The 71,877-nt window shown below is 45.0% G+C and overlaps 1 protein-coding gene, 1 long non-coding RNA gene and 1 pseudogene across 2 annotated transcripts; 2 read left to right on the forward strand and 1 right to left on the reverse strand.

The window, feature by feature from the left end:
- Positions 1-4,048: 4,048 nt before the first annotated feature.
- Positions 4,049-19,134, forward strand: LOC117074854. The gene is made up of 3 exons (XR_004433739.1): positions 4,049-4,059; positions 7,770-7,773; positions 18,984-19,134. It is a non-coding gene; the product is annotated as an uncharacterized LOC117074854 (long non-coding RNA).
- Positions 4,628-5,378, forward strand: LOC117074852 (annotated as a pseudogene).
- A 10,200-nt stretch (positions 19,135-29,334) lies between the features above and the next one.
- Positions 29,335-30,630, reverse strand: BECN2 (beclin 2). Its single transcript, XM_033195679.1, has one exon. The coding sequence runs from the start codon at positions 30,628-30,630 to the stop codon at positions 29,335-29,337; it is 1,296 nt and encodes a 431-aa protein (XP_033051570.1).
- Positions 30,631-71,877: the final 41,247 nt, after the last annotated feature.

Genomic DNA, 71,877 nt, shown 5'->3' on the forward strand with positions numbered 1-71,877 from the left:
AGTTCAAGACCAGCCTGGGCAACATAGTGAGACCCCATCTCTAAAGAAAAAATAAATATTTTAAAAAAGTTTTAAAAGGAGAGGGATGCTCTCAACAGGAGACAGAAGGTTTCAGATACTGAAAACGACCAGCCGCAGATGTAAAACAAAATGGACAGTGTCTTGTGGATTTAAATGACATGGTCCCTTCTAAGTGCCATATTTTCTGGGAACCGCCCCTTGCTTTGGCCCTCAAAGATGTTGCAATGGCTTTGCATGCCACATCCTGACATTTCACGAGCTAGCCCTACTCGGTGGCTCATTCTGTCTGGCCCATGGCCTGTTTCCCTCACATGTTGACATCATTGCTAATGATGTTTCCTCTCTTGCCTAGAGTGTGTTCCCTCTAGGGATGAGCTCCTTCCACTCGTTTTTCAAGGTTCAAGGCACTATCTTGACTTGGTTATGTGCTCCTTCCATTTTACTCAGTATTTGTTTAGGATCCACAATGGCCCTCAAACTCTTAGTCAATATTCAGTAAGTCTTTGAAAGAGTTTATGTACGTATGTTTGTATGTATGTATTTTTAGAGACGGGGTCGGGTGCGGTGGCCCACGCCTGTAATCCCAGCACTTTGGGAGGCCGAAGCAGGTGGATCACTTGAGGTCATGAGTTTGGGAACAGCCTGGCCAACATGGTGAAACCCCGTCTCTACTAAAAATACAAAAATTAGCCAGGCGTGGTGGCACATGCCTATAGTCCCAGCTACTTAGGAGGCTGAGGCAGGAGAATCACTTGAACCCGGGAGGCAGAGGTTGCAATGAGCTGATATCGTGCCATTGCACTCCAGCCTGGGTGACAGAGTGAGACTCAGTCTAAAAAAAAAACCAGAGATGGGAGCCTCACTTTGTTGCCCTAGGCTGGTCTTGAACTCCAGGATTCAAGAAATCCTTCTGCTTCAGCCTTCCAAAGTGCTGAGATTATAGGCATGAGCCTCCATGCCTGGTCTCAAAAATATTTATTAATATTATTATTATTATTCAAAATTTTAAAGACAAAAAACCTGAGATTTTAAAAAACCAAGTAATTTTCCTAAAGGCACAAAATCAGTAATCCTGCAAATGAGATTCAGATTTGTATCATCCTACCTGCCAAATACCATGTAGGCCAGACACCAAAAAAGATTATTTGTTGTTTATCTGAAATGTAAATTGAACTAGGGTGTCCTGTATTTTTACTTTGTAAATCCGGCAATTCTGTGTGAGCCCACGCATGGGCTGTGAATGGCCCATCCCTTAGGAATCTAACTCTTCCTTACACAAATTGTTAAACAAATGAAATTGCCAGGTGAGGTGGCTCATGCCTGTCATCCCAGCACTTTGGGAGGCTAAAGCGGGTGGATCACTTGAGGTCAGGAATTCAAGACCAGCCTGGCCAACATGGTGAAACCCTGTTTCTACTAAAAATACAAAAATTAGCTGGGCTGGTGGTGGACACCTGTAATCCCAGCTACTCGGGGGGCTGAGGCACAAGAATCAGTTGAACCTGGGAGGCAGAGGTTGCAGTGAGTGGCGACTGCACCATTGCCCTCTAGCCTGGGCAACAGAGTGAGACTCTGTCTCAAAAAAAAACCAAAAACAGGCCAGGCGCGGTGGCTCAAGCCTGTAATCCCAGCACTTTGGGAGGCCAAGACAGGCGGATCACGAGGTCAGGAGATCCAGACCATCCTGGCTAACACGGTGAAACCCCATCTCTACTAAAAACTACAAAAAAAACTAGCCGGGCGAGGTGGCGGCGCCTGTAGTCCCATCTACTCGGGAGGCTGAGGCAGGAGAATGGCCTAAACCTGGCAGGCGGAGCTTGCAGTGAGCTGAGATCCAGCCACTGCACTCCAGCCTGGGCGACAGAGCGAGATTCTGTCTCAAAACAAAACAAAACAAAACAAAAACAAAAACAAACAAAAAACAAATGAAAATATACACCTAACTTTTGGGTCCTTATTTAAATTTTAGATAAACAGCAAATAATCATTATAACACAGTAAACAGGCTGGGCATGGTGGCTCACGCCTGTAATCTCAGCACGTACAGAGACTGAGGTGGGCAGATCACTTGAGGCCAGGAGTTCAAGACCAGCCTGGCCAACATGGTGAAACCCCATCTCTACTAAAAATACAAAAATTAGTCAGGCACAGTGACTCGTGCCTGTAATCCCAGTGACTTGGGAGACTGAGGCAGGATAATTGCTTGAACCTGGGAGATGGAGGATGCAGTGAGCCAGGATCACACCACTGCACTCTAGCCTGGGTGACAGAGAGAGACTCTGTCTCAAAACAAAAACAAAAACAAAAGCAAAAGATAGTAAACATATTTTTCTTGACTTCTTCACATCTATTTTTCCCAACAGATTCTTGTTTATATGCAGATAACAAGGAGTTTGCTAAAATAAAAAAACACAGGTGAAGAAACCGAGACACAATGCAGATGTCATAACTCATAGACCAAGACTTGGGATCAAAGCTCCTTCAGACAACGAACATAAAACAGATAATGTAGATCATGAAAGTAGAACAAATAAAAGAGCAAAGTAACGACTAAGAACAATGTTGTTGGTGATAACATGCTCAGATTTTCTGAGCCAGTTCTGAAGATCTTTCAGAAAAAGTGGCTTTCGGGTTGGAACCTAAATAAATTACCCATGCAAATGTGGGGTGGGCAAGGGTGTGGCTCCCAGACTGGAGGGGTGTGGGTGTAGTGAAGTAGAAGAGGGCAGAGCTGCCCTTCCTTTTTTTTTTTTCTTTTTTTTTTGAGACTGAGTCTCACTCTGTCATTCAGGCTGGAATGCAGTGGCACGATCTCAGCTCAGTGCAACCTCCACCTCCTAGGTTCAAGCCATTCTCTGCCTCAGCCTTCCGAGTAGCTGGGATTACAGGTGCCTGCCACCACACCTGGCTAATTTTTTGTATTTTTAGTAAAGATGCGGCTTCACCATCTTGGCCAGGCTGGTCTTGAACCCCTGACCTCGTGATCCACCTGCCTTGGCTTCCCAAAGTGCTGGGATTATAGGTGTGAGCCACTGTGCCTGGACTGCACCGCTCCCCCCGCCCCGCCACCGCAACTTTTTTTTTTTTCAGGACTAATTACATTATTATTGTGTATTTGGTAAACTCCAAATCCCTTCTTTAAGAGAAGTCAAATCTGAGAGTATAGAGCTTTTGCACAAATGTAAAGAGATTTTCTTTTTGTTTAAAATTTTTTTCTTTTGAGACAGGGTCTTGCTCTGTTGCCCAGGCTGGAGTGCAGTGGTGCGATCTCAGCTCACTGCAACCTCCACCTCCTGGATTCAAGTGATTCTCCTGTCTCAGTCTCCTGAGTAGCTGGAATTACAGAAGCACACCACTATGCTCAGCTAATTTTTGTATTTTTATTACAGTAGAGATGGGGTTTCACCATGTTGGCCAGGCTGGTTTTGAACTCCTCACCTCATGTGATCCGCCTGCCTCCACTGCCCAAAGTGCTGGGATTACAGGCATGAGCCACCCTGCCTGGCACTCTATCTGGTTTACCTTTCTATTTTTTTAACATATTTTTATTTTTTGAGATGGAATTTTGCTCTTGTTGCCCAGGTTGGAGTGCAGTGGCATGATGTCAGCTCACTGCAACCTCCGCCTCCTGGGTTCAAGCGATTCTCTTGCCTCAGCCTCCTGAGTACCTGGGATTACAGGCACCTACCACCACACCCAGCTAATTTTTTGTATTTTTAGTAGAAATGGAGTTTCATCATGTTGGCCAGGCTGAACTCCAACTCCTGACCTTAGGTGATCCACCCGCCTCAGCCTCCCAAAGTGTAGGGATTACAGGTGTGAGGCACCGCGCGCGGCCTCTGGTTTACTTTTTTTTTTTTTTTTTGAGACGGAGTCTCGCTCTCACCCAGGCTGGAGTGCAGTGGCACCATCTCGGCTCACTGCAAGCTCCGCCTCCCGGGTTCATGCTATTCTCCTGCCTCAGCCTCCCGAGTAGCTGGGACTACAGGCGCCCGCCACCATGCCCGGCTAATTTTTTGTATTTTTGGCAGAGACGGGGTTTCATCATGTTAGCCAGGATGGTCTCGATCTCCTGACCTCGTGATCCACCCGCCTCGGCCTCCTGAAGTGCTGGGATTATAGGCGTGAGCCACCACGCCCAGCCTGGTTTACTTTTAACATAAAGTTTTTAGTCCTCAAGGGCAGAGGATGGAGGAATACACAATTTTACCCCTTACTGTGTGATCCCCGACATGGATAATAAAGCAGGTTGAGTTTAAATGGAAACCAAAAGCATGCCTCTTTGGCCTGGAATGGTGGCTCACGCCTGTAATCTGAGCACTTTGGGAGGCCGAGGCAGGTGGATCACCTGAGGTCAGGAATTCAAGGCCAACTTGGCCAACATGGTGAAACCCCATCTCTATTAAAAATACAAAAATTAGCCAGGCATGCTGGTGCATGCCTGTAATCCCAGCTACTCAGGAGACTGAGGCACAAAAATCCCCTGAACCTGGGAGGCAGAGGTTGCAGTGAGACGAGATTGCATCACTGCACTCCAGCGTGGGCGACAGAGCGAGACTCCATTCCAAAAAATAAATAAGACGGTGGGGTTGCACATGACAGTAGCTGCACCACTAGAAAGATGGCGGAGCAAGAGCGAAAAAAAATCCCTTTGGTTCCAGAAAATCTGCAGAAAAAGAAGAAGGCCTATCAAGCCCTCAAAGCCACCCCGGCAAAGCAGGCACTTTTGGCAAAGAAGGAGCAGAGAAAAGGAAAAGGGCCAGGTTTAGGTGACTGGAATCATTCCTACATGATTCCTGGCAGCAGAAACGCGACAAGGTGCCTTTCAGACCACTAGAAGTGAAACCTCATGCCTTGGAATTGCCAGACAAACATTCCTTGGCCTTTGTTGTACACATCGAAAGGATTGATGGCGTGAGTTTACTGGTGCAGAGAACCATTGCAAGACTTCGCCTAAGGAAGATTTTTAGTGATGTCTTTGTAAAAGTCACCCCCCAGAACTAAAAATGATGCGTATAGTGGAACATTATGTGACCTGGGGATTTCCAAATCTGAAGTGTGTCCGAGAATTCATTTTGAAACCTGATCAAGCCTCGGTCAAGAAGACCATCCCTCTGACAGACAACACAGTGATCAAGGAGTACCTGGGGAAGTTTGGCGTCATTTGCTTGGAAGACCTCATTCATGAAATTGCCTTCCCAGGGAAGCATTTCCAGGAGATCTCATGGTTCTTGCGCCCTTTCCACCTCTCAGTGGCCCGCCATGCTACCAAAACTAGAGTGGACTTCCTCAAGGAGATGGGCACAGCTGGCTATCAGGGTAAACGCATCCATCAGCTTATCCACCAGCTGAACTAGACCCAGGTGTCAAACGGCGGTCAATTTTTATCAGTGAAGTGGAAGCAGGTGTTTTGTTGTTTGGGGAATTTTTATTAAGTATCTTCAGAGAAGATTATTTCCTGCTTTATCTTCAAAAACTGGAAAGGAAGGGTCAAAGAAAGGGCAGTAGCTGGCTGGGCATGATGGCTCATGCCTGTAATCCCAACACTTTGGGAGGCTGAGGCAGGCAGATCACCTGAGGTTGGGAGTTTGAGACCAGCCTGACCAACAGGGAGAAATGCCGTCTCTACTAAAAACACAAAAATTAGCCGGGCATGGTGGTGCATGCCTGTTATCCCAGCTACTCGGGAGGCTGAGGCAGGAGAATCTCCAGGTGGAGGTTGCGGTGAGCCAAGATCGCGCCATTACACTCCAGCCTGGGCAACAAGCGAAAGTCCATCTCAAAGAAAAGAAAAGACAGTAGCTTACGTTTATGGCAAGCACCTCTCATCGCAGTCCAGTTCCAAGGAAAAATTCCAGCGTTTTCTACATTGGGTGCTGCGTCGTCTGAAATCAGCACATTCCGTGGAGGAAGGGTCCTGCTTTGTTGCATCTATCCTAGGGTTTAATGTTGGTAAATGAGTCACTCTAGCATTCACACAAGGCTCCCTAAGACTCCTGCAGCAGCTGACCAAGCCCAAGGACATAATTGAATCTGGAGAGTCCTGGGGCCTTGTTTTAAAAAAAACTTGAAGTACGCATAGGAAGAAAGCCATAAAAGTAAACGTTCACTTGTCTCTGCAAAATAAATAAATAAATAATAAAAGTAAATAAATACTACTCCCCTATTCTTGAAACACTTCTTGTTTTTTTCTCTTTTAAGAGATGGGGTTTTATGGTGTTGCCCAGTCAGGTCTTGAACTCTTGGGCTCAAACGATCCTCCCACCTCAGCTTCCCAAAGTGCCTGGACTCCAGGTGTGAGCTACCATACTCGGCCAAAACTCTTTTATGATTCCCAGTTGTACGCTGGATAATTACTAGTATCCATGGTATGTTATGTGAGGTCCTCAATGAACTACCTGTCTGACCTCATTTCTTAGGACTCTACTTCTTACGCCAAAGCGACAGACAGATTTTATTTGTGTTTAAGGACTATCCTCAAGTTCGCCTGGTACGTTGTGTCTGTAGCATGTTTTAGTGACTGCTGCTTCTTCATGTGGCTTTTCTTTTTTTGTACTTAACATTCTTCAGAGGCTGGGCATGGTGGCACACGTCTGTAATCCCAGCACTTTGGGAGGCTGACATGGGAGAATTGCTTGAGTTCAGGAGCTTGAGACCAGCCTGGACAACATATGGAGACCTTGTCTCAATTAAAAAAAAAAAATTCTTCAGATGAAACCCTGAGAATTCCTGTTCTAACTAGCCCTCTTCCAATCACATTCCCAATGAGCCTAAGAAAATTAAGCTCCCTGCTGCATATTTGCTCTGTAGAGAAATATGTAAACACCAGCTGGGCATATCTGGCAACATTTTCAGCAATAAAAACAAAAGTTTGCGTTGTGAAAACCAGATTTATTTATTTGGATATGGGACTGGATGGGCCGTTTGGAAATTTTTCTAAACCTCAGTACCATTTTTAGCATCTTTTAGAGATGCAAAATAATTTCACTTGGTGGCACAGAAATGGATTATATGTGGCAGAGCCTGGGATGACTGATTTCCCTCCATGGAATTGGCCTGTATTTGGGGTGCAGCTGACAGCTGCCGCACCTCAGCAAATACTGAGAATTCAAAACAGCTTTGCCCAGAGGTCCAGAAACTTTTTCCGGAAAGGGCAAAATCGTAAATATTTTACACTCAAAGTTGTCTGCCACCATTCACCAACTCTGCCATTGTAGTTCAAAAGCAGCCAGAGACAATAAGTAAATAAATGGCTGTGCGATAAAATTATCTTTATGGATACCGAAATTTGAATTTAAACTTTCTCACGTGTCCTGAAATGTTATTTTTCTTTTGTTTTTTCCTAATCATTTGAAAATGCAAAAAGCATTCCTAGAGAGCTGTACAGAAATATGTAATGGGTGGATTTGGCCCATGGGCCACAGTTGGCTGACCTCAGCTGGATCAATGACTCTGAAACATCAGCATTCATCCACATCTGCTTGGAGGGCTTATCTCATTTATTTATTTGAAGCCTACAACTCATAGAATTGGAGGACTTATTTTAATCAAGATTGCCAGGCCTCACCCTAAGGGTGACTTTCTGAGTCAGAATGTCTAAGACACAAGTCCTCAACCCCCAGGCCACAGACCTGTAACTGTGAGTGGCCTGTTAGGAACCAGGTCGGACCGCGGGAGGTGAGTGGCGGGTGAGTGAGCATCATGGCCAGAGTTCCGGTCAGACCAGGGGCGGCATTACATTCTCACAGGAGTGTGAATCCTATCTTGAACTGCAATGCGAAGGATCTAGGCTACGCGCTCCTTGTGAGATTCTGATGCCTGATGATCTCAGGGGGAGAAATTTCATCTCCAAACCATCCCCCATCCCACCACCTCTGCCCTCGGACCGGATTTTGTTTTCCACAGAACTGGCCCTGGTGTCAAAAAGGTTGGGGATCACTGATTTAGGGTGTAGGGTGGAGCTGGAACGACATTCCCGCCACCCCCCCATAACCATTTCATTCACAGCATCAAGGGCCTGAACATTTTAAACACATTTCCAGGTGACCCGTTGCTACAGGCCTGTCCTAGAACTCCTTTTTTTTTTTTTTTTGAGACAGAGTCTCACTCCATTGCTGAGGCTGGAGTACAGTGGTGGGATCTTGGCTCACTGCAACCTCTGCCTCCCAGGTTCAAGCAATTCTCATGCCTCACCCTTCCAGGTAGAGGGAACTACAGGCACCTGCCACGATGCCCAGCTTATTTTTTGTATTTTAGTAGAGACGAGGTTTCGCCTTGTTGCCCAGGATGGTCTCAAACTCCTGAGCTCAGACAATCCGCACGGCTTGGCCTGCCAAAGTGCTAGGATTATAGGCATAAGCCGCCGTGCCCGGCCTGGCCTAGACCTCTACAAAGACTGCTGTCTTGTTTCATTCAACAGCTTGAGGTTCCAGCCGCAATGACAGTCATGTTGTATAAGGACTGATCCTTCATCAGCTGTGGCTGTGGTACTGAAAGTCAGGGCTGGGCCTCCATCAGAGGGGCCTTGGAGCAAGAGGGAAGCCAGACAAAAAGAAGTATTCCCATCTAGGCAAGCAACAGGTCCAGAAAGAGAATAAGAAGTCGATGCTGGAGCAGCTTGAGTCTTCTAGGAATGCCAGTGAATCAACCACCTAACTCTGGCCTGGGATTGGGTCCTGCTCTGGGTTCAAAGCAGCCTGAGCTCAATGCACTGGAGGGTCAGGAGCAGGCTCTGTAAGGGTAGGGCCTGGGATATGTGTGGGGCCAGGAACAATCTCTCCATGATCTTTGCAAAAACTTTCTTCACCAGAGACAAGGAAAACCAAGATTGTGAAAACAGAATCTAAGTGGAGTTTCGCAATTGGGCCCAGGCTGGAATGCAATGGTGTGATCTCGGCTCACTGCAACCTCCGTCTCCTAGGTTCAAGCAATTCTCCTGCCTCAGCTTTCCAAGTAGCTTGGATTACAGGCGTGTGCTACCACACCCAGCTAATTTTGTATTTGTAGTAAAGATGAGGTTTCTCCATGTTGGTCAGGCTGGGCTCAAACTCTTGACCTCAGGTGATCCGCCTACCTCGGCCTCCCGAAGTGCTGGAATTACAGGCGTGAGCCACCGCACCTGGCCAAGATTGTTTTTAAATTGTGTTTGTTGTTTAAAAAAATAAAAAAGTTAACTGGCCATGGTGGTGGGCGCCTATAATCCCAGCTACTTGAGAAGCTGAGGCAGGAGAATCGCTTGAACCCGGGAAGCAGAGTTTGAAGCGAGCTGAAATCCCACCATTGCACTCCAGCCTGGGTGACAGAGCGAGACTCTGAGTCAAAAAAACAAACAAACAAAAAAAAAACCAAAGGTAAATTGTGTTCGATGTATGCCTTACTTCATGATCTTTTTGTGTTTCAAAAGTGCTTTCACAGTGGTATGGGAGCCAGGGCTCTGTGTATCTGATTCTCAGGGCAACCATGTGGCGGTGGGACCTGACCAATCCCTCTGTGATCCAGGCTCGCATTACTATTATCAGGGAGGAAAAACGTTTCCTCTGCTTTCTTAGGTCCAGTGTCTGGGGATCTGCAAATAAAATTAACAAAAAAACAGCTCAACAGGAGAAAAATAACATCATTTTTATTAATGTTTATAAGTACTGCATGAAAGTTCACAAAGGCCGGGCGCGGTGGCTGAAGCCTGTAATCCCAGCACTTTGGGAGGCCGAGGCGGGCGGATCACGAGGTCAGGAGATCGAGACCATCCTGGCTAACATGGTGAAACCCCGTCTCTACTAAAAAATACAAAAAACTAGCTGGGCAAGGTGGCGGGCGCCTGTAGTCCCAGCTACTCCGGAGGCTGAGGCAGGAGAATGGCGTGAACCCGGGAGGCGGAGCTTGCAGTGAGCTGAGATCCGGCCACTGCACTCCAGCCTGGGCGACAGAGCGAGACTCCGTCTCCAAAAAAAAAAAAAAAAAAAAAAAAAAAAAAGAAAGTTCACAAAAGAAATGAAACTTGAAAAAGCAATTAGGCTCTGGAATTTATATGCCATTTTATCAAAAGAAAGGAGATCCAGGCGCAGTGAGTGGTTCATGCCTGTAATCCCAGCACTTTGGGAGGCTGAGGTGAGAGAACTGCTCGAGCCCAGGAGGTTGAGATCAACCTGGACAACACAGCAAGATCTCTCTCTCTTTTTTTTTTTTTTTTTTTGAGACAGAGTCTTGCTCTGTTGGCCAGGTTGGAGTGCAGTGGTGTGATCTCAGCTCACTGCAACTTCCGCCTCCTGGGTTCAAGCAATTCTTGTGCCTCAGCCTCCCAAGTAGGTGGGACTACAGGCACAAGCCAGCACACCTGGCTAATTTTTGTATTTTTTGTAGAGACAGGGTTTCACCATTTTGGCCAGGCTGGTCTTGAACTTCTGACCTTGTGATCCACCGTCCCCCCACCCCCGCCTTTGCCTCCCAAAGTGCTGGGATTACAAGCGTGAGCCACTGTGCCTGACCAGCACAGCAAGATCTTACCTCTACCAAAAACAAGAAAAAGAAATTAACCAGGCTCACAGTCAGTGTGCCTGTAGTCCCAGCTACTCATGAGGCTGAGGTGGGAGGATCCCCTGAGCCCAGGAGTTAGAGGTTGCAGTGAGCTATAATCACACCACTGCAGTCTGGTCTAGATGACAGAGCAAGTCCCTCTCTGGAAAAAAAAGAAAAGAAAAAAAAAGGAGTTTGGGATTTGACAGAAAATAAATTACAGGAAAGTGACTAGGAAATAAATGGGGAGGCCAGTGAAAGACAAAGGCTATTCTAGTAAGGTATTTCTTTTTATGCAAATTTACCTCAGTGTTGACTCTTTTTCTCCAGTGGAGAGAGTAGCTCTTTGGGGAGGGGCGGGGGAAGTGCCATCGCACATAGAAATGTATGCCCTGCTTTCAGGCAGATAAGGGAAGGGCAGAGAACTCTTCCTCCATCTGTTGATTCTCAAGTGCCTTCAACTCAGAATAATCCTTATGCTGAGGCAGTGTATTTGGGGGCGACGTATCCTAAGCCCCTTCATTCCCATCATCACTGGTTTGGGAATCGGCTGGGACATGAATCCTATTTTCCCCACTCCCTCTGTGCCTTTGGTAAAGTTACTTAACATCCTATATGCCTCAGAATTCCGGTGGCTCACGTCTGTAATCCCAGCACTTTGGGAAACCAAGGCGGGTGGATGATGAGGTCAGGAGTTGCACACCAGCCTGGCCAACATGGCGAAACCCCTTCTCCTACTAAAAATACAAAAATTAGCTGGGCGTGGTGGTGCGTGCTCATAGTCCCAGCTACTCGGGAGGCTGAGGCAGGAGAACTGCTTGAACACAGGATGTGGAGGTTGCAGTGAGCCAAGATCACACCACTGCACTCCAGCCTGGGAAACAGAGTGAAACTCTGTCTCAAAAAAAGAAAAAAAAAAAAATTATGTACTCAGCCAGTGTGGTGACTCATGCCTGTAATCCTAGCACTTTGGGAGGTTGAGGTAGGCGGATCACCTGAGGTCAGGAGTTCAAGACCAGCCTGACTAACATAGTGAAACACTGTCTCTAGTAAAAATACAAAAATTAGCCAGGCGTGGTGGCAGGCCCCTGTAATCCCAGCTACTCGGGAGGCTGAGGCAGGAGGATTGCTTGAACCCAGGAGACAGAGGTTGCAGTGAGCCGAGGTCGTACCATTGTACTCCAGCCTGGGCAACAAGAGTGAAACTCTGTATCAAAAATAAAAATAAATAAATAAATAAATCATATACTCAAAGGGAATGAAATCAGCATCTCAAAGATATATCTGCACTCCCACATTCATGGCAGCATTATTTCCATAGCCAAAATACGACAATTTATGTTCACTGACAGATTAGATTTAAAAATGTGGGATGTATATGTATATGTGTATAGATTTTTTTCTTTATATGTACACAGTGGAATATTAGCCTTAAAAAGAAGGAGATCCTGCCATGTGTAATATGAATTAACCTAGAAGACATTATGCTGAGTTAAATAAGCCAGACACAGAAATAAAAATACTGCATGATTTGGCTAGGCGCAGTGGCTTAAGCCTTTAACTCCAGCACTTTGGGAGGCCGAGGTGGGCAGATCATGAGGTCAGGAGATTGAGACCATCCTGGCCAACATAGTGAAACCCTGTCTCTGCTAAAAATACAAAAATTAGCAAGGTTTGGTGGCGTGTGCCTGTAGTCCCAGCTACTTGGGAGGCTGAGGCAGGAGAATCGCTTGAATCAGGGAGTCGGGAGTTGCTGTGAGCCGAGATCGCACCACTCCAGCCTGGCGATAGAGCGAGACTCAGTCTCAATAAATAAAATAAAATACTGCATGATTTCTTTTATACGTGGCATGTGAAAGAAGTTTAATACATAGGAAAAGAATAGAATGAATGGTGGTTACCAGTATAATGGCAGGACTGGGATTTGGGGGAAGAATGGGGAACTGTAGATCAAGGGGTACAAAGTTGCAGTTATGTTGAATGGATGTCTAGGAATCTAGTGTACAGCTTAAGGATTATTGTTAACATTGCATTATATGCTGGAAATTTGCTAAGAGAGTAAATTACTGTACTAATCATTTAAACTATGCATATGCATAGACAAGCATCATGTTGTGTACCTTAAATATGTACAATATAGCTCAAATCCATGACTGCAGCCACAAGGCCTGGCATGGCCTGTTCCACTCACTCCTCTAGCTTCACCTTACACCATCGTCTGCTTTGCTCAGTATCTGTGGCTTGTTCTTACTCTTCTTTTCTTTTTCTCAGGCCCAGGCTTTCCTGTAGTCTTTATCACCACTGTAGGTCAATTTTAATTTTTGAGCTGTTTGTTCAACCTCTGTTTCTTCTACCAGACTAAACAAGTGTGTGTGCTGAATATTCACCAACCCTGAACACCCGGCATCTGGCACAGCTCCTAGCACCTGTAGGTGCTTGGAAAACACATGCAGAATGAATGAAAGAATATGAGTGACCAAAGAAGTCATTGGAGAATTTCCCATACTGTAGGCTTGTTGAGGTTGCTTAGCTGGCACTTTATTGACAAGGCATTGGCAAGCTGACTTTACTAATAGTTCTTACCACTCACTGTGCCTGTTATCACTCAACAAGCATTGATTAAACACCACTGTGGCCAGTCCCCTGAGCGTGGCATTGTCAGAGGCATGTAAACCAGAGCAACTCCATCTTGAATGAGGCTGGGTAAAATGAGGCTGAGACCTACTGGGCTGTATTTCCAGACGGTTAAGGCATTCTAAGTCACAGGATGAGATACGAGGTTGGCACAAGATACAGGTCATAAAGAGCTTGCTGATAAAACAGGTTGCAGTAAAGAAGCCGGCGAAATCCCACCAAACCCAAGATGGCCATGAGAGTGACCTCTGGTCATCCTCACTGTTACACTCCCACCAGCACCATGACAGTTTGCAAATGCCGTGGCAACATCAGGAAGTTACCCTATATGGTCTAAAAAGGGGAAGAATGAAAGAACACCTTTGTTTAGCATATCATTAAGAAATAACCATTAAAATGGGCAACCAGCAGCCCTCGGGGCTGCTCTGTCTATGGAATAGCCCATTTTCTTATTCCTTTACTTTCCTAATAAATGTGCTTTCACTTTTCTGTATGGACTCGCCCTGAATTCTTTCTTGCACAAGATCCAAGAACCCTCACTTGGGGGTCTGGATCAGGACCCCTTTCCTGGAACAGCACTAGCCATAGCAATGGACACAATGGCCAGAAAGCTCTCACCTCATGAAGCACCAGGCATTCATAATCGAATTATTTTGTTGCTACTTTGCATTTTGATAGAATTTCCAACTCAGAGGTGAACTGCAAGATTAGTACAAGGAACTTCCCCATGCCCTTCCCTAAGATTCACAAATGAATTTTATTTTGCTCCATTTTGAGAGAAAATTTCCCCTCTAATGTTAAATTTTAATGAACGAGTTTAGAGAAATTTTGGTAAAGAAAACTTTGGAGGTTTAAATGAGTTAGCAATATTTAGTACTGTGGCCAGTTGCTCTGGAATGTTTTATTCATATAATTCCTTTTCTTCCTAATTATGAGTCACTGAGCTGACCATATTGCCTATAAAATGGGGTGACTGCACTCTGAGCATGGTGCTAGGGGAATGAATTAATGATAGTGAAGTGTATTTTAATAATATTTGGTGAAAGACATCATGCACAAATGAAATATGCTTACTCCCTTTTCCCGTCTCTTACAGCTCACAGCTGTGACCAATTTTATTTTCATTACCAGGATTAGCGTACATTTTCCTTGCCTGGTTTCCACTTCCCTCATGGTGGGATCTTGCCCTCACTCTCCCCTCCACCCCCAGCCCCAGCTTCCAACAGTCACATGTGTGAGGGTCCAGCTGCCTTTGCAATTGCATCATGTGTGAGCTCCCGTTGCCATGGCAGCATGAGGGGTTTGGTGGCTGTGTTTTCCTCCATGAAGGTGGCTGCATTCCTCATCTCAGCAGCTCAGCTTTCTGCACTGACTGGCAATTTGATGCCCTTTGGTTAATATTCGTGTCCTATTGGAATTCTTTTAATTTGCCTAGCTACTTTCCCCCCAACATTTTGTCTCATTCAGGAGAGCCATGTTGCACAATGCAAGGGACACAACGGCCAGAAAGCCCTCACCTCATGAAGCACCAGACATGTATAATCTAATTCTTTTGTCTCATTTAGGAGAGACAATATGAGGTTTCTATTCTCTTTTTTTTTTTTTTTTTGAGATGGAGTCTCACTCTGTCACCTAGGCTGGAGTGCAGGGGCACCATCTCAGCTCGTTGCAACCTCTGTTTCCCAGGTTCAAGTGATTCTCCTGCCTCAGCCTCCCAAGTAGCTGGGATTACAGGCGCCCGCCACCATGCCCGGCTAATTTTTGTATTTTTAGTAGAGACAGGGTTTCACCATATTGGCCAGACTGGTCTCAAACTCCTGGCCTCAAGTGATCTGCCCACCCTGGCCTCCCAAAGCGCTGGGATGACAGGCGTGAGCCACCATGCCCAACCCAGGGGTTTCTATTCTCATCGTGGTCAGTGGAAGTGGAGGCTCCAGACTTGTGCAATGCACTTTCTCGTATGTTGCACACTGCTGCCCTCTCAAACCCGACGCCCATCCGCAGACTAATGGAGGTCTTTTCAGACAATTCAGAATCACTCATTTAGGTTTTTTTTTTTTAAATGTTAGGCTTTATAATGTGTATTGGACAATACACAGGGAATCTCTAAATTTTAAGATGCTGAGTTAAATGGTCTACATTTGCACAAGTATCCAAGTAACTATATTCTACTTCAAGAAAGCTTCTTGGTGAGAGACAAAAAAAATTTGCAATTGGCCATTTCGTTCATTTTCCTAAGAATAGTTTAGCTTTAAGTGTGTTATTGCAGCTGGGCATGGTGGCCTACACCTGTAATTGCAGTGCTTTGGGAAGCCAAGGTAGGAGGACCACTTGCACCCAGGAGTTGAGGCTAGCCTGGGCAACACGGCAAGACCCTATCTCTACAAAAACATCATAAATTAGCCAGATGAGGTGGTGTGCACCTGTGATCCCAGCGAATCAGAAGGCTGATGCAGAAGGATCGCTTTAGCCCAGGAGTTTGATGCTGCAGTGAGCTATGATCATCCCACTGCACTCCAGCCTGGGTGACAGAGTGAGGCCCCGTCTCTAAAGAAAAAACAGAATGACATGTGTTAATACTCTCCTGCCAAAGGCCACCAGCAATGCATCTATAGTTGAATAAGCTGGGTGTATTACCCATTACAGTGAGGGAGAATACACACAAGGGGCTACAGGAAATGGGAGATAGAAAGGTGGTACAGGGTTTGGGTCTATATTAGGTAATTTTGGGAGGGCTTGGAGAAATGGTTTTGCTCTGGATTGGATGCTGTCAGGAAGCAGGGGTAATTAGATATATTAATATTTCTATCTATAAGAGAAGAAAAATAAAGGGAGGTAAAGGCTTCAACTGAAAAGAAGCAGCAGGCCGGGAGCAGTGGCTCATGCCTGTAATCCCAACACTTTGGGAGGCTGAGGTGGGTGGATCACCTGAGGTCAGAAGTTTGAGACCAGCCTGGCCAACATGGAAAAACTCTATCTCTACTAAAAAATACAAAAATAAGTCAGGATGGTGGCGTGTGCCTGTAGTCCCAGCTACTCAAGAGGCTGAGGCAGGAGAATTGCTTGAACCTAAGAGGCGGAGGTTACAGTGAGCTGAGGTCACATCACTGGACTCCAGCCTGGGCAACACCAGTGAGACTCCCTCTCAAAAAAGAAAAAGAAAGAAAAAGGGCAGGACGCAGTGGCTCATGCCTATAAGCCCAGCAATTTGGGAGGCTGAGGCAGGTGGATCATGAGGTGAGATCTAGACCATCCTGGCTAACACAGTGAAACCCCGTCTCTATTAAAAATACAAAAATAAAATTAGTCAGGCGTGGTGGCACGAGTAGTAGTTCCAGCTACTCAGGAGGCTGAGGCAGGAGAATGGCGTCAACCCGGGAGGTGGAGCTGGCAGTGAGCTGAGATTGCACCACTGCACTGCACCCTGGGCAACAGAGGGAGACTCCATCTCAAAAAAAAAAAAAAAAAAAAGAAAAGAAAGAAAGAAAGAGAGAGAGAGAGAAAGAAAGAAAGAAAAAGAAAAGAAAGAAAAGAAAGAAAAGAAAGAAAAAAAGAAAAAAAAGAAAGAAAAGAAAAGAAAAGAAAAGAAAAGAAAAGAAGCAGCAGTCACTCATTCTAGCCAGGATGGGGGCTGTTTGGTCATTTTTATGGCTTGGACAATGTTCATGTTTCTGTCTGTGTTCAGACATGATTATGGAGTGGTCTTGTTTTTGTCTTGACTCAGTGTTAGGATTTGGATATGGTTTGTTTGGCCCTGCCAAGTCTCATGTTGAAATTTGATCCTCAGTTTTGGAGATGGGGCCTGGTGGAAACTCCTGAGGTCAGGAGTTTGAGACCAGCCTGACCAAGGTGAAACCTCATCTCTACTAAAAATACAAAAATTAGCCGGTCATGGTGGTACCCACCTGTAGTCCCAGCTACTCCGGAGGTAGAGACAGGAGAATTGCTTGAACCTGGGAGACAGAAGTTGCAATGAGCTGAGATTGGAGATTGCACCACTGCACCCCAGCCTGGGCTATGGAGCGAGACTGTCTCAAAACAAAACAAAACAAAACAAAACAAAAAAATATATATATAGCAATGTCATCTATCACTTTTTATTTATATTCCAGCTTAATTTAGAGATTATATATATACACACACACACTCTTCCATCCTCCAACACAAGTTCCCACCCTCGTAGGGCATAGCTTCCATTCATGTGTAATGGAGTTAGCTGAGCTGTGATACTCAGAATAATACTATGCTTGGTTAAAAGCCTGGAATTCATTCCTCAGACAGGGGGATTTGGAAGGACAGGGATCTTTGCATCTTTTGGACCTCATCAGAGATTGCCTCATAGAAAGAGGGTCCTTCCATGAATGCTTATTGCCTTTGTGGCCATGGGTGTTGAAGGTGATACGGCAGTGAGGGGCAGAGGGTGGTGATCTTAGAAAGTTGTATGTTTACTCCTCTAAGACTAAATGAGAGGAATTCCTCTCTACCAACCTTTACATGCTTCTAGTCAACTACCCACATGGCAGCTTCACTGCTGAATTTCACACAGTTCACACTGGGTCCACAATGGTACTCTGGGCATCTCCTGAGCATCGTCTCCAGCCTTCTTCTTCTGCCAGTACTTCCCCATCATAAATGACACCGTTGAACGACCAGACAGTGGATGAAGTCAGAAACTTAGGGCCAGGGGTGGTGGCTCATGCCTGTAATCCCAGCACTTTGGGAGGCCAAGGCAGGTGGATCATTTGAGGTCAGAAGTTTGAGACCAGCCTGGCCAACATGATGAGACCCCATCTCTACTAAAAATACAAAAATTAGCCAGATGTGGTGACTCATGCCTGTAGTCCCAGCTACTCGGGAGGCTGAGGCATGAGAATCACCTGAACCCAGGAGGCAGAGGTTGTAGTGAGCCGAGATTGCACCACTGCACTCCAGCCTAAGTGACAGAGCGAGACTCTGTCTCAAATAAAAATAAAATAAGAAACCCCATTCTGGATTTCTCACTTTTCCCAGTGCCACCTCAAATCTGTCAACAAATTCTATCAATTTTTTTCTCCAAAATACGTCTTGATTTCCACAGTTCCCCAGGTGGTCTCTAGTCCCATCTCTACCATCTCTTCCCTGACCTCCGGGCAGTTTCCTACCATTCTCCTAGGGGCACATGTGGCCTCAGTCTGTTATCCACACAACCTTATGCATCCCCTTACTAAACACTCCTCCAGGGCACCCCATCTAATCCCTTTCTCAGGGACTCTTGATCTTGAGAGATCTGGTCCCCACCTGCCTCTCCAAATAGTTCCCTTGTCTGCACTCTTGCTTGCTATGTTCCAGACCCCCTGACTTCCTGAGAGCCATAAAGCAGAGATCACAAACTCGGATGTCTACAAGGCAGCCCTTGCCAATGAGTGACGGAGGGACTGTGGTGGAGTCGTGCACCCACACACCCTGTTTCCAATGGGAAGATGCCGCTTAGCCCCAGGAGACTGATGAGTCCCTGTGTGATTCCATAGTGGTCACATTTTCAGATTTTTCATAAGTCAGTACTCCAGCTTTCAAAAGAAATCACTCATGCAAAAAAAAATGCTGGCAAAGAATACTAATTCATTTTAAAACACCATGAAATCAAAAGACACCTGTCTAAGGGGACACTGTCTCTGGAAGTCCAGTCTGCATCTTCTGGCCTAGGCCATGCCAAGATCTTTCCCACCACCATAATTTTGCACCCACTGTTGTACAAAGAAGTACAAAAATAGGCTGGGCGTGGTGACTCACACCTGTAATCCCAGAACTTTGGGAGGCCGAAGTGCGCGGATCACGTGAAGTCAGAGGTCCCAGACCAGCTTAGCTAACATGGGAAGACCCTATCTCTACTAAAAATACAAAGATTAGCCAGGTGTGATGGTGGGTGCCTGTAGTCCCAGCTACTTGGGAGGCTGAGGCAGGAGAATGGCATGAACCCGGGAAGCGGAGTTTGCAGTGAGCGGAGATTGCACCACTGCACTCTAGCCTGGGTGACAAAGCAAGACTCTGTCTCAAAAAAAAAAAAAAAACAAAATTGAGAGCAAAGTTGACAGTTATTTGACAGAGTAGTTTTGTCTCTTGAATATGAGAATGTAAAATTGGGTCTTGGATTTATTATGAGTCAACAATTTTCTGTAAAATACCAGACAACAAATATTTTAGGCTTGAGGGCCACATGGCCTTTGTCATATCCAACTCTGCTGTTGCAGTGAGAAACATGAAATTGAGCATACTATGAACAAGCAAGTGTGGCTATGTTCCAATCAAACTATTTATGATGACTGATATTTGAATTTTTTTTGAGACGGGGTCTTGCTCTGTAGCCCAGGCTTGAGTGCAGTGGCTTGACCACAGCTCATTGCAGCAGCAAATCCTGGGCTCAAGTGATCCTCCTGCCTCAGCCTCCCAAAGTGCTGGAGGTGTGAGCCACTGCACCCGTACTGAATTTCACATAATTCTTACATGTCATGAAATCTTTTTATTTTGTACCAACCACATTAAAATGTGAAAACATTCTAAGCTTATAAACTATAAACGACTGTAGACTTGATTTGGGCCCAGGGACATTGTTGGTTATGTAATATCTACTCTGTATAAGTTTAAAAATTTTACTTGAGGCACCGGGTGTGGTGGTTCACGCCTGTAATCCCAGCACTCTGGGAGGCCGAGGTGAGCGGATCATGAGGTCATGAGATCGAGACCATTCTGGCTAACACGGTGAAACTCCATCTCCACTAAAAAATTAGCTGGGCCTGATGGACACCTGTAGTGCCAGCTACTCGGGAGGCTGAGGCAAGAGAATGGTGTGAACCCGGGAGGCGGGGCTTGCAGTGAGCCAAGATCGCACCACTGCACTCCAGCCTAGGCGACAGAGTGAGACTCCATCTCAAAAAAAAAAAAAAAAATTTACTTGAGGCAATTGTTATCACATTTCTGTATTTCACATCAGATTAGAAATTTGTAAAAACCAAAAAACCAGTCCCTACAACGTATAATTTAGGAAGCCTTGCCCTGTGTCTCAGATCTAACGCCACCTCCTTAAAGAGGTGTTCCTGAGCCAATATATCAAAAGCAGTTTCAATCACTGATTAGTAAAAGAGGAGTTTGTTTCTGTTTCTGGTATGATAATGGCTTTGTGTCTAGGTCTCAGAATATACGTACGAAAATCGTTTTTAAAAAATAGAGACAGAGTCTTGCTATATTGCCCAGGCTGGCCTCACACTCCTGGGCTCAAGCGAATCTCTTGCCTCAGATTCCCAAAGTGCTGAGATTACAGATGTGAATAACCACACCCAGGTCATACTAAAATCTTTATGGGTGAAATGATATGGATTTGCTTCAAAATAATTGGAGAGGAGTAAATTAGTGGGTTGTAGACAGTACAAAATTAGCTACTTATTGAAGACTGTTAAAGATACATGGTGGGTATTTATTATCCTTCTAGAAACTTCTGTGTATGTTTGAAATACTCCATAACAAAAGGTTACAAAATAGACCTGACGTGGTGGTGCCTGCCTGTCATCTCAGCACTCTGGGGAGGCTGAAGTGGATCACTTGAAGTTACAGTGAGCTATGATTGTGCCACTGCATTCCAGCCTGGGCCACAGAGTGAGACCCTGTCTCAAAAACAAAACAACAAAAAAACAAAAAAAAAAAAAGGAAAGAGAAAAAGAAAAGTCACAAAGTTGGTTTCATTCTCTTCCTTTTCCCCCAACCTATGTTTTGTTTCGTTGTTGTTATTTGAGATGGAGTCTCGCTCAGTCACCCAATCTCTGCTCGCTACAACCTCTGCCTTTCGGGTTCCAGTGATTCTCATGCTTCAGCCTCCCAAGTAACTGGGACCAGACGTGTCTGCCACCACGCCCGACTAACTTGTTGTAATTTTAGAGGAGATGAGGTCTCAAACTCCTGACCTTAGGTGATGCGCCCGCCTCCGCCTCCCAACGTGCTGGGATTACAGGCGTGAACCACCGCGTCTGGCCTCTGCTTTGTTGTGTTAGTTTTCTTTATCGACTTCATCACAATTTAAGATGGTTTTGGTTTTAATCTACCTTCCCCCGCACCCGACCAATTATCTCATTCTTAAAGGAGTCTCTGAACCAAAAAGTTTACAACTATTTCTCTCTTTTAACATTTTTGGACCATCCCGGCTAACATAGTGAAACCCAGTCTCTACTAAAATTACAAAATATTAGCCAGGCGTTGCAGCGGTCACCTGTGGTCCCAGCTACTCGGGAGACTGAGGCAGGAGAATGGTGTGAACCCGGGAGGTGGAGCTTGCAGTGAGCCAAGATCGCTCCACTGTGCTCCAGCCTGGGTGACAGAGTGAGATTCTGTCTCAAAAAATAAAATAAAATAAAATCAATGAAAATATTCATAACTGTTCAATCTATGTAGTGGTTTATTGAGGCTCCTTGTATATACTATTTTTCTATTGCTTAGCATGCTTTAACATGTTCATTAAAACATGTCTTTTAATGAGGAAAAGTTTATGTATTAGATTTTCATCTCAGTGAATGTAGACTCTCATTTTAAAAGTTTTTATTTGGGGCCGGGTGCCGTGGCTCATGCCTGTAATCCCAGCATTTTGGGAGGCTGTATTAGTTTTCTTTATCGACTTCATCACAGTTTAAGATGGTTTTGGTTTTCATCTACCTTCCCCAACACCCGGCCAATTTTCCCTTTCTTAAAGGAGTCTCTGAACCAAAAAGTTAACAATTTCTCTCCTTTAATATTTTTGGACCATCTGGTGATCGGGCGGATCACCAGAGGTCAGGAGTTTGAGACCACCCTGACCAACAAGGTGAAACCTCATCTCTACTAAAAACACAAAAATTAGCCAGGTGTGGTGGCGCGAACCTGTAATTCCAGCTACTTGGGAGGCTGAGGTGGGAGAATCACTTGAACCCGAGAGGTGGAGGTTGCAATGAACTGAGATCATACCACTGCACTCCAGCCTGGGGGACAAAGTGAGGCTGTTTCAAAACAAACAAACAAACAAAAAGCAAGTTTTCATTTAGGAGAGACACAGATTCCTGAGAAATAGGGTCAATGTTCCCTGATGTCATCTAAAAAATAAACTCAGGGCCGGACACAGTGGCTCACGCCTGTAAACTCAGCACTTTGGGAGGCCAAGGCAGGTGCATAACCTGAGGTCACAAAATCAAGACCAGCATGGCCAAAGTGGTGAAACCTCGTCTCTACTAAAAATTAAAAAATTAGGGCTGGGCGTGGTGGCTCATGCCTGTAATCCCAACACTTTGGGAGGCCGAGGTGGATGGATCACAAGGTCAGGAGTTCGAGACCAGCCTGGCAAAGATGGTGAAACCCCGTCTCTACTAAAAATACAAAAATTAGTCGGGTGCAGTGGTGGGCACCTGTAATCCCAGCACTCAGGAGACTGAGGCAGGAGAATCGCTTGAACCCAGAAGGCGGAGATTGCAGTGAGCTGAGATCGCACCACTGCACTCTAGCCTGTGTGACAGAGCAAGACTCCGTCTCAAAAAAAAACAAAAAAAGTTAAAAAATTAACTGGGCATGGTGGCAGGCACCTGTAATCCCAGCTACTTGGGAGACTGAGGCAGAAGAATCTCTTGAAGCGAGGAGACAGAGGTTTCAGTGAGCCAAGATCTTGCCATTGCATAGCAGCCTGGGCAACACGAGCAAAAATCTGTCTCAAAAATAAATAAACAAACAAAAATGAAAAAAAAACCTCAGAAAAATGATTCATACTCTCAGTATCTGATGTTCAATTAAAATTAATACTAACTTTTTTATAGAAAGAAATATTTAATGAAATCTAAGAGTTTTATGTTACTTATTGCAGGTTGTTGTTTGAAGACCAAATGAAAGACTACTAGAGATCAAATGCTCCAGTTCCCCACCTCCAAAAATCAGAGATCCTCTTTCTCTTTAATTCACTTACTCCATAAAGAGCAACTAGTATTTTCTTTTTCTTTTTTCTTTCTTTTCTTTTTTTTTTTTTTGAGATGGAGTTTCACTCCTGTTGCCCAGGCTGAAGTGCAATGGCGCAATCTCGACTCACCTCAACCTCCGCCTCCTGGGTTCAAGTGATTCTCCTGCCTCAGCCTCCCAAGTAGCTAAAACTATAGGCATGTGCCACCACGCCCGGCTAATTTTGTATTTTTTAGTAGAGACAGGATTTCACCATGTTGGCCAGGCTGGTCTCAAACTCTTGACCTCAGGTGATCTGCCCACCTCGGCCTCCCAAAGTGCTGGGATTATAGGCGTCAGCCACCAGTATTTTCACCATACCAGGGGGGAACAAGATCACTGGAGGGTCTCACATCAACAATGAAATTCCCTGATCGGGAAGTAACATATGTCACTTCTGCTTACCATACAACGACCAGAACTAGTCACATGATCTCATCCAGCCTAGTGCTAAGAAACACAATCCTACGTGGGTGTGGTGGCTCATACTTGCAATCTCAGCCCTTTGGGAGGCTTAGGCAGAGGATCACTTGAGGCTGGTAGTTTGATGCCAGCCTAGGTAATATATGGAGACCCTGTCTGTACAAGATAAAAAAAAAAAAAAAATTAGGTGCGGTGGTGCATGCCTGTGGTCCTAGCTACTCTGGAGGCTGAGGTGGAAGGATTGCTAGAGCCCAGGTGTTCAAGGCTGCAGTGAGCTCTGATTGCAACACAGTGCTCCAGCCTCAGCTGAACTTCTCTTTTGTAAAACTGATTACTGACTTCTCTTTTATTTCATGGGCCTAAAATCTCTTGGCCCAGCAGTTTCTGCCATTCACGTGATTTCAGTGGAAAATGTGTGCCTATGTGAGAAATTTGGGGATGGGGCAGGGGATGAAGGTAGTCTTAAAATGAAACAGAATGATGTAACAGCTGCCTAACTTGGTGTCTATTCACACCCCTTAATCTCTTTTATTTTAAAAAATATATATATTTTATTAAGATAAAAGAGGCCAGGCACAGTGGCTCACGCCTGTAATCCCAGTGCTTTGGGAGGCCACGGTGGGTGGATCACCTGAGGTCAGGAGTTCAAGACCAGCCTGGCCAACATGGTGAAGCCCCTTCTCTACTAAAATAAAAAAATTACCTGTGGCACATGCCTGTGATCCCAGCTACTCGGGAGGCTGAGGCAGGGGAATTGCATCTGGGAGGTGGAGGTTGCAGTGAGCCGAAATCGTGCCATTGCACTCCAGCCTGGGTGACAAGAGCAAGACTGCATCTCAAAAAAAAAAAAAAAAACAGTAAAAGAAATTAAGAATACTAAATACTCTTAATTAAGTGCTCCTAATCTACTATTAAGTACTAGAGAGTATTTAATAAGCCAAAAGGAAGACAATAAAATTTCCCAGAATCCCACCAGTCAGTATAATTTAGTGATTTATTCATTCAACGATTACTTGAATGTCTACTCTGCAGGAGGCGCTGTGCAGGCTGTTAGGCACCTGATTGTAAACAAGAGTCCATGACCTGATATGCTCTATCATTTAAAGCAGGAGTCAGCAAATGATGACCCATTGGCCAAATCCTACCCACCAAAAGAGGTGGTAAATATAATGGCTGCTTTTTACACTATAATGACACAATTGAGTAGTTACAACAGAGACCACATGGACCCAAAATCCTAAAATATTTACGATTTGGCCTTCTATTGAAGAAGTTTGCCAATCCCTTGTTTAGAGGCAATTGGTCACTAATTTTGTCAGATTATACTTAGTTATTTAGTAATTTACGCCATTTTAGGCTACACACCAGTGGCTCATGCCTTTAATCCCATCACTTTGGGAGGCCAAGGAAGGTGGATCATTTGAGGCCAGGAGTTCGAGACCAGCCTGGCCAACATGGTGAAACCCCATCTCTACTAAAAGCACAGAAGTTAACATGGCATGGTGGCATGCACCTATGATCCCAGCTACTTGGGAGGCTGAAGTATGAGAATCTCCTGAGCCTGGGAGGCGGAGCTTGCAATGAGCTGAGAGATAAAGCCACTGCAGTCCAGCCTTGGTGGCAGAGCAAGACTCTCTCAAAAAATAAATAAATAAATAAATAAATAAATAAAAATAAATATAAATAAATAATTCAAGCTATTAAAAATTTTTTTTCTAGTTGTTGCTTATATAAAGAAATACATTTGAGGCTGGGCATGGTGGCTCAACACTTTGGGAGGCCGAGGTGGGTGGATCACCTGAGGTCAGGAGTTCAAGACCAGCCTGGCCAACATGGCAAAACTCCATCACTACTAAAAATACAAAAATTAGCTAGGCTTGGTGGCGGGTGCCTGTAATCCCAGCTACTTGGGAGGCTAAGGCAGGAGAATCGCTTGAACCCAGGAGATGGAGGTTGCAGTGAGCCGAGATCACGCCATTGCATTCCAGCCTGGACAATAAGAGCGAAACTCTGTGCCAAAAAAAAAAAAAAAAAAAAAAAATCACATTTGATTTTTGTATCAACATTGTAGCCAATATCTTTCTTAATTAATCTATTAATTCTAATCATTTCATTTGAATTTTTTGGATATTGTTATACGATCATGTCATATGCAAGTAACAATTTTATTTATTCCCCTCTAATTATTATACTTTTTATTTTTTATTTATAGCATTAGCTAGGATTATTAAATAGAAATGCTGATAGCCAGTGTCCGGTCTAGTGCATTATTAAATAGAATGCTGATAGCCAGTATCCTGTCTCTTTCCTAATCTCAGGCAGAAAGCTTTAATTTGTTTTTTAGTTTTTTTGGAGACAGGGTCTCACTGTGTTGCTCAGACTGGAGTACAGTTTTTATAACGCTATTCACAGGCACATTCATTACCCACTACGGCTTTGAATTCTCGGTCTCAAGTGATCTTCCTGCCTCAGCCTCCCAAGTAGCTGGAACTGCAGGCACGTGCCATCTCACCCGACTTTTTTTTTTTTTTTTGAGACAGGGTTTCTATTTGGCTTCTCAGCTGGAGTGCACTGGCACCCTCACACCTCGCTGTAACCTTGACTTGCCGGGCTTAAGCGATTCTCCCACTTCAGCCTCCAGAATATCTGGGACTACAGACACATGCTACCACTCCTGGCTAATTTTTTAACATTTTAAATTTTTTTGTAAAGATTAGGTCTTACTATATTGCCCAGGGGGTTCTCAAGCTCCTGGTTTCAAGCAATCTTCCCATCTCGGCCTCCTAATGTGCTGAAATTAGAGGCATGAGCCACTGTGCCCAACCCTGGCTTATTTTTAAGTACAAAATTTTCATGGAAATGCCTTCATGTATATCGAAGGAATACATATTATTGGGAACATTTTCCTTTTTTTTTTTTTTTGAGACGGAGTCTCACTCTGTCGCCCAGGCTGGAGTGCAGTGCAGTGGTGCAATCTCAGCTCACTGCAAGCTCCGCCTCCGGGGTTCATGCTATTCTCCTGCTTCAGCCTCTCCAGTAGCTGAGACTACAGGCACCCGCCACCACACCCGGCTAATGTTTTGTGTTTTTAGTAGAGATTGGGTTTCACTGTGTTAGCCAGGATGGTCTCCATCTCCTGACCTCGTGATCCTACCGCCTTGGCATCCCAAAGTCCTGGGATTGCAGGCGTGAGCCACTGCACCCAGCCCATTTTCCTCCTAAATACTTTTCTGAGTTTTGAAACTGCATATTTTATAATCTAATCTTTGTACTTTACATACTGTAGAATGCTTAATATGTAGAATACTTAATATGAGCAGTGGCTCATGCCTGTAAGTCCAGCAATTTGGTAGGCCAAGGCGGGCAGATCACCTGGGGTCAGGAGTTCAAGACCAACCTGGCCAAAATGGCGAAACCCTATGTCTACTAAAAATACAAGTATTAGCCGGGCGTGGCAGCAGGTGCCTGTAATCTCAGCTACTCGGGAGGCTGAGGCAGGAGAATCACATGAATCCGGGAGGTGGAGGTTGCAGTGAGTTTAGATTGAGCCACTGCACTCAAGCCTGGGTGACAGAGGGCGACTACTTCTCAAAAAACTAAATACATAAAAAAGAAGACATTGACACAGGGAAGAGCACAAAGGTGGAGAGAGATAGGCTTGGAACATTTTGGCACAGAAAGGAACTGGGAGAAGTATAATCTGGGCCTGGAGAGGCAGCAGGAACAGATTTTCTGAGGCTGAAAGTTGTGGTCAGGATTTGAGATTTTATGAGGGCCATGGAGAAGCTGGAGAATGGCATGACACAATTTGCGTTTTAAAAACCTTCTCTGGTTGGCTTATTTTACTTTTTATTTTTTAGAGATGAGGTATCACTCTGTGGCCCAGGCTTGAGTGCAGTGGCTCAGTCACAGCTCACCGCAACCTGGACTTCCCAGGCTCAAGTGATCCTCCCACCTCGGCCTCCAGGATAGCTAGGACTACAGGTGCACACCACATCACGCCAGGCTAATTTTTAAAAAAAATATTTTGTAGGCCAGGCGAGGTGGCTCACGCCTGTAATTCCAGCATTTTGGGAAGCCAAGTCGGGCCTGTCACCTGAGGTCAGGAGTTCGAGACCAGCCTGGCTAACATGGTGAAACCCCGTCTCTACTAAAATAATACAAAAATTAGCTGGGCTTGGTGGCACAAACCTGTAATCCTAGCTTCTCAGGAGGCTGAGGCAGGAGAATCATGAACCTGGGAGGCAGAGGTTTCAGTGAGCTGAGATTGTGCCACTGCACTCCAGCCTGGATGACAGAGTGAGATTCTGTCTCAAAAAAAAAAAAAAAAAATTAGCCGGATGTGGTGGTGGATGTCTGTAATCTCAGCTACTAAAGGGAGGCTGAGGCAGGAGAATTGCTTGAACCTGGGAGGCAGAGGTTGCCGTGGGCTGAGATCGCACCACTGCACTCCAGCCTGGGAGACAAGAGCCAAACTCTGTCTCAAAAAAATAATAATAATAAAATAAAATTAATTAAAAAATTGTTGTTAAGATGGGGTTGCTCTAGGTTGTCCAGGCTGGTCTTGGAACTTCTGGGCTCAAGCAATTCTCCCTCCTCTACCTCTCAAAGTGCTAGGATTCAGTCTTCAGCTTTCTGGAAGCGTTCACCCCAAGACCCCTTAATTTATCTACCAGCCAATGTTACCAGTCACTTCCTGGCCACCTCAGCCCCTCACCTCACAGTTAATCTCAACATCATGACACAGTCCAGTAAGACTCACCTCTCACTTTAAATCATTAAAGAACAGTCGAAATTTATTGAAAGTTTCTCAGGGATGAAGAGGAGGGGCTTACACAACAGGGATGAAGAGGGGGGCATCACAACAAAAACGAAATGTTTGAGTATTCTTTCCCCTGCCCCCGACTCCAGTGTTCCATTACATACATCCATGGCCCAAAATGTTTTTCAATTAAAAAATTGAAAACCTCCACCTTGCTCCTCACCATGCCCTCTTTCCTCCCCACCCTTAGTCCTTGTCCTCTGTGTCCCTTTATCCCTTTATGCAGAAGTAATCTTAGCCTCTTGTGATTTAATTTTTCCTGTCTTTGAATGTTAGGGTGGAGAAGGGGAGTGGAAGTTACAAGGAAGAAGGGACAAAGGTGTGTTGGGGAAGACTTATCTGATAATATATTTACAGTACTTTAGAAAAAAAGAAAGTGGGCTAGGTGGGGTGGCTCATGCCTGTAATCCCAGCAGTTTGGGAGTCCGAGGTGGGCGGATCCCCTGAGATCAGGAGGTTGAGACCAGCCTGGCCAACATGACGAAACCCCATCTCTACTAAAAATACAAAAATTAGCTGGGTGTGGTGGTGGGCACCTGTAATCCCAGCTACTTGGGAGGCTGAGGCAGGAGAATTGTCTGAACCCAGGAGATGGAGGCTGCAATGAGCCGAGATCGTGTCACTGCACTCCAGCTTAGGCCACAGAGTGTGACTCTGTCTCAAAAAAGAAGGCTGGGTGTGGTGGCTCACGCCTGTAATCCCAGCATTTTGAGAGGTCGAGGCAGGTGGATCACCTGAGACCAGGAGTTCAAGGCCAACCTGGTCAACATGGCGAAACCCTGCCTCTACTAAAAATACAAAAATTAGCCATGTGTGATGGCAGGCGCTTGTAATCCCAGCTACTCGGGAGGGTGAGGCAGGAGAATTGCTTGAACCCAGGAAGCCGAGGTTGCAGTGAGCCAAGATGGCGCCACTGCACTCCGGCCTGGGTGACAGAGCAAGACTCAAGAAAGCTACTTTTGATACCTTGAGGCAACCCAAATGAGACTCCGCTTTAAATTTATAAGCAAGAACTTGAGTGCCTTTGTCCACAGTTCCTGCGTGTTCAGATGGGTTCTGATGGAATAGCACTCCCCTCGGCCGTCAGCGTCCTCCATCAGGCCTGTCTCCACCTGGATCCTGTAGGGCAGACAGAGGCCCAGCTCACCCTTCTCAGCCTCTTCCTTGAACTGCTGCATGCAGTCCAGGAAGGCCACCATCGCGCAGTCAAACTTGTTATTGAGGAAAACATCCTGCCCCCCATAACAGAACAACTGGAGCTCAGTGCGGTCATCTGTTAAAGGCTTCAGATAGGAATGGTCTCCGCAGGGCATGAGTCGATACCTCTGAAACTGCAGTCCAATTGTATTGGCCAGGGCAAGGAGCAGCAAAGCCGCCTGTCCCCAGGCAGCGTTAATCTCATTCCAGCCCACAGGGACAGTGGGGAGGCAGCCCAACCTGAATTTATTGATGACGCCCAAGGAGCCCTCCACCCAGATTTCAAACGTGGCAGTGAAACAGTTGATTTCCTTCAACCGGTCCATCTGGACCCTGGCATATTGCAGCTGGTTCTCCACGTTCCCCAGCTGGTCAAGCAGTTCCAGCTGCTGCCACTTCAAGGCACTGTAGTCCCTGTAGTACTGCCTCTCCCGCTGATCCAGCTCCGCAGCCTCTGCCTGGGCTGCCTCGAGATCCGTGGCTGCTCTTGCATTGTTCCTGTCCACATCCTCCAGCTCCTGCACCAGCCTGGCCTCCTCCAGCTCCAGGTCCCGCAGCTCCGCCCGCAGCGCCGCGGTCGTCTCGTCCTCGCTGGTCGCCAGCATCCGGGTCTCCAGGCAGCGTTGGTAGTTCTGACTCTCAGCTTCCGTGAGAGCGAGCTGGATGTCCAGCTGCTCTAGAAGACTGTCGGTGCACTCTTCACACAGGGGATGGTCCACATCTTCTTGGCCAGAGACGATGTCAAAAATGTCCCCAGCTGCCTTCTGGATGCTACTGAGCGTTTGCATGGGGCCAAGCTCCCCCAGCAGGGTGAAGATGTTGGCATGGTCCTTGGACACACTGCCATCACCTGGAAGGGGTCTGCTAGAGGCGCCGTCCTGTTCCTCACCATCTGTCACCTCCCTGGTGGTGGCGCCGGGATCCCGGGTGTCTCCGGGCTCAGCCTGCCCAGAGGTGGGCGCCGGGGCTGCAGGGAGGCTCCCGGACTCCGAGGAGCAGCTCAGCCTTAGAGCCTGGTGGCAGCGGTGGCACAGGAAGCGGATGGAAGACATGGCGGAGGGCCTGACTCCCGCCTTGAGTCTAATTTTCCTCTGGCTCCCAGTTGCTTATCATTTTATAGCTTTTCAGGTCTTTCTAGGAAAGTGATCCTTTTAAAATGCATATATCATCTTGTCACTCTCCTACTGAAAATCCTACAATGGTACCCTCCCTCGGTACCTGTAGACCCCCTTCAGCTCCTTACAGGCCCGGGATTATTTCCAAAAGGAAAATCTGATCATCTCCTTTTCCTCCTGTACCACGTCCAAGGCACGCCTTAAGAGTAATCTTGCTAAAACTAAAATCTCATCATGGCACTGCCCTCCTTAAAGTGTTTAACACTCTTATCTAACCTTAAGATCAAGTCCAATCAACTTTGGCCGAGGGCGTTGGCTCACGCCTGTAATCCCGGTACACTGGGAGGCCGAGGCGGAAGGATCACTGGAGGCCAGTAGTCCCAGAATACCCTGGGCTACACAGGCAGACCCCTTCTCTACAAAAAGTGAAAAAATTAGCCAGGTGGGGTGGCCGCTTACAGTCCCAGCTACTTAAAAGGGTGAGGTGGGAGGACTGCTTCAGAGCTTGAGGTTGCAGTGAGCTACGGTCCACTCCACTCCTGCCTGGGCAACAGAGTGAGACCCTGTCCCCAACCCCGACCCCCTCATCCCCATGCCCCTTTTACACACACACACACATACATATTTGAAAGAAAATAAAAGTTCGGGCTGGGTGCGGTGGCTCACACCTGTAATCCCAGCACTTTGGGAGGCAGAAGTGGGTGGATCACCTGAAGTCAGGAGTTGGAGACCATCCTGGCCAATATTGTGAAATCCTGTCTCTACTAAAAATACAAAAATTAGTTGGACATAGTGACAGGTGCCTGTAATCCCAGCTACTCAGGAGACTGAGGCAGGAGAATCGCTGGAACCCAGGAGGTGGAGGTTGCAGTGAGCCGAGATCATACCACTTTACTCTAGCCTGGGTGACAGAGAGAAACTCTGTCTCAAAAAAAAAAAAAAAAAGGGAAAGTTCAATCATTTTAACCTAACACCAACGCGGGGACCCATCTTCCTGGCTTCTTCTCTCCCCATTTCCTGCTCTCCTGAGCCATGGGCTCCTCTGTGTTCCTGCATGCTAGTTGCATTTCGGTTTTATCCAGTATGTAACTTTGTTCCCTCTGACTGGAACACTCTTCCTTCCCCTCTCCACCTGGCCAAGTCACTCATCCTCTAGGGCTGATTAATTGCTAAATCCACAGTGAACAGTAGATTATTGTTTTATGTTTTTTGAACAATTGATCTGTCTCCTAATCAATTGTGGTTGCCTCTCATGTTTGGCCCATGAGGAGGTTCTAGGGAATAATGAAGGATCTGAAAAGGGGTAGGGGCTCTGCAGTCAACTGCTAGAGGATGCTTATGTTATTGATTCAGGAATATTTCAGAGAGGACATTTTCTCCAAGAACCTTCTCTGGCCCCCAATTTAAGGCTGTCTGCTCTGTGACAAATTTTTTTTTTTTTTTTTTCCCAGATGGAGTCTCTCTCTGTCACCCAGGCTGGGGTGCAGTGGCACAATCTCCACTCACTGTAACCTTCGTGTCCAGGGTTCAAGTGATTCTTGTATCTCAGCCTTCTGAGTAGCTGGGACTATGGGCGTGTACCACCCCGCCCGGCTAATTTTTGTATTTTTAGTAGAGCTGGGCTTTTGCCATGTTGCCCAGGCTTGTCGAACTGTTGACCTCAAGTGATCCCTCTGCCTTGGCCTCCCAAAGTGCTGGGATTACAGGCATGAGCCACTGCACACCTAGCCACACTTAACTTCTCTTTTGTGTTTTTGGTTTTTTTTTAGACAGTCTCCCTCTGTCACCCAGGCTGGAGTGCAGTGGTGCGATTACTGGCTCACTGCAAACTCCACCTTGGAGTTCAAGCGATTCTCCTGCCTCAGCCTCCCGAGTATCTGGGACTATAGGCACACGCCACCACGCCTGGCTAATTTTTGTATTTTTGGTAGAGACGGGGTTTCACCAAGTTGGCCAGGCTAGTCTCGAACTCCTGGCCTCAAATATTCTGCCCACCTTGACATCCCAGAGTGCTGGGATTATAGGCGTAAGCCACCTTGCCCAGCCTATTTTTTCAATTGTTTTGTTTAGATGCAGTCTCACTGTGTTACCCAGGTTGGGGTACAGTGGCACAATCACTGCTCACTGCAGTCTCCACCTCCCAGACTCCAGTGATCCTCCCACCTCAGTATCCCGAGTACTTGAGACTACAGGCAATGTCACCACACTGGGCTCATTTTGCTTTTTTAATTTTTGTTGTTGTTGTTAAGACGGGACCTTGCTATGTTGCCAGGGCTAGTCTCAAACTGGCCTCAAGCAATCTTCCCTCACCTCAACCTCCCAAAGCACTGGGATTATAGGCATGAGCACTTGGCCAAGTACTTGCTTTAAGCAAAAACCTATGAGCCTCTAACCTGTAGTTATTGACGTGGTGGGGTAGTGCATAAAATAAACACACACAGAAGGATCCACATTCCTCATCTGCAGGAAACCACAGTAAGGGGTGAAAAGTTAGTTACTCCTCCTAGAGTCCAGCAGGAGGCAGCCTGCCAGTAACATCTATTATTCTGGCAGGAGGAGGCTCTGTGGGCTGAGGGAAGGCAGGAAGCCATCCTTCACATTCACTGGGGAGTGGCCCTGAGCTCCACACGTTTCAGCACATCAGGCAGTTATGCTACATTGAACCACACGTGGAGGAAAATGTGGAAGGAAAACATATGAAGGAAACAGTCTCCACTGGCCACCCTTTACTGTCGTCTTCAAACCCCATTTAATCCATGTTCCTATCATGGCAGCAGCATCAGTTTACATCTTTTTTGGTTTTTTTTTTTTGAGACAGAGTCTCACTCTGTTGCCCAGGCTGGAGTGCAGTGGTGTGATCTCGGCTCACTGCAACCTCTGCCTCCCGGGTTCAAGTAATTCTTCTGTCTCAGCCTCCCAAGTAGCTGGGATTACAGGCGCCCACCACTACGCCCAGCTAATTTTTTTTTTTTTTTTTTTTTTCAGTAGAGATGAGGTTTAGACATGTTGACCAGGACTGGTCTCACACTCCTGACCTCAAGTGATCCGCTCACCTTGGCCTCCCAAAATGCTGTGTTTACAGGTGTGAGCCACCGCCGCTGGCCTATCAATTTACATGTTACCACTTGATCCTTCCTGTGATCTTTCACCCAGTATTCTCTTTTGTTTGTTTCTCTTTTTTTAAATTGTTTTCTCACCCAGTATTATACCTGAACCTCAAAACCACTGGGAGGTGGGAAGGTAGACAGTACATCCCTACTTTCTAGTAAGGAAACTAAGGTGTGGAGAAATTAAACAATTAGTCAAAATGTCTCTCTAGCCCTCCTGACCTCTCAGAAATACCCCAGAGTCAGTAGGTAACATGAGCATCCTCTAGAAGTTGACTACAGAGTCCCCTACCTCTGTCCAGGTCATTCACTATTCCACAGAAACTGCCAAGTGGATCAAATGAGGCTACCCCATAATTGATCAGAAGACAGCTCAATTGCTGAAAAAGCTTAAAGCAATAATCCTCCATTTGCTATGAATTTAGCAATAAGGGTTGCACAGTACTGCAAAGGGGTGCATGGTGTTAGCCCTGGGGTCACATTTTTATTTTATTTTTTGAGACAGAGTCTTGCTCTGTCACCCAGGCTAGAGTGCAGTGGCGTGATCTCAGCTCACTGCAACCTCTGCCTCCTGGGTTCAAGTGATTCTCCTGCCTCAGCTTCTGGAGTAGCTGGGATTACAGGCACCCGCCACCATGCTCAGCTAATTTTTGTATTTTTAGTAGAGAGGGGGTTTCAACCATGTTGGCCAGGCTGCTTCTCGAACTCTTGGCCTCAAGTGATTCTCCCACCTCAGCCTCCCAGAGTGCTGGGATTACAGGTGTGAGCCACCACGCCCGACCCCTGGGGTCAAAGTTGGAAAGGATCCTCACAGAATCTGTCTTTCCTCACCCTGACACTTCTGCCTACAGGGTTGAGGAGCAGCAGAATGAGGTTTAAACTGCTTTCAATGCCATGGTCAGTTCTGAGTCCTGATTCATTCCCCGGAAGTAGAATGGCAAAGTAAATTCACTGGTAATGGCTATGCCTTATTTTAATTATGCTTTCATGAAAACAAAACAAAAATGGAGCCACAGATGACTCCTTTTGAGCTGGAGTCAGCCCAGAGGGACAATGCCACAGGCTAAGGGAATATGGTGGGGAAGGGGAGTGGGAATTCTTTCCAACTCTAGGTTATCCAACTGAATAATGCCTCCAGGATACTCCAAAATCTATCTGTAGAGCCCTTCTTCAGTGAAGAAGGGAATCAGTGCAGCTGAATGAAGCGTTGCTCTCAGTTGGAAAGGAAATCCCTTCTTATTTCTGGAGATTTCCCCCTTCAATTCCTTCCTTCTCACAAGATCGGGTGCATTCAGGGTGGTATGGCAATAGACATCAATTCCTGCCTTCTGTTTCCAAGATCTCATTGTTTTATTTTTTATTTTTTATTATTATTATTATTTTTGACAGAGTTTCCCTCTTGTCCAGGCTGGAGTGCAGTGGCATGATTTCAGCTCATTGCAACCTCCGCCTCCTGGGTTCAAGTGATTCTCCTGCCTCAGCCTCCTGAGTAGCTGGGATTACAGGCATGCACCACCATGCCCAGCTAATTTTGGTGTTTTTTGTAGAGACAGGGTTTCACCATGTTGGCCAGGCTGGTCTCGAACTCCTGACCTCAGGTGATCCACCCGTCTAGGCCTCCCAAAGTGCTGGGATTACAGGCATGAGCCACCACGCCTGGCCCAAGATCTCATTCTTGAGGGGCTGGGGAAGCCGAGAGGGAGAATTCTTTTTTTTTTTTTTTTTTTTTTTTTTGTTTTATTAACTTTAAGTTCTAGGGTACATGTGCATGACGTTTATATCATGTATAACTCCCCAGTGCAATCCCTCCCTCCTCCCCCCTCCCCATGATAGGCCCCAGTGTGTGATGTTCCCCTTCCCGAGTCCAAGTGATCTCATTGTTCAGTTCCCACCTATGAGTGAGAACATGCGGTGTTTGGTTTTCTCTTCTTGTGATAGTTTGCTAAGAATGATGGATTCCAGCTGCATCCATGTCCCTACAAAGGACGCAAACTCATCCTTTTTGATGGCTGCATAGTATTCCATGGTGTATATGTGCCACATTTTCTTAATCCAGTCTGTCACAGATGGACATTTGGGTTGATTCCAAGTCTTGCTATTGTGAATAGTGCCGCAATAAACATACGTGTGCATGTGTCTTTGCTAAAAACGCTCAATAAATTTGGTATTGATGGAACGTACCTCAAAATAATAAGAGCTATTATGACAAACCCACAGCTAATATCATACTGAATGGGCAAAAACTGGAAAAATTCCCTTTGAAATCTGGCACAAGACAGGGATGCCCTCTCTCACCACTCCTATTCAACATCGTGTTGGAAGTTCTGGCTAGGGCAATCAGGCAAGAGAAAGAAATCAAGGGTATCCAGTTAGGAAACGAGAGGGAGAATTCTTTGGATCAAAGTGTATGTGGGCCAGGGTTTTTGTGCACTACTATGTTGCCAGCACTTAGGTGAATTATCTTGATCCTCAACTCTCCTTCCAAACTTCACTTATTTCCTTGGGTTCCTTTGCCACAAAACCCTGGGAGAGATTTGTCTATACTCAGTGTCTCCAATTCCTCTCTGCACGTTTCCTCTTTTTTTTTTTTTTTTTTTGAAATGGAGTCTCTCCCCATTGCTCAGGCTGGAGTGCAGTGGCGTAATCTTGGTTCACTGCAACCTTCACCTCCTAGGTCTAAGTGATTCTTCTGCCTCAGCCCTTCAGTAGCTGGGATTACAGGTGCACGCCACCACACCTAGCTAATTTTTGTATTTTTAGTAGAGATGGGGTTTTACCATGATGGCCAGGCTGATCTTGAACTCCTGTCCTCAAGTGATCTGCCTGCCTTGGCCTCCCAAAGTGCTGGGATTACAGACATAAGCCCCCACACCCGGCCACACATTCCCTCTTAAATCCACCTAATCTGTCTTTATCCTCACCACTCCATGGAAACCCCCCTTACTAAGGTCACATATGCTATCCATGTTGTTAACTTTCTCGGACTAGGAAGTAAGGTCTTCAGCTAGAAGTAAGGGTAGGAAAGAGAGAACACGTGTGACAGTTACCTAGGAGAGTGAAGGGATTAGAGAGCCAGGATGGTTGCTGGTCAGATGGAAACGTCCATATGCGACTTGCTGTCAGGAGTGGGTGTGCAGCCACAATCAACTGTGTGAATGTTGCCCAGCAAGCCAGACTAAACCAGGGAGACTCGGGAGGAGGAGGTGGAAGCAGGGGATGAGTAGGAAGGCTGACTGCCTTCTTTTCTTTTTTTTTTTTTAAATGAGGAGAGAATGGCAATCATTTACAATGTTTAAGAATGAAAAGCCGGCCGGGCACAGTGGCTCACGCGTGTAACCCCAGCACTTTGGGAGACTGAGGGGGGCGGATCACGAGGTCAGGATATCGAGACCATCCTGACTAACATGGTGAAAACCCATCTCTACTAAAAAAATACAAAAAATTAGCCGGGCGCGGTGGCGGGCACCTGTAGTCCCAGATACTTGGGAGGCTGAGGCAGGAGAATGGCGTGAACCCGGGAGGCGGAGCTGGCAGTGAGCCGAGATCATGCCACTGCACTCCAGCCTGGGTGACAAAGAGAGACTCCATCTCAAACAAACAAACAAAAGAATGAAAAGTCAATTAAGAAGAGGACTGAGCTTGGGCAACATGGTGAAACCCTGTCTCTACAAAAAATACAACAACAAACATATTAGCTGGGTGTGGTGGCAGAGACCTGTAGTCCCAGCTACTTGTGAGGCTGAGGTGGGAGGATTGCTTGAGCCTGGAGGTCAAGACTGCAGTGAGGTGGAATTGTGCCACTGCACTGTGGCCTGTGTCATAGAGGGAGACCCTGTCTCAAAATATAGTCTCAGAAAAGAGAAGGGAGGGGAGGAAAGGAGAGGGGAAGGGAGGGGAGGGGAGATATTCTTATTTGGATTCCAGAGAATAGCTGCTTCAGATTCTTCTAGATCTCTGAGCTTCCATTTTGACCCACTGGCTCTCCCTCCTTATCTGGTCTAGAGATTATGCATTTAAAAAAAATTCTCAAATCTGTATATTTTTTAAAATTTATTGATTTAAACAGGGTCTTGTCTCTGTTACCCAGTGTCACCCAGGCTGGAGTGCAGTGGTACACTCATAGATCACTGCAACCTAAAACTCCTGGGCTCAAGTAATCCTCCTGACTCAGCCTCCTGAGTAGCTAAGACTATAGGTGCGTGCCACCACACTGGCTAATTTTTTTTTTTTTTTTGTAGAGATAGGGGTCTCACTTTGTTGCCCAGGGTGATCTCAAACTCCTAGGCTCAAGTAACCCTCCCACCTTGCCTCCCCAACACTGGGGTTACAGATATAAGCCATCACACCCAGTCCCCCCAAAAGCTAGCTTTGATATAGACAATTGTTTTTTTTGTTTGTTTGTTTTCTGTTTGTTCGTTTTTTTTGACAGAGTGTCGCTCTGTTGCCCAGGCTGGAGTGCAGTGGTGCGATCTTGGCTCATTGCAGCCTTAACCTTCAGGGCTCAGGTGATTCTCCCCTCTCAGTTTCCTAGTAACTGGGATTATAGGTGGGCTACCACACCCAGCTAATTTTTGTATTTTTAGTAGACATGGTTTCACCATATTGGTCAGGCTGCTCTCAAGCTCCTCTTTTTCTGAAGCTTGCAAAATGTGAATAAAAGCTTCCATTAAAAAGTCAAGGCTATGTTGTTCGTAGTTTAGGCATAAAAAATTAATTGAAATTTAAAAATAATAAATAAATAAATAAGATAATTCAAGATTGTGTACGCCCATGCTCATAGTATAGTATTATTCAACAATATCTGGCTGGGTGCTGTGGCTCAAGCCTGTAATCCCAGCACTTTGGGAAGCTGAGGTGGGTGGATCACCTGAGGTCAGGAGTTCGAGACCAGCCTGACCAATATGACGAAACCCCATCTCTACTAAAAATACAAAAATCAGCTGGGTGTGGTGGCACACACCTGTAATCCCAGCTACTCAGGAGACTGAGGCAGGAGAATTGCTTGAACCTGGGAGGTGGAGGTTGCAGTGAGCCGAGATCATGCCATTGCACTCCAGCCTGGGCAACAAGAGTGAAACTCTGTTTCTAAAAAGAAACAAACAAACTAACAAAAACATAATATCTGGGCCGGGTGCAGTGGCTCACACCTGTAATCCCCAACACTTTGGGAGGCTGAGGCGGGAGGATCACCTGAGGTCAGTTCGAGACTAGCCTGATCAACATGAAGAAACCCCGTCTCTACTAAAAATACAAAATTAGCTGGATGTGGTGGCACATGCTTGTAATCCCAGCTACTCGGGAGGCTGAGGCAGGAGAATCGCTTGAACCCGGGAGGCGGAGGTTGCGGTGAGCTAAGATAATGCCATTGCACTCCAGCCTGGGCAACAAGAGTGAAACTCTGTCTCAAAAAACAAAAAACAAAAACAAAAACAAACACAGTATCTAAAACATGGAAGCAATCCTGTACCCATCAATGCATGAATGGATCAACAATAGGTGGTGGATGAATCTGATGGACCTTATGCTAACTGAAGTATGCCAGTCACAGAAAGACAAATACTGTCTCATCCCACTTGTCTCAAATTCACAGAGACAGAAAGCAGGACAGAAGTTTCCAGGAGCTGGGGTGAAGGGAGGGTGGGAGTTAATGTTTAATGGGTACAGAGTTGAAGTTTGGGAAGATGAAAAATCCTGGGGACAGATAGTGACGTGGCTGCACAACAGTGTGAAGGCAGTTAATGCCACTGAACTGCACACTTAAAAGTGGTTACAGTGGTACATTTTATGTATACTACAATTTTTTTTAGAGATGGGGTCTCACTATGTTGCCCAGGCTGGCCTCAAACTCCTGGGCTTAAGTGAACTTCCTGCCTCCAATTGCCAAAGTCAACTTCCCAAAGTCCTGGGATTATAGGTGGGAGGCACCATGCCGAGCCAATGTATATCATACGACAATTTTTATTTTATTATTTATTTATTTAATTTTCAAGACAGAGTCTCGCTCTGTCACCCAGACTGGAGTGCAGTGGTGTGGTCTCAGCCTACTGCAAACTGTGCCTCCCGAGTGCAAGTAATTCTCCTCAGTCAGCCTCCCAAGTAGCTAGGACCACAGGCGTGCACCACCACGCCCAGCTAATTTTTGTATTTTAAGTAAAGACAGGGTTTCACCATGTTGGTGAGACTGGTCTCAAACTGCTGACCTCAGGTGATCCGCCCACCTCGGCCGCCCAAAGTGCTGAGATTACAGGTGTGAGACACCGCACCTGGCCTCATACAACAATTTTAAAAAACCTTCAGGCTCCCCTGGCTTTTGGGCCTGAGAGTATCCCCTGCTTCTTTTATAAACCTTTGCAGACTTTGCCTGCAGCTTCACAGAGTTCAGTGTGAGAGATGTCAGGTATCTGAGGAAGGACTTCTGCTGCTGCAGAGGCCAGAAACCTAGGGCAGATACGCCTCACACAGCTTGGGAAGACTCTGCTCCTAAAAACGGGGATGCTCAGCTTTGTGGTTTATGTAAAAAAAAGTCAAAAAGGAGGCCGGGCACGGTGGCTCATGCCTATAATCCTAGAACTTTGGGAGGCCAAGGTGGGCAGATCACCTGAGGTCAGGAGTTTGAGACCAGCCTGGCCAACATGGTGAAATCGCATCTCTACTAAAAATACAAAAATTAGCCAGGCATGGTGGCGGAAGCCTGTAATCGCAGCTACTCAGGAAGTTGAGGCATAAGAATCACTTGAACCCGGGAGGTAGAAGGTGCAGTGAGCCAAGATCATGCCATTGCATTCCAGCCTGGGAGACAGAGCGAGACTCCATCTCGAAAAAAAAAAAAAAGTTAAAAAGGAATGTCAAGCATTGTTTTGTTTTGTTTCAGACTAACCAGGTATCCTTTCAGATTTTCTTTGCCAAAAGACTGTAGACGAGTTAATTGGATCAAGCTGGAAGGAGAGTATTTTTTCAAGGCTCAAACTATCAAAAGAGCCAAGATTCTGACTTTTTGTCCCAACTCAGCTGCTGATGTAGGAAGTCATTTAAGCTCATTTTAAGTCATTTAAGTCTGCTTAGTTAATCTCTGTGAAATGGATTTAATGCTAGCAATTAAGTGTTGCTCACAATAAGAAACATGGGCAAGGCCACATACATGTTGCTCCTCAGTATTTGGCACAGTGGGTGGTGTAAAGTAAGTGTTCAGTAAATGATTGATTGATTCCACATGCTGTGACTAATGCTTAGAAGCACTCAGCCTAAAGGCATGGAGCTCCCGCCTCTTCCCAGAGCACTCATTTCTAGCTAATACTATGCCATAAAAATAAAATATAAATGTACAACAGCACTAACTTAGGGAAATTATACACATAAAACAAATACAATCTATTTGCAAAAGGATTCACAGAATTTCTACAAATGAATCTTTGATTAGTGTGTATTCTAGATCATTAACTATTTATGATCAATATTGAAATGTTGGGAGTTAATGCCAATTGAAGGTTGGAAACTTCTTGCAAGCCCATCAAATCTGTGAAGGTTGACACAACTTTCTTTTCTTTCTTTTGTTTTTTTGAGACGGAGTCGTGCTCTGTCGCCCAGGCTGGAGTGCAGTGGCACAATCTTGGCTCACTGCAAGCTCCGCCTCCCGGGTTCAAGCCATTCTCCTGCCTCAGCCTCCCGAGTAGCTGGGACTACAGGTGCCCACAACCACGCCCAGCTAATTTTCTGTATTTTTAGTAGAGACGGAGTTTCACCATGTTAGCCAGGATGGTCTCGATCTCCTGACCTCGTGATCCGCCTGCCTCGGCCTCCCGAAGTGCTGGGATTACAGGCGTGAGCCACCGGGCCCAGCCCTGGGTTGACAACACTTTCACCAGTGCACTTGTACGTGTGTCTCTTAATATCAGCAGATGGTATCTGTTGTATGTCCACCCATCTACTGGACTGTGTGCCGTTTTTTTTTAATTAAAAAAAATTTTTTAGAGATAGGATCTTGCTCTGTCACCCAGGCTGGAGTGCAGTGTCATGATCAGAGTTTACTGAGGACTTGAACTCCTGGGCTCAAGCTATCCTCCCACCTCTGCCTCCCAAAGCACTGGGATTACAGGTGTGAGCCACTCAATCTGGCCTGTGCACCTCTTGAGGACACTGTTGAAAACCATCTTGTATGCTCCACATTTATTTCATTCTTTCTTTTTTTTCCCTTCCTTCCTGTGGAAGGACTTCTAGGCACCATGACTGCACTCAAAAAATTAGCCGGGCTTGATGGCAGGCACCTGTAGTCCCAGCTACTCAGGAGGCTGACGCAGGAGAATTGCTTGAACCCAGGAGGCAGAGGTTGCGGTGAGCCGAGATTGCGCCATTGCACTCCAGCATGAGCAACAAGAGCAAAACCCTGTCTCAAAAAAAAAAAAACTAACATGGAAATAGCAAACCAAAACACTGCATGTTCTCACTCATAAGTGGAAGGTGAACAATAAGAACATATGGACACAGGGAGGGGAAGAACACACACCACGCCTGTTGGGGGCTCGGGGGCAAGGAGAGGGAACTTACAGGACAGGTCAATAGGTGCAGCAAACCACCATGGCACACGTATACCTATGTAATACCCCCGTACATTCTGCACGTGTATCCCGGAACTTAAAATAAAAAATAAAAATATAAAAAAAAGGTGGTGATTGATGCCATACTCGATCAGCAAAGTCATAGTGAGCCTAGCCAACAGAGACCAGGGAGGACCAGAAGAGCAGGAAGCCATGTGGTCCTGGGGCTTATTAGGGTTACCATGAAGGTGGAAAGTATGTGGACGTCACCAGGTGTCAGGGCACAAGGCCAAGTGAGGTGCTGCAAAGGCAAGTGAGGCAAGGGTGTGGAATAAGGAATTCAGGAATGGATCTGGGAATGGTGAGGAAGCTGAGGGAGGTGAATCCAGGCACTTAGACTGTCATTAAAGCAAAGATATGGGCTGGCAACAGAGTTGGCTTATGGTCATTACTATTCATTTATTAAATTCTATTGTCGGCATTGGGGAAGGGATGGAGGCTAACATCTGTTAAGCACCTAACATGCTCCCAGCCTTGATGTGACAATTGCATTATCATTAAGCACACATTCACCCTTTCTTTCCTCTACATGGGAACTTATTTTGGACAATGGACTAGGCTGAGGTGACAGCATGCTAGTTCCAAGGCCACCTTTCATCTAGTCTTCTTGTCCTGCTGTATTCCATGAGAGCATCATACCCCATGTAGCAGCTGCTCCTTCAGGCTCGTTCTCCAAATGAGAAGACACCTAGAGCCCAGCCCAGCACAGCCAATGCCAGCCTGCAAAACTCTGAGAAATAAATGCTTGGATCATAAACCACTAAAACTGAGGGTTATTATCACAGCAAAGGCTGACTAATAGATACAATTACCTTACATATATTTTCTCATTTTAATTTTGGATATCAGAATGCTGAACATCAGGAACTCTCAGGTTCTGGGATTTGAACCCACGTATATTTGATATTGAAAGTTTTGTGCTTTCTATGAGAACATGACAACTCTGGGATTTGACGAGTAAAGCAAAAGTTGATAGAATAAAACAGTGACTTTAGATAAATGCTGACCGAATATTACCTCGGTAGCCCTAGTTACATGATTCTTGGTTCGGCGCGTGGCTTATGCCTATAATCCCAGCACTTTGGGAGACTGAGGCAGGCAGATCACCTGATGTCAGGAGTTCAAGACCAGCCTGGCCAACATAGTGAAACCCCATCTCTACTAAAAATATGAAAAATTAGCCAGGCGTTGTGGTGCATGCCTGTAGTCCCAGCTACTTGGGAGGCTGAGGCCAGAGAATTGCTTGAACCCGGGAGGCAGAGGTGGCCGTGAGCCAAGATCGAGACACTGCATTCCAGCCTGGGTGACAGAGCAAAACTGTCTCCAAAAAAAAAAAAAATTATCAGACCCTCCTGCTGAACAGATCTCATAATAGGAGTTCTACATCAGCAAATCAGCCGCAGATGCCCCCAGGATGCAAATGGTCAGCTGCTCAGAGCTCCTTCTTTCCCTATTACTTTCACATACATAGCGTAGTTAGTGACAGACCAGCATCCCAGAGTGAAGATGATCAGGCTGCTTGCAATAGCTGTGGTGAAAGTAAAACCAGCTATGACCTTGTCTCACACTCCTGCACTCCTCTGCCAGAAAGCCCTGGCTCCTCTCCTTTCATGAGTCAACCTTGCAGGTGTTTGTGTAGGACCCTCGGGGATGAAAAATGATGCTCTGGCATGGAGAAGCACTGCAGGGCTTACTAATCCCTTCACACCGGAAAGTAGGAAAGGGAAAAACAGCTAACGAGATGGAAAGACAGTTTGGGAATTGGTTTGGGAAGGACAGCAGACCTTCATGGAGTCAGCCAGAAAAGGTAGTTCAAATATATTTTTTCAAAGATCCCGAGTAATTTTTCACTTTTTCATATTTACCACATCAGGGTCCGTCTGGCCCCTTGGGCCGTGGAATGTGGCCCTGGAGCCTCCTGAGAAACTTCTCTGGCAGGTCAGGGAGTGGAGGAAGGGCCTCTACCAGTGCCCTGCTGCTCTGGTGCCTTGGGAATTCGCCCAGCCTGGCCCAGCCACACAGGTGGGTAGGCTCAGAATGTTTGTTCTTACCTGTGCAAAATTCGGGAGTTTCTTCTCCTCTCTAGAACATATGGAGCTCTCTCACTGAGTCTGTTTCTTCCTTTTCCTGGAAAGCTCTTCAAGCACCATTGGCTCTTTCTCACCTGTCAGGCCCCAGCTGAAACTTCGCTTGCTTGAGGGGGCTTGAACCGACCATTCTGTGTAAGTGGGTCTTCCGAGGTATTCTCTGTTAGAGCACCTTTACCAAACCGGTCACCATCTGCCGTTAGTTGTTGTTCAGCTGTTTATCATCCGTCTTTCCATTAGGACGTGAGCTCCGTCAAGCCAGGGACTGCATTTGTCTTATTCATTGCTCAGGCCTTTATGCCTGGCCCCTTATGAGCTTGACAATGAGTGACTTGAATGAATACATGTGAATGAATGAATGAGTGCTTCCTCATATCAACTCTGAAAGGCAAGTATAATTTTGCTCTTAACTGCTGAAATCCATCTAGACTTTTCTTTTAAAATGTTGCTTTAATTGTATCACATAAGCCATATATGAAGATTTGCAGAAGATTCAAGCACTTTTTGTTTCTTTTCTTTTTTTTTTTTTTTTTTTTTTTGAGATGGAGTCTCCTGTCACCCCCAGGCTAGAGTGCAGTGTGGAGACATCTTGGCTCACTGTGACCTCTGCTTCCTGGGTTCAAGCGATTCTCCTGCCTCAGCCTCCCGAGTAGCTGAGACTACAGATGCATGCCACCACACCCAGCTAATTTTTGTATTTTTAGTAGAGATGGGGTTTCACCATGTTGGTCAGGCTGGTCTCAAACTTCTGACTTTGTGATCCTCCTGCCTTGGCCTCCCAAAGTGCTAGGATTACAGGCGTGAGCCGCTGCACCCAGCTGAGATTGAAACACTTCTAAAGAAATGGGAAACAGGGCTGGGCACGGTGGCTCACGCTTGTAATCTCAGCACTTTGGGAAGCCGAGGTGGGTGGATCACGAGGTCAAGAGATCGAGACCATTCTGGCTAACATGGGGAAACCCCCATCTCTACTGAAAAAAAAATACAAAAAAAAAAATTAGCCGGACGTGGTGGCAGGTGCCTGTAGTCTCAGCTACTCGGGAGACTGAGGCAGGAGAATGGCGTGAACCCAGGAGGCGGAGCTTGCAGTGAGCCGAGACTGTGCCACTGCACTCCAGCCTGGGTGACAGAGCAAGACTCTGTCTCAAAAAAAAAAAAAAAAAAAGAAATGGAAGACAGTAACAGCCCCCAACAGGCAACCACTTGCAAATATTCTTGTTCTCTTTTCTCTAGCCTTTTCCTTTCTCTGCTATTACACATCTGTGTACATACAGAGATATCCTTTAATATAAATAAGTTTTATTTTTCTTTAACAATGACTGGAATCTTCCCAGTCATTGCTGTAGAAAGCACTTCTCACAGTGCTTATTACAGATGAACCACGATTTTTTCCACCAGTGTTCTCTGGGTGGAAAACTAACATAAGGTAGGCAAGCATTTATGGTTTATCTCTTTCTGATATTTTGCAATTAGCTCTGTCATCCTAAAGCAGAATTTACCAAGACTGGCTGGTTCCCTGAATAAAGGGTAATGGAAGCTGGTGTTCCATAGTGAGCAGGTCTATGCAAATCTACCCCCAAAGGTCAAGGAAGCTGAGAAGCCAAAGAAAGAGGCTGACAAATCTAGTTTCTGGGAAAGAAACATTTAATAGGCACTTACAAACAGAAATGATGACTCAGGTGGTTGCAAGATAAGATAGTGGAACTCCACGCTTACCTCCAGGCCCAGGGCTCATATACATAGGGAGTTTGCCTAAGGGTAAGATTTACTGAAAGTATGTGACAGTGAAAGTAGAAATCGTAGAGGTGTTCCCGGAACGAGAGTTAATCAGAAGTCGTTGTGGCGGATTAGCATCCCAGATGGAGTTGCTTTAGCTTCCACAGCTGATTTGAACTGTTGAGACACAAGTTCATTTTACTGTATTATTATTTTGTAATTTTCTTTCATCAGAAACTCACTCTAAGGATTGATAATTCACAATTTAGCAAAGTGTTTAATCCTTAATATAGAGGAAGCCGGGCGCGGTGGCTCATGCCTGTAATCCCAGCACTTTGGGAGGCTGAGGCGGGTAGATCACCTGAGGTCTAGAGTTCAAGACCAGCCTGACCAACATGGAGAAACCCTGTCTGTACTAAAAATACAATATTAGCTAGGCATGGTGGTGCATGCCTATAATCCCAGCTACTGGGGAGGCTGAGGCAAGAGAATCGCTTGAACCCAGGAGGCAGAGGTTGCGGTGAGCCAAGATGGCGCCATTGCACTCCAGCCTGGGCAACAAGAGCAAAACTCTGTCTCAAAAAAAAATATATAGATAGATAGATAGATAGATAGAGAGGAAATTCATATTAAATAAAGGCCTACTTCAGTGCTTCTTTACCTCCTGGGGCTCATAAATGCACTAATCAGCAGTTTCAGGCTGGGGGTCCTCAGTCTCCCTAACCAGTGCTGACACAGGCCAAGCTGAATTTGAAATAGTAAGAAACCATTTTTGTTTGTTTGTTTTAGAGACAGGGTCTTGCTCTGTTGCCCAGGCTGGAGGGCAATAGTGTGATCATGGCTCACTGTAACCTGGAACTGCTGCGCTCAAGCCATCCTCCCACCTTGGCCTCCCAAAGATGTTGGGATTACAGGCCTGAGCCACCACACCCAGTCAAGAAAAATTTTTGACGTCTTCCTAATCCTGACTCTTTGTGACCTCTCTGGTTTATTTCTGAGAGATCACTGAGCAGTGTGCAGACTCACTGCCTCTGTTGCAAGGAGGACTTGCCAAATCTAACACAAGTCTTTAGACAAAATGCCCCAAAAAGTACTTTCAGTCTTTTTCTTCCTCTGTCATTTCTTGGGGTGTCTTTTGACTTAAGGATATTTTGAAAAGCTCATTCATCAAGTAGTTCTTTTTCTACTCTGATGTCCTGACCAGCACCAATCTTAGATCCCATCCTATACAAATTTGCTAGCAGGATTTCGGTGAGGAACATTATCAAAAACACATGATTTTTCCTTGAGAGGCCTATTCAAGTACAGGATTAAAATTTTCAATCACCTGTCCTCTGTGGATGCTTAATCATAGTACCTAACATATAATAGGTTTCTGTGTGTTGGCCGGGTACAGAGATTCACACCTGTAATCCCACCACTTTGGGAGGCTGAGGCAGGCAGGTCACTTGAGGTCAGGAGTTCAAGACCAGGCTGACCAACATGGCAAAACTCCATCTCTACTAAAAATACAAAAATTAGCCAGGTGTGGTGGCGGGCACCTGTATCCCAGCTACTCAGTAGGCTGAGGCAGGAGAATTGCTTGAACCCAGGAGGTAGAGGTTGTAGTGAGCCAAGATCATGCCACTGCGCTCCAGCCTAGGTGATAGAGAGAGACTCCGTCAAAAAACAAAACAAAACAAAACAAAAATCTGCCCTGACTTTGCTAGATTCTAATTTAATTACTTTAGCTTGAGACAGTGAATCAGCATTTTCTTAAGCTCCCTGGCTGACCCAGAGTACATTCAAACTTGAGAACCAGAAGATAGAAGATGTACTTGCACTGGGTCTCGAAATATCTGTAGATTCACACAGAAACAAAAGAGGGATAAAATATTCTGAACGGACATGAGAACATAAGAACAGCAGTCAGATAGCTAAGCAGATAGAGATGGGAGCTACTCATGCACGGGCATGGAATCTTGTAATTTTAGAACTAGAAGTTACCATACAAGTTATTAGGCCAGGTGTGATGGTTCACGCCTGTGATCCCAGCACTTTGCAAAGCTGAGGTGGAAGGACTGCTTGAAGCCAGGAGTTTGAGGCTAGCCTGGGAAACCGAAACCTAGCAAGACCCTATTTCTTTATTTCTTTTTCTTTTTTTTTTTTCTGAGACGGAGTCTCCCTCTGTCGACCAGGCTGGCATGCAGTGGTGCGATCTCGGCTCACTGCAGCCTCTGCCTCCCAGGTTCATACCATGTTAGCCAAGATGGTCTCCGTCTCCTGACCTCATGATTTGCCCACCTCGGCCTCCCAAAGTGCTGGGATTACAGACATGAGCCACTGCGCCCGGCCACAAGACCCTATTTCTACAAAAGTAAAAATAGCTAGGCATCCCAGACTAGTAGCTGGTACATCCCTGTAGTTCCAGCTACTCAGGAGGCTGAGATGGGAAGATTGCTTGAGTCCAAGAGTTCAAGGTTGTAATGAGCCGAGATCACACCACTGCCTTCCACCTTGGGCAGTAGAGCAAGATCTTGTCTCAAAAACAAAACAAAACTCTCTGTTTACATGTCTCCTACTATGTTTATCATTACTGCTGTTAAAATAGTTGTTCATATACACATATATAAATATAGTGTTTATCATTTATATAATTTATTATAGATGTGACATATATGTATATAAAGTTGGTACTTTATAGTTTGTTGAGAGCTTTTATCTGAGTTATTTGGAGTTCCAAAATGATTCTGTGAGGTCATAAAAATCATTAATCCTATTTTATAGTTGAGGAAATTGAAGCCATTGAAGCTCAGTGACTTTGGCAGCTGCTGGTATTGAGATGTGCCAGGACACAAAAGAAGTGGGAGAGAGGAAGAAAGATCATTTGAGGGACTTTCATTTCAGATGGGAGTAGGGCGATTTCTATTCATATTAGTAACCACCCTGAAAATGGGTAAAAATGCTGGAAGAAATATGAAAAACTTCTTAAAGTATAGAGGGACTAAAATATCGTGAGGAATGACAAGGCCAGTGTCTAGGAGAAGGCACGAACACAGAAAGGTGAGCAGAAACTTCACAGCTTACTTTTGCCCTGTGAGCATTTGCTGACCTGGATGAATCAGCTGCTTAACTGAGACATGGGGAGAGGCCAGCAGAGGTGAAGACCCAAGGCACTCTACATAGAGAAAAGACAGCAAATGTTTCCCTCACAATCAGGGGGAGCCAGAAGTCAACCATTCCCCATTTCCCATCTTTCTACAGTTGTAGGGAGAGTTGTCTTGTTGCTAAGAGATGGAGAAGGCATGAAGAAAAAAAGGGCATCTTTGATTTTATAGACCTAGTGCTCACCCTTGCTAGGAATTGAATTTAAAGTGGTTTGATACCAGCAATGTCCCAGGAATTTAGTAAATGCAAATGCAAAATCTCAGTAGAGGAAAGAACCTGAGCTTCTGGGAACCCTAAAAATTGTTCAAGGGCAATGACAAGCATACAGTCAAAGATGTTAATCACAGTTTGAATGAGAACCGGCAAAATAAAAGATGACATAAACTGACCTCCAATGACTTTGAAAATTGGAATTATCAGACTTAGATTATTATAAAGAATGATAATTGTATTTTAAAACATAAGACAATCAAAAATATGAGTAAAGATATTATAAATTGGATCATAGCCGATTTGAAAAGGAAACAAAAAATAACTTATTTTATTTTTGTAGAGACAGAGTCTCTTTCTGTTGGCCAGGCTGGTTTTGAACACCTGGTCTCAAGCAATCCTCCAACCTTGGCCTCCCAAAGAGCTGGGATTACAGGCATGAACCGCCACACCTGGCTAAAAAGGAATTTCTATGAAGGAAAAGTTTAATAACTGAAATTAAAACTTCAAAGTAATGGATGAGTTTGGAAACCAATTGAACATAGTTGAAGAGAAAGTTACAGATTTAGAAGATAGGTCAGAAGGAGTTGTCTATAATACCACTCAGATAAAAACAGGGAAAATATGGTAGCTAGATTAAAAGATGTCAATAATAGAATAAGATGGTCTAACATATATTTAATCAAAGTTCCAATTGAAGCAAAGAGAGAATCGACAGAGTCAATATATGAAGAAATAATGACAGTAAATTCTCTGTAACAGATGAAAGACTTTAATCCATAGATTAATAAATCCCCAGTTGAATAACATTTTTTAAAGGCACACCTAAGTACATCATAGTAAAACTGTAAAACATAGAAATTAATTGGGAATGTTTTAAAGCAGTCAGAGAAAAAGAAACAAACTTCTTTAGAGTAGCTGTAATTAGAGTGAGAGCAGACTTCCTTATTGCCTTAAGATATAATGGTATAAAATCATTCATACGCTAGGAAAAAAATAACTGCCAACCTATGCTAAATGAAAGATCTTTCAAGAATGAGAGCTAGTCGGGTGCAGTGGCTCATGCCTGTAATCCCAGCACTTTGGGAGGCCAAGGCAGGCAGATCACTTGAGGTCAGGAGTTCAAGAACAGCCTGGCCAACATGGTGAAACTCTGTCTCTACTAAAAATGAAATAATAATAATAATAATAATAAAGCCAGGCATGGTGGGGTGTGCCTGTAATCCTAGCTACTCAGGAGGCTGAGGCAGAAGAATTGCTTGAACCTGGGAGACAGAGATTGCAGTGAGCTGAGATCATGCCACTGCACTCCAGCCCTGGCAACAGAGCAAGACTTCATCTCAAAAAACAAAAACAAAAGCAAACAAACAAAAAAAGAATGAGAGCCAAATACAGACATTTTCAGAACAAATAAAACTTAAGAGAGTTCATCACCTGTAGACCCTCATGTGAAGGAAATTCTAAAATAATTGGTATATACATAGGGAAATCTATACAGATTCTGGCTTCCTCAAAGAAAATCAATCATATGGAGCTTAAAAAAAAAGAAAATCACTCCTGTAATCCCAGCATTTTGAGAGGCCAAGTGGGCGGATCCTCTGAGGTTGGGAGTTTGAGACCAGCCTGACCAACATGGTGAAACCCATCTCTACTAAAAGTACAAAATTAGCCAGGCCTGGTGGCACATGCCTGTAATCCCAGCTACTTGAGAGGCTGAGGCAGGAGAATCACTTGAACTTGGGAGGCGGAGGTTGAGGTGAGCTGAGATGGCACCAGTGCACTCCAGCCTGGGCAACAAGAGTGAAACTATGTCTCAAAAAAAAAAAGGCATGTAGTAAACACTGGAGTTGATAAATGGAGTTAAAATTCTAAATTTCTTATCCAGGATGACAGTAAATAAAGAAATTTATACTAAGTTAATAAAATATATTGTAATTTATATTTTAATAAAAATTTTAAATAACCTATTCACAACTATACTCAGTGTGTTTTAATTTCTAGTATCACCGCAAAAAGAATATAAATTGACTACAAACTTCTAAACCATTAGAGTGAGAAATGGTAAATAGAAAATATAAAGAGATGTAAAAAAATATGTAAAAGAAGAAAAAGTCACAAAACAGCAAAACAAAATTCATAAATTTATGATACAATAACATCAAAATAGGTTGGGTGCAGTGGCCTATAATCCTAGCACTTTGTGAGGTCGAGGCAGGAGGATCACTTGAGCCCAAGAGTTTGAGACCAGCCTGAGCAACATGGTGAAAACCCATCTCTACAAAAAATACAATAAATTAGCTGAGTGTGGTGGAGCCCACTTGTAATCCCAGCTACTTGGGAGGCTGAGGCAGGAGGATCACTTGAGCCCAGGAAACTGAGGCTGCAGTGAGCTGAGATCGTGCCACTGCACTTCAGCCTTGGTGACAGAGCGAGGCCCTGTCTCAATTTCAAAAAATAAATTAATTAATTAAAATAAGATAAAAATATATTACCTATATATACTAAATGTGAATAGACTATAACTCAAGGACAACTTTTAAAAAACTTATATTTTTATTCAGTAATAAGAGACACATTGCTGGGTTCAGTAGCTCATGCCTGTAATCCCAGCACTTTGGGAGGCCAAGACAGGCAGATCACTTGAGCTCAGGGGTTCGAGACCAGCCTGGACAACATGGCAAAACCCCACCTCTACCAAAAATACAAAAATAGTCTAGTGTAGTGGCTCATGTCTATAGTCCCAGAGCCTAGGAGACTGAGGCAGGAGGATCACTTGAGCCTGGGAGGTGGAGGTTGTAGTGAGCTGAGATTGTGCCATTGTATTCCAGCTTGGGCAACAGAGGAAAACCCTGCCTAAAAAAAAAAAAGTGGAAAAATATATATTGTATCACGCAAATACTAATTTCTATAAAATCTGTATAATCCAACAAAATTGACCTTAAGGCAAAGAGCATTATAAGAAGTAAAGGAAGATATACCATTATAATGAATGTTCAAATCATTTAACGATAAAGCAACATTAGTCTATGAACCAAAGCAAGGCAGGATTTATAAAAGCACATTTGGAGTCTATGGAATAGTGACATGCCTCCCGCCCCTTATGTAAAATAACTGGCTTATCAATGCCCTCTAGGAACACACCTGCAGTTAAACAAAATTGAGTTTTTGTTCTCCCTGCAACAAGGGAGAAGGCACACCATGGAGAACTATGAGGCATTGCAATAGAAGGGTCAGAAAATACTTATTTCTTTCTTTTTTTTTTTTATTTTTTTCTAAAAAATACTTATTAAAGGATTTGGGTTTGTGTTAGATGATCTGGGGAGGGCTTAAGGAAGCAAGGCTTTGCTTTGGATTAGATGCTGTCAGAAAGTAGAAGTAATTCTGGAATTGCTTTTTTTTGTTTTTTTGTTTTGAGATGGATTCTCGCTCTGTCAGTCAGGCTGGAGTGCAGTGGTGCAATCTTGACTCACTGCAACCTCTGCCTCCCGGGCTCAAGCCATTCTCTGCCTCAGCCTCCCAAGTAGCTGGGATTACAGGCACCCACCACCACGCCCAGCTAATTTTTGTGTTTTTAGTAGAGACGGGGTTTCACCATCTTCGCCAGGCTAGTCTTGAACTCCTGACCTCATGATCCACCTGCCTCAGCCTCCCAAAGTGTTGGGATTACAGGAGTGAGCCACCACACCTGGCTTTTTTTTTTTTTTTTGAGACAGAGTCTCACTCTGTGGTCTAGGCTGGAATGCAATGGTACAATCTCAGCTCACTGCAACCTCCATCTACCAGGTTCAAGTGATTCTCCTGCCTCAGCCTCCCGAGTGGCTGGGATTACAGGTGCCCACCACCACGTCTGGCTAATTTTTGTATTTTTAATAGAGATGGGGTTTCACCATGTTGGCCAGGCTGGTCTCGAACTCCTGATTTTAGGTGATCCGCCCACCTTGGCCTCCCAAAGTGCTGATATTACAGGAGTGAGCCAAGGAGCCCGGCCTATAAGTGGGTATCTTAATAATTCTTATCTGCTGGGCGCGGTGGTTCATGCCTGTAATCCCAGCCCTTTGGGAGGCCAAGGCGGGCAGATCACCTGAGGTCGGGAGTTCAAGACTAGCCTGACCAACATGGAGAAACCTCATCTCTACTAAAAATACAAAATTAGCCGGGTGTGGTGGCTCATGCCTGTAATCCCAGCTACTCCAGAGGCTGAGGCAAGAGAATAGCTTGAATCCAGAAGGCAGAGGTTGAGGTGAGCCAAGATCATGCCATTGCACTCCAGCCTGGGCAACAAGAGTGAAACTCCATCTTAAATAATAATAATAATAATAATAATTCTTATCTAGAAGATGGGAATAACATATTGTGGCTGAAGCTGTAGCCAGTCAGAGCAGTCACTCATTAGCCAGGATAAGAAGCTACTTGGTCTTTTGTGGTCTGGATGACATTCTTGCATTTCTGTCTGCGTTCCAACTTGGTGACAGAGTAGTCTTGGTTTTATCTTGATCCACCTCTGTGACAGAGTGATCTTGCCTAATGTCAGTGTTCTATGAAATTATAGTGTTTGTTGGGAGAACGCCACAGCCTGGCTGTGTGTGCCAGGCCAGCTCTTGGTATCAGGGGCTGCTTTCCTCATTTTCAGGCTTAACACTGTCCAGGAGAGTCATTTGCCCTTGAGCAGACTGACCGAGTTGTCAGGGAAGGCAACTTCAATCTTGTGAGCCTTCCAAGAAACCGAGTGATTTCAGCTGCAGAGTGGACATGACGTGCTTGTCTGTAGTCGTTCCTGCCTTCGCCCCTCTACCTTAGCTAAGCCAGGTTTCCAACCGTTCCCTTGCTAAGATTCTTCAGTTTTAATTTAAATGTTTTGGTTTTGCACAATCAGTGTGGCTTTTGAGAGGTAATTTTTCTTTGACCTTCTATTTTTATTTATGAGATCAGAAACATGTTTGGTAAAACAGAGGGTTTGATTTTGGGGACTCAAATGAGTTTGCAAATGTTTAGCACCAGGGCCATTTCCCATGAAATGTCTTTATTCATATATTCCATGTTCCCCATTAGCATGAATCACTGACTCCGCTGTGACACTCCTAAAAATGAAGGCAACTGCTTCCTGAACAAGGTGCTTGATGTGAGTAAAGTGTTTTCCTATCCACCGATGAAAGACACAAGCAGCAGTAAAATCAATTCAGTGCCTTTTTCCGACCTTTCTGGCCAAAAGCTCTGCTAAAATGTTGTGGCTGTAGCTTCACAGCTGTGAATAATTTTATTCTGTTACCGGCAATTCCATCCTTTTCGCTGCTGTGGCTTTCATTTCCCTCCTGGTGGTTCAAGTCCTCACGCCCAGTCTCTGCTCCCGTGGTCCACCTGGGCCACTTGCCCCGCTTTGCGATGACCTCATTCAGCCCTCCAGTTGCCATGGCAGCACCTGGAGTTTGGAGGCATGTGCTTTCCTTTCGGTGGTTTTGTTGCTTCCAAGGTCTCGGCAGTTCTTTCCTCTGGAGTGATTGATTCAGGATCTTTTTGGTTAGCATTCACATCAAAGAGACTCGCATTTTCCCAGCCACATTTCTCTCCACATCTCTACCTAACCCCCTGCCCTCCATGCTGACTTCAGACGATTCAGATATACTCATTCGGAGTTTTAAAGTTGTTGGGGCTTTTACATGTTTATTGATGAACAATCCACGGCTGGCCCACGTCTGGACCCTCAAACGCTGGGTGGGCACCACCTGGTTCACTGTAGTTTACTCATGGAGAAAACGCTGGATTCCTGTTACTGGTTGGAACTTTCTAGATGGCTGCACTGACTCTAGGAGAGTGAGGCTGGAAACTCAGGGAACTTTGGAATCTAGTCCTTCCTGATTTCCAAGAATGACTGCCTGCTCTTTCTCAGACCTGTCCTGACGTTCCTCTATGCTCTCCTACTGTTTGACCGAGATAAGGATTTTAAGAGTGTTAGTCCTGATCCCAGCATGATAATTCCCAGGTTAAGGGTAAGAATGAGGCTGGGAGTGGTGGCTCACGCCTATAATCCCAGCACTTTGGGAGGCCAAGGTTAGGGGATCATTTCAGGTTGGGAGCTCGAGACCAGCCTGGCCAACTGGTAGAACCTCGACTCTACTAAAGAAGTACAAAAATTAGCCGGGCATGGTGGCAGGTACCTGTAGTCCCCCCTACTTGGGAGGCTGAGGCATGAGAATTGCTTGAACCCGGGAGGCAGAGGTTGTAGTGAGCCGAGATCACACCACTGCACTCTAGCCTGGGCAACAGAGCGAGACTCTGTCTCAAAAAAAAAAAGTAGGAATGAGCACCTGGTACTCATGCCTATAATCCCAGCTACTCAGGAGGCTGAGGTGGGATGGAATGCTTGAAACTAGGAATTAAATAACAACTTGCATTTAATAACTATAGTTAATACTTTAAATCAAAAGAGACATTTAAATAGAATGTTCTGTGCTTCTGCTTTGAATAATATACCTTCATAAAAACCTGGAAGGCCAGGTTTGAATTGAGAATTCTTGGAGTCCTGGATTTTCTGCATCAGGATGTGGTAGTGGGTGGTGGGAGGAGCTCTTCCGGGTTCACAGATGTGGTCCCCCTACCCGCCCTGTCATTCCGGCTTTCAGCTGTAGCACAGAATCACGTGCCTTGCTCAGGCAGGGAAGGGGCCCACGTAGGCCCTGGAAGTGGGCTGTGCCTATTTTGGTAGGTCATTCTGGGGTCGCAGTACCCTGGCATTGTTCAGAAGGGGCACAGCTTCTGGGTGGGCCTATCACTCAGCTTGATGGGGACGGAGGCATATTCTGGGGGTGCCCAGAGCAGTGGCCTCTAAATCAAGGACCCAGGGCAGGGGCTCATCTTGCCCAGGTCTAAAGGTGATGTTGCTTTAGCCTGCATCTATTTGCGGACAGGCCTTGGCAGAGAGCAGGAGTCAGCCTCCAACTGTGATATATTTGAATTTAAATAATTGCTTGGAGATCTGTGTGTCGCAGTGGATTCCTGTCATTTTTCTTCCTCCTATTTCTACTTTCCCTATCTCCTACCTCCTTCCTAGTTCTTGGATTCTGTTTTGTTTTGTTTTGTTTTTTTGTTTTTGTTTTTTTTTGGGGGGGAGAAGGAGTCTTGCTCTGTTGCTTAGGCTGGAGTGTAATGGCACAATCTTGGCTCACTGCAACCTCCGCTCCTGGGTTCAAGTGATTCTCCTGCCTCAGCCTCCTGAGTAGCTGAGATTACAGGCGCTCACCAAGATGCTCAGCTAATTTTTGTAGTTTTGCACAGACGAGGTTTCACTATTTTGGTCAGACTGGTCTTGAACTCCCGACCTCAAGTGATCTGCCCACCTTGGCCTCCCAAAGTGCTGGGATTACAGGCGTGAGCCACCGCGCCCGGCAGCTCAGTACTCTTAAATCCAGTGGCTTACATGGCAGCCTCACTTGGATGTTGCACAGATATTTAAACCTAGGATGTCCAAAAAGAAACTGTTGGTTTTTCCTCTGGAATTTAGACTTCCCACCCCCTGTCCTGCAGGTCTTTCTGCCTTAGGCATGACAGCGGAGTCCATTAAAGCAGTGGGTCTGACCTTACGCAGCGCTTCACCCTGGATTTCTTGCTTTTCCTCAAACCCACAGTCCCTCCCTCAGCAAGCCCTGAAAATTTAACTCCAAATCAGACATGGAATTGGCCCCCTCCTCCCCTGCTGCTGGCTTACCCAAGCCCAGTGCAGCCTGGACTCCTCCATCCACTCCTGCCTTCTATCCTTTCTTGCACAGTGACAACAATGTCCTTAATGTGTCAATGTGTCATTTGGATTATTTCACCTCATTGCTTGCAATTATTTAAAGGCTTCTTTTTTTTTTTTTTTTTTTTGAGATGGAGTCTCACTCTGTTGCCCAGACTGGAGTGCAGTGGCATGATCTTGGCTCACTGCAAGCTCCGCCTCCTGGGTTCACACCATTCTCCTGCCTCAACCTCCCGAGTAGCTGGGACTACAGGCGCCCGCCACCACACCCGGCTAATTTTTTGTATTTTTGGTAGAGATGGGGTTTCACCATGTTAGCCAGGATGGTCTCGATCTCCTGACCTCGTGATCCGCCTGCCTCGGCCTCCCGAAGTGCTGGGATTACAGGTGTGAGCCACCATGCCCGGCCACATGTGTTATTTTATTTCATATTCCATTATTCCTTGATGGACTCATGCCTTTGCCTTCAGAGCTCACAACAAGCCAATGTCAAAACCACAACACAAAGCACTACATGAATAAAAACAATCAAATCATCATTGTGATAGAACATTCTCTCCCTACAGACCTATTTATGTGGGAAACAACTTTATAACCAGAAGATTGCTTGCAGATTCCACGATTAGTACCTTAGAATTATCCTATGAAGAGAACCAGAATACTTCTTCTGCTCTCTGAAACCTTGGGAAAAACACTGGAAATCCACTGACCTATTACATTCTCTTTTCCCATTTAAACCATTGTTTGGCTTTCCAATCCCCTTGCCACAACCATGCATAACGCTTGGTTGTGTATCTCCAGATTTTTCCAAATGTTCATGCAAAAATACATGCATACATTTTAGCCTTTGTTTATTATAAAAATGAGAACATTAATATATACACTTATGCCATTTTATTTCCACTTAAAACACCAGGTATATCAGGTTTCCTAGAAGATCCATGTAGATTGTCTCACTTCTTTGCAGATCTGGAATACTCCGGTACACAGATGAAAACAAGAAAAAACATTTCATTCCTTAATTTAATTATTTATATGCTTAGAGATGGGGCCTCGCTATGTAGCCCAAGCTGGTCTTGAGCTCCTGGGCTCGAGTGATCCTCCCACCTTGACCTCCCAAAGTGCTGGGATTCCTGGTGTGAGCCACAGTGCCCAGCCTTATTCCTTCTTTCTTTCTTTCTTTTCTTTCTTTCTTTCTTTCTTTCTTTTCTTTCTTTCTTTCTTTCTTTCTTTCTTTTTTCTTCTTTCTTTCTTTCTTCTTCCTTCCTTCCTTCTTCCTTCCTTCCTTTCTTCCTTTCCTTCCTTCCTTTCCCTTCCTTCCTTCCTTCCTTCCTTCCTTCCTTCCTCCCTTCCCTTCCCCCTCCTTCCTTCCTTCCTTCCTTCTTTCCTCCCTCCCTTCCCTTCTCCTTCCTTCTTTCCTCCCTCCCTTCCCTTCTCCTTCCTTCTTTCCTTCCTTCTTTCTTTCTTTCTTTCTTTCTTTCTTTCTTTCTCTTTTTTTTTTTTTTCTGGAGATGGAGTCTCTCTCTGTCTCCCAGGCTGGAGTGCAGTGGCATGGTCTCAGCTCACTGCAACCCCTGCCTCCCAGGTCCAAGCAATTCTTATGCCTCAGCCTTCTGAGTAGCTAGGATTACAGGTGCCCGCCACCACATCAGGATAATTTTTGTATTTTTAGTAGAGACGGAGATTCACCACGTTGTCCAGTCTGGTCTCGCACTCCTGACCTCAGGTGATCCTCCTGCCTGCACCTCCCAAAGTGCTGGGATTACAGCATGAGCCACCACCCCCTGCCTCATTCCTTTATTAATGGTTGTTTGTTACACTGCCCAATACACCTTTGATGAATGAGTGAATGAGTGAATTAATATATTTTTACAATCACTGTAAGTATGTCTGTTCTCTTTGGATTGAGATTATTGGCATAAAATTTAGATAAGCATTGCCATATTATTCTTCTAAAATGATGAACAAATTTGTACTCCTCTTCAATGATGCTTGAGAGTACCTGCCTTCCACACCCCAGCTAACACTGAATATTAATTATCCTTTAAATTTTTTCCCAGGTGAAACAAGTGAAAAATAATGATCTCACAGCCATTTTAATCATTTTAATTTTTAATTCCTTTAGTTATATAAAATGTGAAACATCTTTTGACATTTTAAAAAAAATTTTTGGTTTTTTTCCCTTTTTCATATCACACTGTCTTAACAACTTTTCAGATCTTTATTGGCCATTTGGATTTCTTTTTCTGTCAATTGTCTGTTCCTATGCTATCATATTCTGGAAATTTCTTTTCTTTTTTTTTTTTTTTCCGAGACTGAGTCATGCTATCATACAGGCTGGAGTGCAGTGGTGTGATCTCAGCTCACTGCAACCTCTGCCTCCTGGGTTCAAGTGATTCTCCTGCATCAGCCTCCTGAGTAGCTGAGATTACAGGCACTTGCCACCATGCCCAGCTAATTTTTGTATTTTTAGTAAAGATAGGGTTTCACCATGTTGGCCAGGCTGGTCTTTAACTCCTGACCTCAAGTGATCCGCCTGCCTCAGCTTCCCAAAGTGCTGGGATTACAGGTATGAGCCACTGCACCCAGATGAGCCAAGTTTATTTACTGAGCCCCTATCGGCTGTTTTGAGTTGCATATCATTTTTATTGAGTTCAGCTGGCAGGTGACAACGTCAATCCCTTCAGCTTTATCTGTCAATTATCAGCATTTGGCCTGCCTTGTGTTGTCCTGTGTAGGTGGAAGCTGGGTGAGGGAAAGGCCTGGTTCCTCTGCTCGATGATTCTCGCAGGTGGACTGAGCGTTTCCTCTTGAAAATTCCCTCCCTGACATCAGGGGGAAAGAACCACTTACGGGAAAATGCTGTCAGTGGGCTTCACAAATACCTGGAAACAAGGTTATCTGGACTAGTTTCCAAAGGTGATTTTGGAAACTTATTAGAGAAATTTAATAATTGAAATACAGTGCCAGTAAAACGTTAGAATAACACAGAGAACCTGCTGTTACAGCAACATTGGGAGCTCTTTCTTTTTTTTTTTTTGAGATAGAGTCTCGCCCTGCTGCCCAGGCTGGAATGCAGTGGCATGATCGAAACTCACTGCAGCCTCCACATTTCGGGCTCAAGTGACCCTCCCACCTCAGCCTCCCAAGTAGCTGTACTACAGGTGCACGCCACCACACTTGGCTAATTTTTGTACTTTTTGTAGAGACAGGGTTTCACCACATTCCCTAGGCTGGTCTTGAACTCCTGGGCTAAAAGACCCGCCCACCTTGGCCTCCCAAAGTGCTGGGATTAGAGGTGTGAGTTCATTTGCTTTAGGCTTGCTAGTGAGATACTTCCCGCTTGTTTAGAATAGGTGATTTATGAGATCATCCTCTTTAAAGGCACATGTGAAGGGAAAAGTAAAACGTAAATTCTTCTCATTCCTTCTCTGCCAGATCCCATCCTTCCAAAAGGCCCAGGTGCTCAGGGCACATGCACACGTACACTGTGTCACCTATCGAATGCTGCTGAGGGACTAAACCACGGTCACCTCCTGTGGGACCAGGAACTTAGTTTTTGTCCAGCAGTGGCAGGAACACCTCTCTGCGGGGGTCGCGCTCCACTATCACCTGTCAAGAATTTCGGCATAAATTTCTTCCGAAACAAGTGCCTAAGAATGTGGCTCAGAGTTCTGTGTGTCTTAGGAACTTGGAACAGAGAGAAGGCCATTGGTTGCTTTTTGTTTTTTCAAAGAATACGATCAGAGGTCCCTCTAACAGAAGTACAACGGTGTCTCACTGGGACCTTGTTTGGGAACTTCGCCCAGATTCCAGCAATTTCCCCTTGTCTGGTCGCTGTGACTATTTCAAGTATAAAAGAATAAGCAAACGGCTAAGCAAGCCATAGCTTCTCTTCTTTTCCCCCACTAGTCAGCCAGAAAGCTACCTCTAGAAGTTTACTAAATTATTCCTCTGCTTGAAAGGTCTGAGGCTTGGGATTTTCAGTGGAGGCAGCATTTTACTTAACAGCTGTGTCTGTGTCTGACTTAAAAAAGAAAAAAAAAAAAAAAAAGTCCTGCAACCAGGACCTAACTCATTCTTCCAGCTGCTTCCAAACTGCCTGTAGGAGCCTGAAGAGGCCCCTCTGTAGGGCTGAGTGACATCAGGCCCCTTCTCTCCCTCCCCTCTTCCCACTCCCCCTCCCTGGGCAGCAGGAGGTCAGTTCTGAGGTTGGAAATGAAATCACCACCTGTATATTGGTCAGAGAAAGTCACTTTGCTCACTATTAGTTAAGAATTTATCTTTGCCAAATAAATTAAGGTTTACAATGGAGCACTGTAACACTAGTCTGCACTATAATATAGTCTCATAGGCCTTAGCTCAGGAGCTCTGATAGAATTAGTCTCAAGTGAGGACTTTTCTTTGAGATGGAGTCTCGCTCTGTCACCCAGGCTGCAGTGCAGTGGCGCGATCTCGGCTCACTGCAACCTTCGCCTCACGGGTTCAAGTGATTCTCAAGTGAGGACATTTTAATACCACAGTTATAAAGCGGATAGAATATTGGGTCGCCTTACCTTGAAATGTGTTGCCATTTTTCATAGTGAGAAATAGAAAGGTTGAGTAATTTGCCCAGATAAAAAGAGGTGAAACTAGCGTTAAAATCCTGGTGTGTTATCAAAGTATCATTGCACTCTGCAGTTTTCCAACATATTCTGTCATACTTCTGCAGTTTCAGGAATGTGGGTAGGACCATTATCATAACTAAGATTTTGTGTTTAATAGATGATGAAACTGAGGTCCATAGAAATGAACTTACTTGCCTAGGACCAAACAGACACTTAGACTGACCCAGTTCTTTGTTCCTAGGCCAGGATATTCTATCCTAGTGCCTTCTTTTATGCAGGATGGTTTTAGGACTTAGCTTCCCTGTCTAGAAAAAGATGCTGCTCTTGACGCTGACCACTTCCTTGACCCAGATCCAGGAGCACAGTGGTCCTTCCATGATTCACACCCATCCTTTTCCTGAGAATAAACAGGATCAGGCTAGGCACATTGGCTCGCACCTGTAATCCCAGCACTTTCAGAGGCTGAAGCAGGAGGATTGCTTGAGGCCAGGAGACTGAGACTAGCTTGTATAGTGAGATTCCATCAATACAAAAAAAAATTTTTTTAATTAGCTGGTGTGGTGGCATGCACTGTAGTCCCAGTTACTCAGGAGGCTGAGGCAGGAGGGTCGCTTGAGTCCAGGAGGTTGAGGTTGTAGCGAGCCATGATCTTGCCATTGCACTCCAGCCTGGGCAATAGAGCAAGGCCCTGTCTCCAAGCAAATGAAGAAACAAACAAAATACACAGGACCATTAGCATCTGTTTTATTGTTACTAGATGGCCCATGATCTTTACGGATCTCACTGCTGTGGGGACTGCTCTGGGACCATTCCATGCTGAGTTATTTGACATCTGAAGAGTCTTCAATCAAATGAGGATGAGGGAGAGGAAAATGGCCAAACATTTCCACGTCTGCTGAGGGACAGAAGGAAAAATAGTAGTTTCCTGATTTTTACCTATTAAAAAAAAAACAACTCATTTTTTTGTTTAATTTTGTATTTCCTCTTGCCTAGGAAGCTGGGGCAATGGTTTCTGAGCCAACTCTGAGTCCTTGAGCTCCCAGGGAATGGAGAGAACTTGGCCTCTGCAGTCAGAAGGATTTCTCAGTAGGCTTCTATATCCTAGACCACTCCACCATGAAGAGTGTCTTCCCTGACTCTGCCTAGGCACAGTGGAGTGAGCCAGGGAAGTAACTTCAGTTGTTTCATAAAGCTCTGCACCAGGCTTGGCCGGCGTGGCTAAATGCTGAAGTCCAAAACGTGTCCTGGCAAATCTTGCGCGAAGACATGATCGCCCTTTTCTCAGCCTCTGGGGTCCTTTATTCACCCAGTAACATTTAACCAATTGCTTGAGCGTTGGGGCTCTCATAATGTTTTGTTGTGATTGTTGCTCAACAAGAAAGAAATCTCTATTTTTAAATACTAGCTTCATGGGATTTTCCATCTATGGTTATCTATATTTTATTTGAGAAAAAAATAATTATTATTAACATGTAATGATGCTGTTAGTTAGGATAGGCAAGGCTATGCTGCAATAAGAAACACACCCCCTGCTGAGAGCAGTGGCTTACACCAGTAATCCCAGCACTTTGAGGGGCTGAAGCAGGAGGATTGCTTGAGGCCAGGAGTTTGAGACCAGCCTAGGTAACATACTAAGACCTTGTCTCTACAAAAAATTTAGTCAGACATGTGGTGGCTTGTGCCTATAGTCCCAGCTACTTGGGAGGCTAAGGCAGGAGGATCATTTGAGTCCAGGACTTTGCAGTTGTAATGAGCTATTACTGTGCCATTGCACTCCAGCCTGGGTGACAGAGCGAGACCCTGTCTCTTAAAAAAAAAAAAAGACATAAGAAGAAATTACCCCCCAAATTAATAACTAAACATAAAAACGCCATCACAGTTCAATGCATGTTGGGAGTCTCTCCTGTTTGGCTCCTCTCCAGGAAAAATTCAGGTACAGAAGTTGTTTCAGACTTGCAACTTTGTCATCTGAGTCCTCTGTTTCTAGAAGTTCACATGAGAAAATAGATGGAAACAACACATTTGCTCTTAACTGCCCCAAACTAAAAGTGCTTAAGTGACTTCTGGGTATCCACTGGCCTTCCGTAGATAAGCATGAATCACATGACCCTACCTATAATGAATAAGCACCTTTTCTCCACAATGTTTGTTTGCTATGTCAAACAATTACTCTGTTCTTTATTGGTTTTACATTTTAACATTCCACCAAAAAAAAAAAAAAAAGAGAGAGAGAGAGAGAGAACGAGAGAGAGAATGTGGACTCTGGAATTAGATTACTTGGATGTGAACTCCAGTTCTATCACCTACTACCCCTACTAGCTCTGTGAACTTGGGCCAACTGAGGTATCCCTTTCTCTGTCTCAGTTATCTTGTGTGTAAAATAATAATATCTACCTATGTAGATGGGGCTATGAAGTAGGGCTATGAGCATCAAATGGGTTAGTTGATATACATAAAAAAGTGGGGCTATGAGCATCAAATGGGTTAGTTGATATACGTAAAAAAGACTTAGAACAGTGCCTGGCACCTACCACTAAACAAGTGGGAGTTACTGTTTTCCCCATTTTGTTGATGAAATGCTGAAGGATGTAGCTCCATGAATCTATGAACAAGACAAGGCTGGGTGAGATGACAGACTTGTCTCATCAGCAGCTTCTTCAGCATTATAAACTTTCATAGGAACGGGGAGGAAGTGTACCTATTAAGTATGTTTGACCCTGTGCTAGTCACATATATTTTCTCAATTATTTCTTCTAAAAAAGAGAACTGAAACTCACAGAAGCAAAATAACATGCATAGCTGCTGGATTTAACCATGTTCATTTCATTACAAAGTCATGTGCTCCATTCTTGAATTTTAAATGGAAAACTTGCTGGTGGAAAATCTTGCAGTCTTAGGGAAATTATTTTCTGAGACATCCTTCTAAGCAGTCTCCTCCTCCCGGAAGCTCTTACATGCCCAGACCCCCGTTGCCTCCACTGTATGGATTGTCACAGATCAGAATGGAGAATGCACACTCTATCCCTCCAAACGCGAGACTACTTCTTTCCTATTCACCAAATGCCACCATAGATGGTCCTTTTAGAAGTCACGCCATGGCATCCTGGAGTGAAGGCAAACAGGCTGCCTCCGGCTCCTCTGGGGTATCAGGGGAGATAATTTAAGGTCCTACTAGCTGGGCACAGTGGCTCACACCTGTAATCCCAGCACTTTGGGAGGTCGAGGCAGGCGGATCACTTGTGGTCAGGAGTTCGAGACCAGCCTGGCCAACATGGTGAAACCTTGTCTCCACTAAAAACACAAAAATTACCAAGGTGTGGTGGCATGTGCCTGTAATCCCAGCTACTGGAAAGGTTGAAGCAGGAGACTCACTTGAACCCCGTAGGCGGAGGTTGCAGCGAAGCAAGATCGCTCCACTACACTTCAGCCTAGGCAGCAGAAAGAGACTCAAAAACACCAAAAAAATTTAAGGTCCTACCTCACAGCTCCCGCAATCCACTATTATAGTAGTGCCTTGTCTCCTTTCATGAGTCAGCTTTGCAGGTGTTTGTGTCTTATCCATGGGGATGAAAAAAGATGTTCTGTCACCAATAACTCTAACACAAGTCTGGAAAACAATTTGGAATCTGGGTTGCAGAAGGTAGCAGACACAAATGGAGTTCCAAGCCCATTTTTCTAAGATCCTGAGCAATTTCTTGTTTTCTGCACCTCTTGCATTTATTGTAATGTACCCCCAAGAAACCTGGCCATTAGCTCTGTATCTGCTTAAGAAATCCCCACTTTCAGAATCTTCAAGGCTGGAAGGAGAATACAGCACCAGTCAGGCACCATGACCTGAAGGTTGGCACCTTGGGAATTTTTGCAGCCAGATCCCAGACGTGTCTCTTCAGGAAACACAGGATTTGGGACCTGACAGCTTGAATGGGACATTCAACATTTGGATTCTGAAAAAATCCAAATGTTCTTCAGGAACATTTGTTAAAGATTGTAGGGACCAGCCCCACGGGGTCGGTGGGTTTTTCTCCCCGTGTGCGGAGACAAGAGATTGTAGAAATAAAGATGCAAGACAAAGAGATAGAAGAAAAGATAGCTGGGTCCGGGGGACCATGACCACCAAGACGCCGAGACCGGTAGTGGCCCCGAATGCCTGGCTGTGCTGCTATTTATTGGATACAAGACAAGGGGGCAGGGTAAGGAGTGTGAGTCATCTCCAATGATAGGTAATGTCTCCTGAGTCACGTGTCCACTGGACAGGGTTCCCTTCCCTGTTTGGCAGCCGAGGTGGGGGTGGGGGGAAAGAGAGAGAGAGAGACAGCTTACGCCATTATTTCTGCATATCAGAGACTTTCAGTACTCTCGCTAACTTTGCTACTGCTATCTAAAAGGCAGAGCTAGGTGTACAGGATGGAACATGAAGGCGGACTAGGAGTGTGACCACTGAAGCACAGCATCACAGGGAGACAGTTAGGTCTCCGGATAACTGCGGGCGGGCTTCACTGATGTCACGCCCTCCACAAGAGGTGGAGGAGTAGAGTCTTCTCTAAAACTCCCCCAGGGAAAGGGGGACTCCCTTTCCAGGTCTGCTAAGTAGCGGGTGTTTTTCCTTGGCACTGATGCTACCGCTAGACCACGGTCCACTTGGCAACGGGCGTCTTCTCAGACGCTGGCATTACCACTAGACCAAGGAGCCTTCTGGTGGCCCTGTCCGGGCATAACAGAAGGCTCACACTGGTTTTCTGGTCACTTCTCACTATGTCCCCTCAGTTCCTACCTCTGTATGGCCTGGCTTTTCCTAGGTTATGATTGTAGAGTGAGGATTATTATAATATTGGAATAAAGAGTAACTGCTACAAACTAATGATTAATGATGTCCATAGATAATCATATCTATGATCTATATCTAGTATAACTCTTGTTATTTTATATATTTTATTATACTGAAACAGCTCGTGTCCTTGGTCTCTTGCCTCGGCACCTGAGTGGCTTGCCGTCCACAATAGATAAAAGTTTTATTTTGCATAATAAGAATGTGGAAGGCTGACCATATTTTACATTAACATTGTCAGACATTTTTATGTTGAACTTTTCTTCTACACATGAAATCTGAATTGCTCTGGCTCATTACCTGCCAACATTTCCTTTCCACTGTGGGGCACACAGAAGTAACCAGGAGGCCGGGCGTGGTGGCTCATGCCTGTAATCCCAGTACTTTGGGAGGTTGAGGCGGGCAGATCACCTGAGGTTGGGAGTTTGAGACCAGCCTGACCAACATGGAGAAACCCTGTCTCTACTAAAAATACAAAATTAGCCAGGCGTGGTGGCAGGTGCCTGTAATCCCAGCTACTTGGGAAGCTGAGGCAGGAGAATTGCTTGAACCCAGAAGGTGGAGGTTGCAGTGAGCTGAGATGGTACCACTGCACTCCAGCAGCCTGGGCAACAACAGCGAGACTCCGTCTCAAAAAAAAAAAAAGTAACCAGAACACAGTACCTACCCTTCCTGGATGGCAACACTGGATCATTCTTTTCTTGTTTCTATTATCTGCATTAGTTGAGCCATTTGCTATTTGTGTCTAATTTGATCTAAGTCAAAAGCATACCTGGTAAAATGCCTTAGCAGGAAACAGTATCCCAGAATGATTTACATCATGGAATGGACTAACCTAATGCTATCAAGGAAAACTGCCAAGCATCTTCCCCTCTTTCTATGAATTGACTTTATATTTTTTTTTCTGGCTAGTAAAATTATTAAAACATTCCTCCTTTGCCTTAATAAATTAGCTTTAAAATCTTAATTACTGCTGGGCACAGTGGGTCATGCTTGTAATCCTAGCACTTTGGGAGGCCGAGGTAGGTGGATGACTTGAGGTCAGGAGTTCCAGACCAGCCTGGTCAACATAGCAAAACTCCTTCTCTACTAAAAATACAAAAAATTAGCCAGGCATGGTGGCATGCATCTATACTCCTAGCTACTCAGGAGGCTGAGGCAAGAGAATCACTTGAACCTGGGAGGCGGAGGTTGCAGTGAGCTGAAATCATGCCGCTGCTCTCCAGCCTGGGTGGAGTCTCAAAAATTAATAAAATTAAAAACTAATTAATTAATTAAATAAAATATTAATTACCATGAAGTCTTGTGAGGCTCTTCACTTTTTTCAAAGTACAGTACTGAAATATTCAATGCAGCATTGTTTGAATACTGAAAAAAGATAATCTAAATGTCATTAAGAAACAAGTATATTATGACACATGCATTTTAAAGAGAGTAAAGAGAAGTATATTAATATCTATGTATTTCTTCTACAGACATAGATGTTAATGATGTTCAAATTATATGCAGATTGAAAAAATTAGTTGCAGAAGTTGGGTTTTTCAAAAAGTCTCAGAAAACAACCTGATTTTTGGGAGGAAACTAGGATTAGGGGTATTAATCAAGAGACTTGAAATTGATCTCTAATGTTGGACTTTTTATGTGGGAATATATTTGTGTGCTTTTTGTATAATTAAATTAAATAAAAATAAAACACTGTATAAAAAGTGGTTTTATAATAACCTCAAAGGTGCCTGGAAGGTCTCTGAAGCCATTCAGGTGCGGAGGAGCTGCCCTCTTGTGGAGTTTTTGGAGTAGTTTTTACTCCTGAATCAAAGAATTTACTGTGTTTTCATTCACAGAACACTGGAGTGCCAATTTCAGAGTTAGAGATCAATCTCTCATGATTATCCTGTGAGAAAAAAGACAGTAAAGGTTTAGTGGCTTTCCAAAAGTCACTTAGAGTTTTAGGCAAGTCATAATTACAGACCAAGTCTTCTGATCCCTAGCTGGAGTTCTTTCAGCTCTTCTGCCTCCCCTAAACCATGAGCCAGTGAGTGTTAAAGAAAACTCACTGTGGCTGGGCGTGGTGGTGGCTCACACCTGCAATCCCAGCACTTGGGAGGCCAAGGCGGACGGATCACGAGGTCAGGAGATCGAGACCATCCTCACCAACATGGTGAAACGCTGTCTCTACTAAAATACAAAAAATTAGCCAGGCATGATGGTGCGCTCCTGTAGTCCCAGCTACTCGGGAGGCTGAGGCAAGGGGAATTGCTTGAACCCCAGAGATGGAGATTGCAGTGAGCCGAGATCACGCCACTGCACTCCAGCCTGGTGACAGAGCAAGACTCCGTCTTAAATAAATAAATAGATAAATAAATAAAACACACTGAACTGTGTTTAGAAAGACTTTAGGTGCTATACAACATACAGTGCCTGGTATGAGAAGTCACTGAATCATAAGAATGTGGAAGGCTGACGAGATTACCAAGATCTTTCTGGGTTTTTGAGAAACAAGGATGGACAATGCTTTTATTTTGTACTTGATTGTAAAACTTAATAAAAAAAATTTTTTTTTTTTGAGACAGAGTTTCGCTCTTGTAGCCCTGCCTGGAGTGCAGTGGTATGATCTTGGCTCACTGTAACCTCCGCCTCCGGGTTCAAGCGATTCTTCTATCTCAGCCTCCCAAGTAGCTGGGATTACAGGCATGCATCACCACATCCAGCTAATTTTGTATTTTTAGTAGAGATGGGGTTTCACCGTGTTGGCCAGGCTGGTCTCGAACTTCTGACCTCAGGTGATCCGCCTACCTCAGCCTCCCAAAGTGCTGAGATTACAGGCATGAGCCACCACGCCCAGCCTTTAAAAATCTTTTTATAGGGGTAAAATATATATAATTTTTTATCATCTTAACAATTTTAAGTGGATGATTAAGTGGCATTAAGTATATTCATATTGTGCAACCATCACCACCATCCATCTTCAGAATTTTCCATTGTAAAATTGAACAGACATATTTAATAAAAGCATAACCTTCAAAGCCGTATCTAGCCATTAAGCAACATCTGAATGCAGTAAGTTGAGTATTGGGGTAGAATAGGGAAGTGATCAGGACTTGCCTCTAGCCACAGATGACTCACTTACCTGTTTCAAATATGTGATTATGCTACAGTCCACTTAATTTTTCTGGTCATGTTATAGATAGCTCTATCCCTAGACTTCTGTAGCCTGAGATGATCAAGGAATGAATAAAGGATGGCGACTGGTCCTCTATGACCAGTTAAAAAACAAAGATTTGGGACTTTATTTCTGCCTAGGATGGAGGAAGCTGGAAAAAAGATTCATTCTCACATTAATAACAATAAAAACCGGATAATCTACAAAATCATAACTTTCCTTTAAATCGTTAGAGGGCTGGTCTGGGTGTGGTGGCCTGTAATCTCAGCACTTTGGGAGGCTGAGTTGGGCAGATCACTTGAGGTAAGGAGTTCAAGAGCAGCCTGGCCAACATGGTGAAACCCTGTCTCTACTAAAAATACAAAGATCATCCAGACACGGTGGCAGGCACCTGTAATCCCAGCTACTTGGGAGGCTGAGGCAGAATAGGTTGAGCCCGGGAGTCAGAGGTTGCAGTGAGCTGAGATCATGTCACTGCACTCCAGCCCAGGTGACAGAGTGAGACTCCATCTCAAAACAAACAAACAAACAAACAAACAAACAAACAACATTAGAGGGTTAAGACTGCAGGGCAAAAGTAGCCTGAATTCGAAGGATAGATGGGAGGGCCCCAGGACAGCCACAATGCTAGCGCTGGCTTATCTGGGACACAGCATGAAAGGAAGATGGGGCCTCTGCATAACAGAGTAAGAATTCAACTAGAGTTTTTTTTGCTTTGTTTTGTTTCGTTTTTGTTTTGAGACAGGGTCTCACTCTGTCACCGGGTTTGGAGTTGAGTGATGCAGTCACAGCTTACTGCAGCCTTGACCTCCTGGGCTCAAGCGATCCTCCCACCCGAGCCTCCCAAGTTTGAATTTTGCTAGTCGTACACTCATGCTTCAGTTCAACACGTTCCACTGTCCTCTGGATCTCCTGCAGTGTAGCAGGCAGCTGAACCCAGAGGCATCATCGGACTCATTTCTAATTTCTGTAGCAAAAAATAGGTGATAGGTGATACTGAGTTCTTTCATTAGCAGGCATAAAATGTCTGGTTGTCTTTTTTTTTTCTTTTTTTTTGGGACAGGGTCTTGCTGTGTCATCCAGGCTGGAGTGCAGTGGCACAATCACAGCTCACTGCAGCCTCAATCTGGTGGGCTTAAGTGATCCTCCCATCTTAGCCATGGGAGTAGCAGGGAATACAGGCACATGCCACGACGCCTGGCTAATTAAAACTTTTTTTTTTTTTTTTGTAGAGATGAGATCTCAGTATGCTACCCAGGCTGGTCTCAAATTCCTGGGATCAAGCAATCCTCCCACCTTGACCTCACAAAGTGGTAGGATTAGAGGCGTGAGCCACCATGCCCGGCCTTTTTGTGATGTTATAGCAATTGATGCACAAAACCCAAATTTATTGATCCACTGGGTAATGAAAAATGATATGACCTTTTCTTAATTATTAGAACACTAGAAAGAGATAGTTTCTTCATCTGCCATTTAGTTATCCAGTTGTACTGTTCATAGAGGAAAGAAAGGAAAAATGCTTTTTTTGCTTCAAGTTTTCAAGACAACGAATACTCCATCATCCTACAAGGTGTCATCCTACAAGGTGACCAATTATTCTTAATGTTTATGATGGGTTTTAATAAATTGCAGTTATCTTCTTTGAAGACCAAAGTTTCCCACATTTGCACAGTGGGGGCCCCTTTAAACTGGCTCTTGAATCTTTTGGAAATCACCTAGCAGTCTTTGTTAATCTCTATTTTTTTTTTTTTTTTTTTGAGACGGAGTCTGGCTCTGTCGCCCAGGCTGGAGTGCAGTGGCGCGATCCCGGCTCACTGCAAGCTCCGCCTCCCGGGTTTTACGCCATTCTCCTGCCTCAGCCTCCCGAGTAGCTGGGACTACAGGCGCCCGCCATCTCGCCTGGCTAGTTTTTTGTATTTTTTAGTAGAGACGGGGTTTCACCGTGTAGACCAGGATGGTCTCGATCTCCTGACCTCGTGATCCACCCGTCTCGGCCTCCCAAAGT

Source organism: Trachypithecus francoisi, unplaced genomic scaffold (genome assembly GCF_009764315.1).
Source record: "Trachypithecus francoisi isolate TF-2019V2 unplaced genomic scaffold, Tfra_2.0 Lachesis_group5, whole genome shotgun sequence".
Taxonomy (NCBI): domain Eukaryota; kingdom Metazoa; phylum Chordata; class Mammalia; order Primates; family Cercopithecidae; genus Trachypithecus; species Trachypithecus francoisi.

What these genes read in the sequence shown, in the direction of transcription:
- BECN2 (XM_033195679.1), bottom strand. Translation starts at nt 30,630, where the DNA reads ATGTCTTCCATCCGCTTCCTGTGCCACCGCTGCCACCAGGCTCTAAGG.